The sequence below is a fragment of the Mesoplodon densirostris genome (assembly GCF_025265405.1).
Source record: "Mesoplodon densirostris isolate mMesDen1 chromosome Y unlocalized genomic scaffold, mMesDen1 primary haplotype SUPER_Y_unloc_1, whole genome shotgun sequence".
Taxonomy (NCBI): domain Eukaryota; kingdom Metazoa; phylum Chordata; class Mammalia; order Artiodactyla; family Ziphiidae; genus Mesoplodon; species Mesoplodon densirostris.
Window position 1 is genome coordinate 877459 of NW_026778236.1, and position 72089 is coordinate 949547.

Consider the following 72089-nt stretch of genomic DNA (forward strand, 5'->3'; position numbering starts at 1 on the left):
TCTTTTCTTCTCAAAGTATTCCAAGAAATTGAAGAAGAGGGAACACTCCCAAATTCATTCCAAATGACCACTGTTACCCTGATGTAAAAGTCACAAAAAGATACTATTAAAAAAAACTTACAGGCAAATATATTTGATGAATAATGGTACTCTTAACTACAGAAAAATGAAAAGATATCACTTGTTCTTGGACTGGAAGAAATTGTAGGAATAATTTTTTGGATTAGTCACCTAAGGTAAAAGAAATAAAAGCAAAAATAAACAAATGGGGTCTGATTAAACTTAAAACTCTTGCACAGAAAAGGAAAACACCCTTGAAATGAAAAGATTGATTCAGCCAACAAGGGTTTGTATATCTAAAATATACATACAGCTCATACAACTCCGTATCTAACAACATCAAAAAATGGACAGAAAACCCTAATAGACATTTTTCTAAAGAAGACAAGCAGATGGATTACAGGCACAAGAAAAGATGCTCGGGCTTCCCTGGTGGCACACTGTTTGAGAGTCTGCCTGTCGATGCAAGGGGACACGAGTTCATGCCCCAGTCCGGGAAGATCCCACATGCCACGGAGTGGCTAGGCCCATGAGCCATGGCCGCTGAGCCTGAGCGTCCGGAGCCTGTGCTGGGCAACGGGAGAGGCCACAACAGTGAGAGGCCACGTACAGCAAAAAAATAAAAATAATAAAAGAAGATGCTCAACATTGTTAATTATTAGAGAAATGCAAATCCAGATGAGATATCACCTCACACTTGTGAGAATGGCTATAATCAAAATGCTTACAAATATCAAATGTTGGAGAGGATTGGGAGAAAGGGAAACACTGTACGCTCCTGGTGGGAAAATAAATTGCTGCAGCCACTAAGGAAAAGAGTATCACAGGTACAGAAGACAAACTTATGGTTAGCAAAGTGGAGAAGGAAAGGGGGAGGGACAATTTCAGAATTTTGTATTAACATGTACAAAATACTATGTACAAAATAGATAAGCAACAGGGATATACTATACAGCTCAAGGAATTATAGCCATTATGTTGTAATAACCTGCAATGGTGTACAATCTGCAAAAAATACTGAATCACTATGCTGTACACCTGAAACTAATATATTATTACAAATCAACTATACTTTAATTTTTTAAAATGTGTATACCTCTCCCCATGGCTGTTTCACTAATTTTGATTCATTTCTTAAAGTTACATGCTCTAACTAAAGTCTAGCTAATACAGAAATCTATGTGTTAGGGAAAGTCAATCATATGTGTTTGGTATGATACCAAGGTGACACACAAAATGTGAGACAATTTAATTGGTAATGTTTTAGAAACATTTTTTCTTAATGAAGGATTTTTTTGTTTGTAAATATATCTTGAATAGTATCCCTACTTAGTATCTGGCATGTAATTTGGGTTTCTGCCAAACTATATGAAGGAGCTTTAAAAATCATAGTGGAGAGACTGACAAAGAAAAATTGAGCTGGTAATTGAGGTCCCATTGGACACTTTTTAGCTTTTAGACTAAATAAGCTTTCATTATTCAATTGTTTTCTAAATCCCTATTTATGATATTATGTAATTGTCACATGATTTTCTTGATTACAGTATTCACTCTGAACATATTATTTAGTACTTTCTACAATATTATTTGGTTACTTATACTTCAGTACACATTGGTACCAAGCCATCTATCCTGCATTATTATTTACATACTGTAGTGAGCATTATTTTGGTCTTTATCAATGACTTTACTTCTGAGAGCTAACTTAAAAAAATAATATTAAAGTAAAATGAGCAAGAAAAAATATTATTGGATTTGCCTATGAAGAATTTGCTCAAACAGATCTCTTGTCATGTTCTACTTAGTCATTTGCATCAAGAACTTTTTTTCCCTGCCAGAACCTGTATTTATTCTAATTAGAATTCAAAACCAAGACTGTTTAGAATACTGAAAAATTGAGCCCCATGTAACCAGAAAGTATTGGAGAGAACACAGAGAGGGAGGAGACTTATTTATAAACTTTATATTTATCACCAAGGTGTACATGTTTTGATCTGACTCTAAATAACATATAATATACTTTAAGAACTGAGTAAATGAATAGACTATTCCCTAATTCTCAAGCTTTCAACTAAATTCTATACATTGGTACAGACTTTGAAAACAGAAATGACATTTCAAACATTTCCTGAGGAAAGAAAGTGACATCAGAGAAAATGATGGAATAGAAAGTGTCAGGAATCCATCTCTACAATTGTACTGGCAGAAACTCTCTGAAGTAAATATTTTGGAACTTGAGTTTATTTGAATGTTTGCAATTTCCATGTGACAGTTTGGCTGTATAATTGTGGTTAATATGGATCATTTTAGCTGTTAGAATGGTGACAGCTACCCATCTTTTACCCCCAACCTCTTGATAGGATCCAAACTAAAGATTCTGGAACCACTTGCTGTTACCAGGGTGGGAAATAAGGACTTTGTCCTTGAAATATAAGGGTTGTGTTCTAATTATGAGTTGCTCTTCTGATGACCGAAGTGGGGATATGGAGGATGGCCATCACTGTTTCAACACCCATGGGACAAAATAGCTTCCAGTTGACCTTAATGGGTCACATTATCTTGAACATTAAAAACAACCATATACATTAGAAAGTTTATAAAGATGCTACATTGATCAGGGAAGGACAAGAGCATAAGGAAAAATTCTGAGAAGACCTAATAAAAATTTCACCTCAGATTAATCATAAGTATGGAGACACTGTACAACAATTTTAAAAAAACTTAGAAAGGGAGAGAATCTGGATTAAGAGTTATAGTTATGAGATTTAAATGTTCAGTTTTCAATATCAAGAAACCTGAAAGACACACATAGAAAGAAGAAAAGATTACCCATTCAAAGGAAAAAATTAATTGACAGAAAACAGATTTGAAAAAGCCAAGATATAAAACTAACTACACAAAAACTAAAACAACTTAAAACTTTAGCAAGCCATATTCAAGAATACATGAAAAGGATTATACATCATAACCATGTGGAATTTATCTCTGGGATTCAATAATGCTTCATTTATGCAAATCAATACATGTAATGTATTACATCAATAAAATTAAAAATTGCATCAATAAAATTAAAAATTAAACAAGATCACCTCAATAGATGCAGAAAAAGCATTTGTCAACATGCAACATTCTTTCAAAGTTAACAACCCTCAACATATTGGGAATAGAAGGTATGTACCTCAATGTAAAGAGAACCATATATAACATACCCACAGATAACCTTATATTCAAAGGCTGATGAGAAAAGAATGAAAGATTTTCCTGTAAGATCAAGAACAAGACAAATGGGCTTCCCTGGTGGCACAGTGGTTAAGAATCTGCCTGCCAATGCAGGGGATGTGGGGTCAAGCCCTGGTCGGGGAAGATCCCACATGCTGCAGAGCAACTAAACCAGTGTGCCACAACTACTGAGCCTATGAGCCTGTGCTCTAGAGCCTGCAAGCCTAAACTCCTGAATCCCAAGTGCCTAGAGCCTGTGTTGTGCAGCAAGAGAAGCCACCACAATGAGAAGCCCACGTACAACAATGAGAAACCTGTGCACCACAACAAAGAGTAGCCCCCATTTGCTGCAACTAGAGAAAGCCTGTGTGTAGCAACAAAGACCCAACACAGCCCAAAATTATTTTTTTTAAATAATACAATTAAAAAAAAAAAGAAAGAACAAGACAAGAATGCCCACTCTCACCATTCTTATTCAATATAGTGCTGGAGGTATTAGAGTAATAAGGCATGAGAAAGAAATAAAAGGCATCCAAGTTGGAAAAAAGGAAGTAAAATATTACTATCGCAGATGATAAAATTTGGTATACAGAAAACTTCAAATACTCAACAAAATCCCTGTTGGGAGTGAAGTAAGTCAGAAAGAGAAAAACAAATACTGTGTGCTAACACATATATATGGAACATAAAAAAAATAAAATAAAATGTTTCTGATGAACATAGGGGCAGTACAGGAATAAAGACACAGACATAGAGAATGGACTTGAGGACATGGGGAGGGGCAAAGGTAAGCTGGGACGAAGTGAGAGAGTAACATTGACATATATACACCACTCAATGTGAAATAGCTAGTGGGAAGCAGCTGCATAGCACAGGGAGATCAGCTCAGTGCTTTGTGACCACCTAGTAGGGTGGGAGAGGGAGGGTGGGAGGGAGACACAAGAGGGAGGGGATATGGGGATATAAGTATGCATACAGTTGATTCACTTTTTCATACAGCAGAAACTAACACAACATTTAAAGCAGTTTTACTCCAATAAAGATGTTTAAAAAAAACCTGTTGGAACTTAATGATTTCAATTAGGTTGAAGGATATAAATTTCACATGAGAACCCAGTTTGCATTTTATACACTAACGATGAAACGTCTGAATAATATATAAAGCAACCTATTCTATTATAGTAACACAAAACAATAAAATGTTTAGACATAAATTTAATAAAGTATAAGACCTGTACAGTGAAAGCTAAAGATGTTTTTGAAAGTAATCATAGAGGACACAATAAAAAGATATGTTGTGTTCATGAATTAGAAGAATTAATATTATTAAAATATCCTTTCCACCAAAAGCCAGTCATAGACTGAAGGGACTCTACACCAAAATAATGAAGGCATTCTTCAAAAAATAAGAAAAAAATCCTAAAATTTGTATAGAACCACTAAAGACCCCAAATGGCAAAAACAATTGTCATGATAAAGACACAGCCAGATGTATCACACTTTCTGATTTCAAACTACTACAGTAATAAAAACAGTATGGTACTGCCATAAATATATAGAGATAGGGCTTCCCTGGTGGCTCAGTGGTTGAGAGTCCACCTGCCGATGCAGGGGACACGGGTTCGTGCCCTGGTCCGGGAGGATCCCACATGCTGCGGAGAGGCTGGGCCCGTGAGACATGGCCGCTGAGCCTGCATGTCCGGAGCCTGTGCGCCGCAACGGGAGAGGCCACAACAGTGAGGGGCATGTGTACTGAAAAAGAAAAAGGAGAGATAAACCAATAGAGCAGACTCAAGAGTCCAGAATTAATCACCTGAATATATGTTCAATTAATATGCAACAAGGGAGCCAATAATACATGAGAAAAAGACTGCGTCTTTAACAATATTGAAAAAAATGGATAAACACATGCAGAACAATACAATTAGACCCCTGTCTTACATCACTCACAAATATTAACGTAAAATGTATTAAAGACTTATATTTAAGACCTGAGACCATAAAACTCCTTAAAGAAACTCTATGAAAGAAGTTCCTTGACACTGATCTTATCAATGATTATTTGGATGTGACACCAAAGGGAAATACAAAACAAGAAAAAATCAAGAAATGGGACTATATTAAACTTAAAAACTGCACAACAGAAGGAACAATTAAAAGTGGAATGCAATCTACTGATGGGGGGAAATTTTTTGCAAGCCATATATCAAATGAGGTGTTATTTTATTCAAAGTAGATTAAAAAAAAACTCAGCTTAATGGCAGCAACAACAACAACCCCATTAAAAATGGACAGAGGAATAGAGAACAAATGTATGGACACCAAGGAGTGGGGGGAAGTGGTGGTAGTGGTGGGATGAATTGGGAGATTGGGATTGACACACATACACTAATATGTATAAAATAGATAACTAATAAGAACCTGATTTATAAAAAAAATAAATAAAATTCAAGAAAATTAAATTAAATTAAAATTAAAATGGGCAGAGGATGTATGTCAATCTTAATCTCCCAAATGATGTATATACACTAGTATGTATAAAATAGATAACTAATGAGAACCTGCTGTATAGCACAGGGAACTCCACTTCACTGTACAGTAGAAACTAACACAACATCACAAAACAATTATACCCCAATTTAAAAAAGAGTACTTCTGCAGGATAACATCTGGGTCCCAAGGCATAACAATTTAAAATTTTAAAGCTATCTCCAAATTCCTCCTCAAAAGGTTTTACTCATTTACAAATGAACAGATATCATTTTATCCAGCAATTGTACTCCTAGGAATTTATGCTGCAGATATAGTCACAGCTATGTGATACAACTTACACACAGTGTTTTTTACTGTATAGTTATAGTCAACTTATATATCCATCAGTTATGTCACATCTATACAATGGAATACCACAAAGCCATAAAAAAGAATGAGAAAACTCTCTGTGTGTTTGTGTGAAAATTAAATTTCAGAGCATTGTGTATTTTTTGTTAATGCATAAAATAATCTTGTAAAAATTAATAAAAGATTCATCAAATTAATTGCCTGTAAAATATAAACTGTTGACAGGGAACTGGATAGGATCTTTTATTATATAGTCTTTTGACCCATATGAATACACTACCTATTCAAAAGTTAAATAAAAATATAAAAATTGAAAAAAAAATAAAAATGGACAGAGGAAATAAACAAACTTTTTTTTCCAAAGGAGCTATGCAAATGGCCAATAGCTGCATGAAAAGATGTCCAGGATCAGAAATAATCAGAAAAATGCAAATCAAAACCACAACGAGATACCATGTCACACCTCTCAGAATGGCTATCAGTGAGAAGACATGGGCTAACAAGCATCAGGCAGGATGTCAAAAAATGCGAAAATGGGAACAACTGGGCACTATTGTTTGCAATACAGATTTGATAATTCAGTATGGGAAACAATAGGTAAATTCCTCAAAAAAATAAATATAATACATAACAGAATCATGTGGCATGAGTCATTCATCTTTCCCTCCCCTTTGATTTACAACTAATTACACACTCATAACTGAAAAAGAGTACATCTGCACAACATACCAGGACACCCAAGAGACCTGTGTTTCTTAAATTCTGTGGATTAATCCTCAGAGATAGCTATGAAGTGAGGGGAATGGTGGCAGAGCTGACAGTGGCTGAGACAGTGGCAGCAGAGAGGTGAAAACAGGTCCAGCAGCAGGCCAGCACCAACTTTCTTTATGGCAGAGGAAGTGGAGAGTGTAGGTGGTGAGTGTGGGTCACCCAGCTGCACACGTCACAGCTGGAGACACCTGATGTTCTCCTTGAGAAGGAACTGTGATAAATTGGGGGTGGGAAAGGAAAGGGAAGTAAGCAGACAAAGGAAACAAAGTTAAACTGTTTCCTGCTGTCAGCTCAGGGATTCTCCTAAAAGGACCACCTGCAGACCTCTGGAAGTCCCACTCTTGAGGATACCCCTACAAAGCCTTGGGCACACCCAAAGTCCCATGTTCTAAGCACACACCTCGCCCAACTATGATGCCACACCTTTTTTTCTCCACCATGTGAGTGCGCGCGCGCGTGTGTGTGTGTGTGTGTGTGTGAACAACAGAGAGACAGATATCACAGTCAGTGGAGAATCATCTCTGATAAGAGAAATTAAAAACTTGTACTATAACACCACCTTCTGGAAAAGAAAAGGAAAAGTCCTAATAACCAATCTGTTGGTAAAATAAAATTAAACAAAAGCTTACCTAAAGAAGAATGGTGTTCACCACCTCAAATGCAAATGTGGCAGTGACACATTGCATCTAACAGTATAAAGAATTACAGGGGCTTCCCTGGTGGTGCTGTGGTTAACAATCTGCATGCCAATTCAGGGGACATGGGTTTGTGCCCCGGTCCGGGAAGATCCCACATGCCACGGAGCGGCTACGCCAGTGAGCCATGGCTGCTGAGTCTGCACGTCCAGAGCCTGTGCTTCACAACGGGAGAGGCTGCAACAATGAGAGGCCCATGTACCGCAAAATAAAAAATAAAAAATAAAAAATAAAAAATAAAAATACAATATACTGTAACACAAAATGATGATTTTCCAGCAACCAAACCCAAAGACACAGAATACTGTGATCTAACTGATAAATCAAAAAACCTGTTATGAAAAAAATTCAGTGAGCTACAACAAAACTCAGAAAGACAACCCAGTGATATCAGAAATAAAAATGATGAACAGAAGGAGTACTTTAACAAGCCCATTGAAATTGTAAAAAAGGACTGACCAAATTCTGGAGCTGCAGAACTCAATGAATGAGATGGAGAATGCAATATATATCATAGGAAATAGAGCATATCATATAGAAAAGAGAGAATAAGTGAGACATGATACAAATATAGAAATAATTCAGGTGGAAGAGGAAAGGGAACTATGTTTTTTTTTAATTGAAGAAAGCCTCAAAAACTATCAGACTCCATTAGGAGAGCCAACATCATATTAATGGGTATACCAGAAGAAGAAGAGAGGAAAAAAGGAAGAGAGAGTTTACTTAAAGAAATAATAGCCAAGAAATCCCCAAACATAGGGAAGAAACTGGGTATGAAAGTCCACAATGCTAATAGAAACATTATTATCCCTATGGAAACAAACGTTCTCCAAGATGCATAGTATGAAAACTGTCAAAAGTCGATCATAAAATTAAGACAAACTTTTCAGCAGAAACTCTACAGGCCAGGAGAGGATGGAATGAGATATTCAAAATATTAAAAGATAAAAATACCAGCCAAGAATATTTTATTTGGCAAAGTTATCCTTCAGACCTAAAAAAAAAAAAAAGCTGAGGAAATTTACCATCAGCAGAGCAGCCTTACAAGAAAGGTTGAAAAGAGTTGTTCGAGATGAATCAAAAGGAAAGAGTTAGAAAACAGTTAATCTTTTTAAGAGTAGTAAATTTTTATGTATCAGTAATTATTCTAAATGTTAATAGATTGAACTCACCATTCAAAAGAGTGCTGGATCGATAAAAACAAAAACAAAAACAAGATCCAACTAAATATTGCCTGAAGGAGACTTATTTCAGCTCTAAAGACACATACATGCTCAAAAGTGAAAGACTGGAAGATGATATTCCAACCAAATGAAAACCAAAAGAAGGTGGTGAAGCCATACTTGTATCAGAAAAATAGACTTCAAGCCATCTTTGGCTTGAGGGTAGCAAGAGACAAAAAAGATTATCACATAATAATAAAAGTGTTAGTACTACAAGAAGACATTAAAACTGTAAAGATATACATTCCCAGCACCTGAGCAGTAAAATATACTAAGCAAATAAGAATAGATCTGAAGGGAGGAATAGGCAACAATACAATACTTGTAGAAAACACAATACACCACTATCAGCAATAGACAATCCAGACAGTAAATCAGTAAGGAAACACTGGAACTGAGCCAAACTTAGAACAAACAAACTTAATAGACTTTTTAAGAACAATCTATACTACAGTAGCTGAATATCCAGTCTTCTCAAGTACACATGTAACATTCTCCAGGATAGATTATATAAGAGGTCACAAAACAAAAACCTGAAATTTTTATGATTGAAATCATACAATTATCTTTTCTGACCAATATGTTATGAAACTAGAAGTTGACAAAGAGGAAAGTGAGAATATCTTAAAATATGTGGACACCAAACACCACATTACTAAAGAATCATAAGGCAAAGAAGAAATCAAAAGGGGAATAAAAATGTAACTAAAACAAATAAAAATGCAAATACATCATATCAAATAGTGTGGGTTTCAGTTAAGGCAGTTCTAAGAGAAAACTTTATAGCAACAATATATACCACATATTAAGAAAATAGAAAGATCTTAAATGAACAATTTAAGTTTACACCTCAGGGAACTAGAAAAATAAAGAACAAGTTAAGCTCAAAATTAGCAGAGGGAAGGAAATAAATGGAATAAAGATAAGAAAAATCAGTAGAAAGGATCAACAAAACTAATAGCTTTTTCCTTGAAAATATGAACCAAATGGACAATTCCTTAATTAGAGAAGAAAAAAGAGATATTCAATTATATAAAATTAGAAATAAAAGAGAAGACACCAAAACTAATGCTACACAAATACATAGAATCATAAGACTACTATAAACAATTATATGCAAATAAATTACATAACATAGAAGAAATAGATGTATTTCTAGAAACACACAACCTACAATGACTGAGTCCAGAAGAAATAGAAAATCTGAACAAAGCAGTAATGAATAAAGAGTTCAAGTCAGTAATCAGAAACCTACCAGCAGGTAAAACTCCAGGACAAGATGGCTTCACTAGAGAATTCTATCACACACTTAAAGAAGAATTTCACCACTTCTCACACTTTTCTAAAACATCAAAGGGAAGGGAATACATCCAAATTCATCTTATGAAGCCAGCATTACTTTCATACAAAAACCAGATAAGAATACCACAAAAAGAAAATTATAGACCAATATTCCTAATAAATATAGATGCAAAATTTCTCAGCAAAATATAAGCAAACTGAATTCAAGAACACGTTAAAATTACACCATGACCACATGAGATTTATCCTTAGGATGCAAAGACAGTTCAACATACATAAATCAATACATGTAATGCATTATACCAATAAAATGAAACCTAAAAATCACATGATCATCTTAACAGAGACAGACAAGCATTTGACAAAATACAATATTCTTTCACAATATAACCCTTGATAGATGGGGAATAGAAGAAATATACTAAAATATAAGAAAAGTCTTTTAGAATGAACCCACATTTAGCATTATGTTATATAGAGAAAAACTGAAAATGTTTCCTCTAAGATCAGAAACAAGACAAGGCTGCCCATTTTCACCACTCCTATTTATTTATTTACTTATTTATAAATTTATTTATTTAATTTATTTGGCTGTGTTGGGTCTTTGTTGCTGCAGGCAGCCTTTTCTATTTGCAGCGAGCGTGTGCTACTCTTTGTTGCATGGGTGTGCTTCTCATTGCTGGATAGCACAGGCTCCAGACGTGCAGGCTTCAGTAGTTGTGGCTCACAGGCTCTAAAGCACAGGCTCAGTAGGTGTGGTGCATAGGCTTCGTTGCTCAATGGCATGTGGGATCTTCCCAGACCAGGGTTTGAACCTGTGTTCCCTGCATTAGCAGGTAGATTCTTAACCACTGAGCCACCAGGGAAGTCCCTCAGCCCTCCTTTTTATAGAGTACTGTAGGTTCTAGCTAGAGCAGTTAAGCAAAACAAAGAAAAAAAATGCATCCAAATTAGAAAAAAGGAAATAAAGTTGTCTATTTTTGCTGGTGACATAATCCTATGTATAGAAAATCCCAGTAAGTCACAAATTTGTTGACATTAATCAACAATTTTACAAAAGTTGCTGGATCCAAAATCAACATACATAAATCATTGCATTTCTTTACACCAATGGAGAAGAATAACAAAAAGAAATGAAATAAACTAACCAATTCACAGTAGCATCAAAACAGTAAAATACTGATGAATTATTTTCTTAACAGCAGGAAGTATAATTTAATCACATCATATCATATTACACTAGTAACTTTCTATATTTTGCCTGTTGATATGTAATATAGTTAAGTTTATTACAAGCATTATTTCCTAAGACTTATGTTATAAGTGCTTCTTTCCAAGTATTACCACTTATTTAGTGTTTATCTATATGTTAACATTAAGTAAATCAGTGATAAATGTACATAATGCAATAAGCATTGTGTCATTTCTCCCTAGAAAACCAAAACAACTATAAAATCTAAAACAAAGCTATCAACATCACAGATGCATGTCTTGAATACGTTAACAGCATTTCCCCCTTAACATGAAGGTATTTTCATCAAAAGTGCTACATCATTTATAGGTAGCATTACTTTAGCAACAACTGGTCTTCAGGACAAGTAGATCAGAAACTTTAAGTGATAAAGATACTGAATTACTCTGAGAAACATCCTTCCACACAACTAATGAAAAGAAGTGAACTACTGGTGTCACCTTAACATAAAATTGTGCATTTTCTCTTTCACTGTGTGATTTAATTCATTTATATGATGACAACAAAGTTTTGAAGTTCTCGTGGCACACCAGGGACATGCATTGATTTTTCAAGAAACCTCTTATTTGTTTTAATATTGAAATTATAATAATACAATAACTAGAAAAAGGTCAGTTCCTTTGTGGTTTTAAACCACATCAATTTCAAAATTTGTTTTTCAAAATAATGATGCAATTAAATCTATGCTTCTGCAACAGTAGTGTGATACAGTATCGTTTCCTAGATAAAGGAGATGAGGTTTATTCAAGTAGATGCTTTAAATAAGGTAGATTTTTGCCAATTACTTATCAATCTTGCATGTTTGACATAAAATATATTATGAAAGCTTAGGAACTGAAACATCTGCACAAGAAAATCTACCAAACTTTTCTGAAAGATATTGAAGATGCAAACAAATAATAATATCTCATGTTTGTAAGTGGAAGAATTAATTTCATTAACATGACCATATTCCCCAAAGCCGTGTACAGATTCAAATCCCATCAAAATACCAAAGACATTCTTCACAGAAATAACAGAAACAATTCTAAATTTTGTGCAGAAAAACAATTAACCCCAAATAGCCAAAGCAATTCTGAGGAAAAAGAACAAAGCTAGAGGTATCACATTTCCAATTCCAAACTACACTGCAAAGCCATAAATAAGGAATGGTACTGCCATTAAAATAGACATATCAACCAAGGGAACAGAATAAAATGCTCAGTATTAAATATGAGTATACACAATCAAATAATATTTGACAATAGAGCCAAGAATACCCAATTCAGAATAGATAATCTCTTCAACAAATGGTTCCTTGATTAAGAGAAAAGAAAGGTGTTAAGTAAATCACGTTCTAAACCACCTCAAGGGACAGAAAAAAGAACACACTCCTCCCAAAGTTAGCAGAAGGAAGAATATAAAGATTAGAACAGAAGTAAATGATATAGAGACTGGAAAGACAGTAGAAGAAAATCCAAAAAGAAAGTTTTTTTAAATAAATAAAGTTTACATATTAGGTAGACTAACCAAAAAAGAAAAATTAACAGGGATTTAAAGAAACAAAATTATAAATGAAAGAGGAAACGTTACAACTATACCAGAGAAACAGAAAGTATCATGAATGATACCACTGAAAACTATCATATGAAAACAAATTGCACAACTTAGAAAAAAAATAGAAACATACAACCAACCAACACTGAATTGTAATAAATGGAAAATTTGAACAGAGAATTACGGAATCAGGAAATGGAATCATTAAAAAAATTTCCCAATAAGGAAAGATCTAGGACCAGATGGCTTCATGGATGAATTCTGCCAAACTCTGAAAGCATAATTACCGCCTATACTTTTCAATTTTTTTGAAAAAAATTAAAGAGGAGGCAACACTTCCAAACTAATTTTTTAGCTAGCATTACCATGAAAGCACAGTCTAATATTGCACTACAAGAAAAGAAAATTACAAGAAAATGTTTCTGTTGAACATAGATGTAAATATTGTCAATAAAATACTAGGTTATGGAATTTAACAGCACATCAAATGGATCAAACATATCAAGTGAGACATAATAGGATTTAAGGATGGTTTATCATATGGAAATCAATAAACATGATACACCATATTAACAAAAGAGTAAAATCACATGATTATCTCAATAGACTCAGAAAAGCACTTGACAAATTTTAATAATCTGTCATAATAAAAAACCTCAACAAATTAGGTCTAGAAGAAATGTTCTTCAATGTAATAAACTTCCTATATGACAATGCACAGCTATCATAATAATTGTGAAAAGCTGAGAGTTTTGGTTTTTTTTTTCTCTAAAATCAGGAAAAATAAGGGACCCCTTCTTACCAATTGTCTTCAATATGACATTGGAAGTCCCAGGTAGATCCATTGATTAGAGAGAAAGAAAGAAAGAGAGAGAGAGAAACAAGGAAGGGAGGAAGAAAGGGAAGGAAGGAAGGAAGGAAGGGAGAAAGAAAGAAATGTAGAAAAATGGAAGGAAAGGAAGGAAGGAAGAAAGGGAAGGAAGAAGGAAATAAAGAATGGAGGGAGGAAGGAAGGAAGGAGAGGAGGGAGGGGTGAGTAAGGGAGAAAGGAAGGAAGAGAGAAAGAAAGATAGAGGGAAAGGTTGGAAAGAAAGAAGGAAAAGTAAGGAAGGAAAGGAAGAAAGAAAAAGGAGAATGAGGAGGAAAAAGACAGAGAAACAAAGACAAATAAATACAAACAGAAAACAAAAGTGAAGAAAGAAAAGGAAAACAAAATTTAAAAACCTAATCTCTGTCTGCAGATGATGAAATCTTAAATACAGAAAATTTTAAACACTCCACCAAAAAGCTATTAGAATTAATAAATTAATTCAGTAAAGTTGCAGTGTACAAAAATCTGTTACATTTCTATACGTTAATGATGAAATATTCAAAATAGAAGTTAAATAAACAATCCCATTTATGATATTATCAAAAACAATGAAATAATTAATAATAAATTAACCAATGAGGTAAAAGTTCTGTAAAGTGAAAACTATAAGTTATTGATGAAAGAAATTGGATAAGTACAAATAAATGGAAAGATATCCTTATTCTTGGATTGGAAGAATTAAGGTGATATTTTTCATAGTACTCAAAGTCATGTATAAATTTAAAGCAATCTTTATCAAAATTTCAATGGCATTTTTCCCCCAGTGAAGTAGAATAGTTGTGGCTCAAAGCAATGGAATAAAAAATAAAATTAAATTTAAAAGACACAGGACTTTTAGAAAAAAAAATAAAAGTAAGGAACAAAGAAGGGGGAATCACTCTTCCTGATTTCAGACTATAGTGAAAGCTAACGTAAATCAAAAAACAAAATATATATATATGTATTTTTTGGACTATTATAGGGAGCCCAGTGGAATATTATAGGGAGCCCAGAAAATACCCACATATATATGGTCAACTGATACATGTCAAAGATGCTGAGAATATACAGTGGGGGCAATGAGAGTCTCTTCAATAACTGGTGTTGGGAAAACTGGGATTCTAAACATGCAGAAGAATGGAACTGGTTTTTTAAACCGATCACGCAAATCAACTCAAGACTGATTAGTGATTTAAATGTGAGACGAACTGTGAAACTCTTAGAAGAAAACATAGAAAAACTCCTTGATATCAGCCTTGGCAATGTTTTTTTGAATATACTATCAAAAGCACAGGCAACAAAAATCCCAAGTAGGACTGTATCAAACTAAAAAGCTTCTGTACGTAAAGGTTGTGATCAGACAATCAGTGAAAAGCTAACCAACCTATGAAATGAGAGAAATATTTAGAAACCCTATATCTGATAAATTAATATGCAAAAAATATATTTTTTGTTTTCTGCAGTGGGAGAAAAGACTGGCTATAAATAGACCCAAAGAGTGTTTTTGTGCTGATAGAAATATAATACTTAAAGATGGTAAAAGTTTCATTACTCTGCAAGATTACTAAATAATATAGAATTGTTTTCTTATAATGTGTGAATTTTACGTTATAACACATTAATAAACATGTTTTTAAATGGGCCTTCCTGAAGACAATAGAGAAACAAAGCAGTGGATAGTTGAAGGAGATGGCAGTCACACTCACAATGGCTTCTCTTCCACCATGCAATCTGCTCAGCAACTGCCCTCACCCTCCTATTCTAATTTAGCAACAGGTGTCCCAGTGGTGTCCAACCCCAGCACTGACTCTAGAACAGCTTCCTCAAAACAAACACTGATGGCAGTTGCCCGTCATAACCACTAAAAACATCCTCAGCTTTATGCCCTATCATTAAATTAGCTAGATCTACCTCAACTGTGAAAGAATGAACTTGGTCTGCCAGAGAATGTTGAATCAGGAATTTGTGTAAATAGAGAGGTATAATATATTTCAGTAACAATTTGAAACACAACTTGCAAGAAGAGAATCAGAAACAAACAAAAAAACTATTAATTACCTGCTCATGAAGACATATTTACTGCTACTGAAACAAGATTTTCAGTATTAAATATGACTTTCCTAATGTATATGGATTCGAATCTCTGTTGCTTCATCTCAGAAAATGTTACTAATGAAATTATGGTGAGCTGAGAAATGTCAGTTCTACCAGATTCTCCCAACGAGCTCATGAAGGGCTTAAAGAGTTCGGGGTACTTTCTCCATGGCAATGGACTATTTTGATGAGAAACTTGTTTTAATTCTTCAGAAAAAATTACTATAATTGAATTAGTCTGGAATACTCATGGTTTTTCCTCCAGTTTCAGAACATTCTGCAGCCCTGACAATAACTCAGTGTTCTCCAAGCAAAGCCCTTAAACACAAGAGATTACCAAACTCTAACAGCACATTAAATAAGTAATGCTGATGTGGCTGTTCTCAGGTGTGAAATTTCAGACCTTTATGTAAACCCAAATGAAAGAACAGCAAAAGCAGCTTCAAGACCAACACTAGAGCCTGCTAAAACAAATGCAGTACATAGGTGAACAGTATGCATGGGTAGGGCAGAGGGAACATGAACTGTAAGTGATGGACTATACAGTATAAATTTCCTCCGGGTGTGGGCAGAATGAATAGCCTCCTCAGAATTTTGTTTTAAAAATGTAACAAAGCCAAAGATTCTTTTAGAAAATCTAAATGCCTTCAGAATGAAATATAAATTGAAAGTGATCCTAGCTGCAGAAGAAATAGCTTAGTAGCATAAGTAATTATATGCATATGAGAATTATGTGAGAAACATGGTGTCCCATAGGCTTTTAGACATTCAGAACACAAATTGGAATTTTCACAGTTGGAATATGCTTACCACTTCTCCTGGTTGGATTATTACATAGAATCTTTTTATTTTGTGATAAATTTTCATTAATCATACTAGTTCTATCATGTTTAGAAGAATAAATATTTTTGTGCTGTCAACAAAGTACACTAGTTTTTTTCTGCATATTTGTACCTACACACATATTTTAAACAAACCCAGACTTGACAGACTAGAGCTTAAGTTTAATACTATACACATGAAAGAGAAGACCTGCTTTTCAAATAGACACTACACTGCCTTTGGGAAAAAGTGAACTTTTTGTTTAAATGAGGTTTGTCTGGAGTGTATGAAAAGTGGTTGATGGCTTTGTGAAGTTATGAGTAACTAAAAGGCCACTTCTGTAGTATTTATGGTAAAAGAAAAATCCTTTACTGTATTGACTTTATATTTTTATAACCTATTGACAGAGAACGTAGCCGGTCACTATATACATGTTTTCAGTTCTCTTCTGAGGCCACGTCTTACAATGCATGGATGGATGCATGCGTTGCCTGATCAATCCATTTATGTTTTCGCTTTGGTATTGATCTTGTATTAGATGTTTCTTCACTTTTTTTAACATCTTTATGGAATATAACTGCTTCAAAATGATGTATTAGTTTCTGCTTTATAACAAAGCGAATCAGCTATACATATACATATATCCCCATATCTCCTCTCTCTTGCATCTTCCTCCCACTCTCCTTAGCCCACCCCTCTAGGTGATCACAGAGCACTGAGCTCATCTCCCTGTGCTATGCGGCTGCTTCCCACTAGCAATCTATTTTACATTTGGTAGTATAATAAGTCCATGTCACTCTCTCACTTCATCCAATCTCACCCTTCCCCCTCCACGTGTCCTCAAGTCAATTCTTTACGACTGCGTCTTTATTCCTGTCCAGCGCCTAGGTTCCTCACAACTACTTTGTTTTTCCTCATTAGATCCCATATGTATATGCTAGTATACGGTGTTTGTTTTTCTCTTTCTGACTAACTTCACTCTGTATAACAGACTCTAAGTCAACTCACTACAAATAACTCAATTTTGTTTCATTTTATGGCTGAGTAATATTCCATTGTATAAATGTGCCACATCTTCTTTATCCATTCATCTGTTGATGGACACTTAGGTTACTTCCATGTCCTGGGTATTGTAAATAGAGCTGCAAAGAACATTTTGGTACATGACTCTCTCAATTATGGTTTTTCAGGCTATATGCCCAGTAGTGGGATTGCTGGGTCATATGGTAGTTCTATTTTTAGTTTTTTAAGGAACCTCCATACTGTTCTCCATAGTGGCTGTATCAATTTACATTCCCACCAACAGTGCAAGAGAGTTCCCTTTTCTGCATACCCTGTCCAGCATTTATTGTTTGTAGATATTTTATTGATGGCCATTCTGATTAGTGTGAGGGGATAGCTCACTGCAGTTTTGATTTGCATTTCTGTAATGATTAGTGATGTTGAGCATCCTTTCAAGAGTTTGTTGGCAATCTGTATAATTCTATGGAGAAATGTGTATTTAGGTATTCTGCCCATTTTTGGATTGGTTTATTTGTTCTTTTGATATTGATCTGCATGAGCTGCCTGTATATTTTGGAGATTAACCCTTTGTCACGTGCTTCATTTGAAAATATTTTCTCCCATTCTGAGGGTTACCTTCTCATCTTGTTTATATTTTCCTTTGCTGTACAAAAGCTTTTAAGTTTCATTAGGTCCCAGTTGTTTATTTTGTTTTATTTCCATTTCTCTAGGAGGTGGTTCAAAAAGAATCTTGCTGTGATATATGTCCTAGAGTGTTCTGCCTATGTTTTCCTCTAAGAGTTTTATAGTGTCTGGACTTACAATTAGGTCTTTAATCCATTTTGAGTTTATTTTTGTGTATGGTGTTAGGGAGTGTTCTAATTTCATTCTTTTACATGTAGCTGTCCAGTTTTCCCAGCACCATTTATTGAAGAGGCTGTCTTTTCTCCATTGTATATTCTTGTCTCCTTTATCACAAATAAGGTGACCATATATGCGTGGGTTTATCTCTGGGCTTTCTATCCTGTTCCATTGATCTTTATTTCTGTTTTTGTGCCAGTACCTTACTCTCTTGATTACTGTAGCTTGGTAGTATAGTCTGAACTCTGGGAGCCTGATTCCTACAGCTCCATTTTTCTTTCTCAAGATTGTTTTGGCTATTCGGGGTCTTTTGTGTTTCCATACAAATTGTGCAATTGTTTGTCCTAGTTCTGTGAAAAATGCCATTGGTAGTTTTCTAGAAATTGCACTGAATCTGTAGATTGCATTAGATAGTATAGTGATTATGACAATGTTTATTCTTCCAAATCCAAGAACGTGGTATATTTATCCATCTCTTTGTATCATTGTTAATTTCTTTCATCAGTGTCTTATAGTTTTCTGCCCACAAGTCTTTTGTCTCCTTAGGTAGATTTATTCCTAGGTATTTTATTCTTTTTATTGCAATGGTACATGACAGTGTTTCCTTCATTTCTATTTCAGATTTTTCATCATTAGTGTATTGGAATGCAAGAGATTTCTATGCATTTATTTTGTATCCTGCTACTTTACCAAAATAATTGATTAGTTCTAGAAGTTTTCTGGTAGAATCTTTAGGATTCTCTATGTATAGTGTCATGTCATCTGCAAACTGTGACAGCTTTATTTCTTTTCTCATTTGGATTCCTTTTTCTTCTGTGATGGCTCTGGCTAAAACTTCCTAAACTATGTGAATAATAGTGGTGAGAGTAGACAACCTTGTCTTGTTCCTGACCTTAGAGGAAATGGTTTTGGTTTTTCACCATTGAGAAGGATGTTGGCAGTAGGTTTATCATATATGGCCTTTGTTATGTTGAGGTAAGTTCCCCCTATACCTACTTTCTGGAGTGTTTTTTTTTTTATCATAAATGTGTGTTGAATTTTGTCAAAAGAATTTTCTGCATCTATTGAGATGATCATATGTTTTTTCTCCATCAGTTTGTTAATATGGTTTATCACATTGATTGATTTGCGTATATTGAAGAATCCTTGCATTCCTGTGATAAACCCCACGTGATCATGGTGTATGATCCTTTTAATGTTCTGTTGGATTCTGTTTGCTAGTATTTTGTTGAGGATTTTTGCATGTATGTTCATCAGTGATATTGGCTTGTGGTTTTCTTTCTTTGTGACATCTTTGTCTGGTTTTGGTATCAGGGTAATGGTAGCTTCGTAGAATGAGTTTGGGAGTGTTCCTCCCTCTGCTATATTTTGGAAGAGTTTGAGAAGGTAGGTGTTAGGTCTTTGTAAATGTTTTATAAAATTCGCCTGTGAAGCCATCTTGTCCTGGGCCTTTGTTTGTTGGAATATTTTTCATCACAGTTTCAATTTCAGTGCTTGTGATTGGTCTGTTTATATTTTCTATTTCTTCCTGGTTCAGTCTTAGAAGGTTGTGGTTTTCTAAGAACTTGTCCATTTCTTCTAGGTTGTCCATTTTATTAGCATATACTTTCTTGTAGTAATCTCTTGTGATTCTTTGTACTTCTGCAGTGTCAGTGGTTACTTCTCCTTTTTCATTTCTAATTCTATTCATTTAGTCTTCTCCCTTTTTTCCTTGTTGAGTCTGGCTAATGGTTTATCAATTTTCTTTATCTTTTCAAAGAATCACCATTTAGTTTTATTGATCTTTGCTATTGTTTCCTTCATTTCTTTCTGATCTGATCTTTATGATTTCTTTCCTTCTGCTAACTTTGGTTTTTTTTTTATTCTGGTTTCTCTAATTGCTTTAGGCATAAGGTTACTTTGTTTATCTGATATATTTCTTATTTTTGAGGTAGGATTGACTTGCTATAATCTTCCTTCTTAGAACTGCATTTGCTACATTTCATAGGTTTTGGGTCGTCATGTTTTCATTGTCCTTTGTGTCCAGGTATTTTTTGATTTCATCAGTGATCTCTTGGTTATTTAGTAGTGTATTGTTTAGCCTCCATATATTTGTATTTTTTATAGTTTTTTACCTGTAATTGATATATAGTCTCATAGCGTTGTTGTCGGAAAAGATACTTGATATGATTTCAAGTTTCTTAAATTCACCAAGGCTTGATTTGTGACCCAAGTATGGTCCATCCTGGAGAATATTCCGTGAGCACTTGAGAAGAAAGTGTGTTCTGTTGTTTTTGAATGGAATGTCCTATAAATATAAATTGAGTGCATCTTGTTTAATGTATCATTTAAAGCTTGTGTTCCCTTATTTATTTTCATTTTGCCTGATCTGTCCTTTGGTGAAAGTGGGCTGTTAAAGTCTCCTACTCTGGTTGTGTTACTGCTGATTTCCCCTTTTATGGCTCTTAGCATTTGCCTTATGTATTGAGGTTTTCCTATGTTGGGTGCATAAATATTTACAATTGTTATATCTTCTTCTTGGATTGGTCCCTTGATCATTATGTAGTGTCTTTTTTTGTCTCTTGTAATAGTATTTATTCTAAAGTCTATTTTGTCTGATATAATAATTGTACATATATAATTTTTTTAACTGGAAAATACATGTGGTCAAACATACAGTTGTTCAGAGAAACCAGATGCCTCAAGTAAGTGATTTTAGTGTTTTTCTATGTATGAGAGATGCTGGAATCTGGTATCAATAACATTCTTCCTTAAATATGCACCTTAACTCTTGAGAAGCCCATAGAGCCAAAGCACAGAATTGTTTATCTTATTTTTCCCATTCTGAATTCCCGACAGGGTCCACTGTTGATGGACAACTGGGGTATATTTGGACTTAACTCTTTGTGTAACTGGATGATGAGTGACTCTTTTCTTTGGTGGTTAAAGCAGATGTACAATATTTGTTTGACAGGCTATAAGACAGGCTGTCTTATTTAGCATAAAGTTCAAGCAAAATCATGTGTAAACTAGAATGCTTCCTCACACTTCAATAGGGGAAAATTTCTTGCATCACTCTGAAAAAGCATATTGAACATTTTATTTCTGAATAGAAACTTCTTAAAATTAACTTTTTTTTTTTTTTTTTTTTTTTTGCGGTACGTGGACCTCTCACTGTTGTGGCCTCTCCCATTGCAGAGCACAGGTTCTGGACGCACAGGCTCAGTGGCCATGGCTCACGGGCCCAGCTGCTCCGCAGCATGTGGGACCAGACCAGGGCATGGAATAGTGTCACCTGCATAGGCAGGCGGACTCTCAACCACTGTGCCACCAGGAAAGCCCCTTCTTAACATTAACTTTAAACTTTATTCTACATCTTTGGACCAAAATTTTAATTTTTTTTTCATTTATATTTTCAGTTGTACCTAGAAAAACATGTCTTCTACTGCCCAAGCTTATACATGCCCACTTTAACAAATTTTAAATTGTGTATAGTGGTTATTTATATTTTTGTGACTTTCAATTATCACTCTCCTAGTTGTATTTTAATATATAAATTTTGTAGTTATTATTTGACTAAGTATTTAAAATAAACCTTGCCTTATGCTTCAGTTATTCAAGGTAAATTTAGATGTAAAAATAGAATATATTTCTGGGGGCAGTCTGACATCTTCATAAAACCTAAAATTTTGGTGTTAATTTTGGGAAATATAAACACAGTGTTTCTACATTTTACATTCATCCAATATGACATGATTATGCATCTTTTTGACTAAGTTTACCAAATGAAAAATTTTCTTATTTTTAATATTGTCCTTAGATTTTGATCAATTTTATATCAACCTTTGACATTCCATTTTCAACACAGTATTTTTTAATGAAAAACCATGATGTAGTATCCAAGCTCACAGTTTGTTGGTGAGATAATTTTATACCATTAACAAAAATGAGTTTTCCTATGTGTTTTTTTAAAGAATATTTTTTGTATTCCATCTATTGTTAGGATTTAAAAATTTTCATCTTTATATATTTATAGTGTTGTTAAGTGTACCTTTATAGTTTTTATAGTGGTTTGGATATTATCATACATGTGTGACATCACAATCTATTGGTATCAACATTTATCACTTCAAAAGAAATGCTTAATTTGCCTTTACATCCTTTATGTTTCCTACTCTTTAATACTAAAATTCTGAGTATCAGATGATGTTACAATTTTTGTTTCAACCATCAAATATTATCATAAAATTTATGGGGAAGAAAACATTGTATGTATCCATAATCCTGCACTTTTTGTTGTTTCTCCTTTGTTTGTGATACTCTTAAATTCCTTCTCTTACCATTTACTTTCTTTCAATCTAAAAAATACCTTGCCACTTCTTTCTTACATCCATTAGTTCAGATTATAAATTCACTGTTGTTGAATTGTTCCCTTATGATAATACATCATTTCTCTCTGGTTGCTTTCAAGATGTATTTATTATCTTTAATTTTCAAAAGTCTAGTTACAATATGTCTTGGTGTTGATTTCTCTGAATTTATCCTATCTCTGGTTCACTCCTCTCCTTCAGTCTTTACATTTGTGTCTCTTGTCAAATTTGGGAAGATATTTGATCTGGTTTCTGCCAATGATCTTTCCCTACCTCCCTCTTTCTCCTTTCTTTTTAGATTGTAATGATACAAAAATTGACCTTTTTGGTTATTTCTCTCATGTTCCTAAGATTCCGGTCATTCTTTATCCAGGATATTTTCTCTCTATTGGTTAGACTACCTGAATTTTATTCTTTTGTCCCCAAGCTTGATAACTCTATCCTGTTATCTTTTATATTGAGTTCATTGTACAAATTTTATTATTTTCGTTATTGTATTGATGTTTTTGTGTTCTATAATTTTCACTTGTTCTTTTTATAATTTCTCTTTCTTTGTCAAGATTTTTCTACGTTTTACTTGTTTTATTCAATTTGTAATCGCTATTAAAATATTTTCATGATGGTTTCTTTAAAAATCTTGTCATATAATTTCAACTCAGTGCTTGTATCAGTTAATTACCTTTTCTGATTTCATTGTAATTTTCTTATTTTTGATATGATAGTTGATTTTTATTGTATTCTGGATACTTGGTAAATTATTTTAGGAGTCTTTGGGTCTTTAAATCTTTTTATTTTAGCAGGCAATGACCCTGTTTATGTATAACACATATGGCTTGGGCTACTTTGTCAGTTGCAGTTTCAATTGCCATTTGACATTGAGACTCTTTGTTCTGTTTCATTTACCTAATGCAGCTGAGATTCCACTGATTCTCAGAAGTTCCACTCAAGAATGTAGTCAGATGTGTGTTGATGAGAGAGAAGTGTGCCCCTGTTGTTTCTACTTGAATAATGCAATATTCAAGACAGAGCCACATATCTTAGTTGAAAAAGGGATACTCAGTTCTGGTTAAAGATAGTGCCCCCTTGATTTATTTCTGACATGGCTTTCAATTGATATCTCTTGACAGCAGTGTTTGGTTTACATGGAATTTTCTTTTCTTGTGTGTGTATGTGTGTCTTTCTTTGTCTTTTTAAAATTATTATTATTATTTTTTGTCTTTTTTGGAGTATAATTGCTTTAAAATGGTGTGTTAGTTTCTGCATTATAACAATGTGAATCAGCTATATGTATACATATATCCCCATATCCCCTCCCTCTTGCATATCTCTCCCACCCTCCTTATCCTACCCTTGTAGGTGATCACAAAGCATCTAGCTGATCTCCCTGTGCTATGCGGCTGCTTCCCTCTAGCTATCTATTTTATATTTGGTAGTGTATATATGTCCATGCCAGTCTCTCACTTCGTCCCAACTTTCCCTACCCCCTCCCCCGTTCTCTTGTCCATTCTCTGCATCTGCGTCCTTATTCCTGTCCTGCCCCTAGGTTCATCAGTGCCATTTTTTTAGAGTCTGTATATGTGCTGGGATTCACGTTTCACTCAGGGAAGAAATGATTTGCTTTCTGCTGTTGAATAGTGTCAGGAAAAGTTAGATATGGTTGGCCTTCCTCTATTAGGTGAAACATTCAAGATGCTTTGCTGCTATAATGTTCTCTCTTTGATCTACTCTGGCATTAACTTCAGGGTACATGATTATGTTTAATGGCGAAAAGCAGGAGGAAAGAGATACATGCCTTTTTGCCCTGCACTGTAAATTTTAAACAAATTTTATCCCCACTAAATGTAGGAGTTATTGGGAAAATGACTGATTCCACGATAGGGCACGGGAAGTAAAAAATGAAACTGAAGTATTTTCAGATATTCTAGAATACACTTCTGGAAAGTAAGAAACTAACATTTTGAAAGGGTATGGACCACAGCATGTAAGGGTTTCCACTTACCAAATCTGGGGAGATTTGCATATTAAACAATTATAAATTGTAATAGATCCTAATCCATTCAGCAAAAAAATAAAATCAATGAACCCATGTTCAAGAAATACTAATTTTGGGGGCTTCCCTGGTGGCGCAGTGGTTGAGAGTCCGCCTGCCGATTCAGGGGACACGGGTTCATACCCCGGTCTGGGAAGATCCCACATGCCGCAGAATGGCTGGGCCCGTGAACCATGGCCACTGAGCCTGAGCGTTCGGAGCCTGTGCTCTGCAATGGGAGAGGCCACAACAATGAGAGGCCCGCGTTAAAAAAAAAAAAAAAGAAAAGAAAAGAAATACTAATTTTTAAATTAATTACATAGAAGAAAAAAGCACTTTACTTCAGTAGAATGACAACTATTCATTTTTGCAATCATCGTATGCCCTTGATTCAGAAAAGATCCAACAAAGGAAGCTGTAGTTTGTGGGTGATAGTTTGATAAGAAACAAGACATTTATATTGTTTCAGAGTAAATACCCATAAGTTACTTACTAATTACCAAGGAAAAACAGTAATTTTCACGGAAAATTTTAGCAGACACCATTTTAATTGAGGGATCAAAGTTAACAAAAAGATGATGCTAACATCATGTGCTCTCAGTGGTCCTGAGGACACATCTCTTCTGTAATATTCTTGTGAAAATACTATAATTATATTATAATTATAATCAAGAGAAAATACCAGAAATCTAAAATGAGGGTCTTTATGCAAAATAAATGTACTGTGCTGTTGACAAATATTAAGATCATAAAATATAAGGAAACACTGATAAATGATTATAGAGAAGGCGACAAGGATTATGATAATTAAATGCTAGGCATAATTTTAGATTGTTTTCTGGATAAGAAAAATTCATTTTTTCATATAAAAGACATCATTGGGATAATTGCAGAACTTTGAATAAGTTCTGATATCACAAAGGAATATGGATGAATTAAATAAAAATGTATAAAGACCTAAACATAGTACCTAAAACTGTAAAACTCTAGGAGGAAAACATAGTGGAAAAGCTTTTATGACACCAGCAATAATTTTTGTGCATGTGACAAAAAAAGTACATGCAACAAGTATAACATTTTATTATTACAATGTTTTTTCCTAATTTTGATAATACATTTTGTTAAGGATTGAATGCTTGCCTGCCCTTCTCTGAGGTTTTTATGTTGAAGCCTTAAAACCTTAATTCTCAGTGTGTCTGCATTTGGAAACCACAGAGGTCTGGTGTGAATTTACCTTAGTGTTTTTTTTATGTTGTTCTTGTTTGTTTTTTAAGTCTTGACAAAGAGAGTCTTTTGTATTAAAAAAAATTCAAGGACATAATTAAGGCTGAATGATGCCATAAAAATGGGGCTCTAATTTGATAGAAATAGTATCCTTTACAAAAAAACAGCTAGCACTCCCCACCGTCCCTGTCTTAGTCTGCCTCTCTCTCTTGATACTTTATATAAGTGAAATTTTCCAGAATTTGTCGTTTTGTGACTGGGTCATTATATTTTGCATAATGTCCTCAAGACTTACACATATTGTGGCATACCTCAGATTTTTTATAGGTGTTGGGTGTAGGAGTTTATTAATTAGTTAATTTATTTATGGCTGTGTTGGATCTTTGTTTCTGTGTGAGGGCTTTCTCTAGTTGTGGCAAGGGCAGGCCACTCTTCATCGCGGTGCATGGGCCTCTTACTATCGCGGCCTCTCTAGTTCCGGAGTACAGGCTCCAGACACACAGGCTCAGTAGTTGTGGCTCATGGGCTTACTTGCTCCTTCGGCATATGGGTTCCTCTCAGACCAGTGTTCAAACCCCTTTCCCCTGCATTAGCAGGCAGATTATCAACTCCTGCGCCACCAGGGAAGCCCTCAGAATTTTTTTTTTTTACTTTTTAAAACTGAATATTTCTTCGTATGCATATAACAGATTCTCTTTATCCACCTGTTGGTGAACACTTTTTGATTATGATAAAGCACATAATATTTATATTCTAACCATTTTTTTGATGTACAGTTTGGTAGTGTTAAATACGTTTACATTATTGTGAAATAGATCTCGAGAACTTTCTTCTTGCAAATCTGAAATCTCATACTCATTACACAATAGCCTATTTCCCTTTTCTTCTCACCTCCTGGTAACCATTAATCTGCATCTCTGATTTTGTACATTTTACTACCGTAGCTACTTCATATAGGTGAATCATACAGTTTTGTCTTTTGTGATGCGTATTTCACTTTGCATACTGTCCACAGGGCCAATTCATGTTGTAACATTACACATGATTTTCTTCTTTTTTTGGCTGTATAATATTCCATTGTGTGTATTTACTACATATCATTCATTCATTTATCAATTGATATTTGGATTGCTCCCACCTTTTGGTTATTGTGAATAATGGTGCTGTATTTAGGGGTGTACAAATATCTATTCGAGACTCTGATTTTTTTTCTTTGGGTTGTGTACTGAGAGGTGGTATGGCTAGATCATATGAAATTTGTAAGTTTAATTTAAGAACTACGATAGTGTTTTCCATTTTGGCTATACCATTTTACATTTCCAATCAATAGTGCACAAGTGTTCCAATTTCTCCACATCATTGCCAACACTTTTATTTTCTTTTGTAATTGTTTTAAAATAACCATCTTAATGGGTATGAGGTTATTTCTCATTGTCATTTTTAAAAATATTTATTTATTTATTTGGTTGTGCTAGGTTTTAGTTGTGGCAGGCGGGCTACTTTACTTACATCTTGAGGGCTCATTAGTTGAAACATGCAAACTCTTAGTTGTGGCATGCATGTGGAATCTCCTTGTCTGACCAGGGTTCAAACCGAGGACCCTTACATTGGGAGCATGGAGTCAACCAACATGCCACCAGGGAAGTCCCCTCATTTTTTTTGTGTGTGTTAATTTTCCTAGTAATTACTGGTGTGGAGCATTTTTTTATATACATCTTCTTGGAAGAAATGTCCATTTAAATCGTGTGTCCATTTTTGAATTGGGTTGCTTGTTTTTGATGAGTTAGGAGTTCTTTATATATTCCAGAAATTGAATCTTTATTAAATATATGATTGGCAGGGCCTCCCTGGTGGCGCAAGTGGTTGAGAGTCCGCCTGCCGATGCAGGGGATGTGGGTTCGTGCCCCGGTCTGGGAGGATCCCATATGCCGCGGAGCGGCTGGGCCCGTGAGCCATGGCCACTGAGCCTGCGCGTCCGGAGCCTGCGCGTCCGGAGCCTGTGCTCCGCAACGGGGGAGGCCACAACAGTGAGAGGCCCGCATACCGCAAAAAAAAAAAAAAAAAAAAAAAAAAAATATATATATATATATATATATATATATATATATATATGATTGGCAAATACTTTCTTAAGTTACTTAGTCTGCCTTGTTGACTATGTTCTTTGGTGCACAGAAGTTTTACATTTTGATGTAGTGTCTTTATTTATGATTCTGTTGCATGAGATTTTGGTGTCACATGCACAAAAATTATTGCTGGTGTCATAAAAGCTTTTCCACTATGTTTTCTTCGGAGAGTTTTATAGTTTTAGGTACTATGTTTAGGTCTTTATACATTTTGATTTAATTCATCCAACTTCATTCTTTCAAATGTGGATATACAGTTTTCCCAACACCACTTGCTGCAAACACTGTCCTTTTGCTATTCAATGGTCATTTGACCATATATATGAGGATTTATTAATGAGGATTCATTTCTGAGTTTTCTATTATATTCCTTTGGTCTGTGTGTCTGTCTTTATGCCAGTACCACATTGTCTTGATTACTGTAAGTTTATAATAATTTTTAAAAACAGGAAACCTAAGACTTCCAAATTTATTCTTTTTAAATGATTATTTTGCAATTGAGAGTCACTTGACATTTTATATAAATGTAGGATTTATTTTTCAAGACAACTTTGGGATTTTGAGAGGGATTGCATAAATTTGTCAATTGCTTCACATAGTAGTGACATCATAATTACAGTAAGTCTTCCAATTCAAGAATACAAGGAATCTTTTTATTTATTTGTGTCTTCTTTAATTAATTTAACAATGTTCTATAATTTTAAATGTATGTTTTCACCTCTTTGACTAAACTTACAACTAAGAATAATATTCCTTTTATGTTATTGTAACTGGAATTATTTTCTTAATCTTTCTTAGAATTCTCTATTTTTAGTGTATAGAAATGCAACTGATTTTCAATGTTAATTTGCAATTTTGCTGAGTTTTCTATTTGGTTTAACAGTTTTTCTGCAGAATTTTTAGATTTTCTACAAATAAATTTTGTAATCTACTAACAGAAATATTTTCAGTTTATTTATCAAATTTAGATATTTTTTTGTTTAGTTTCATTGCATTATTGTTGCAGCTCAGACTTCCAGAGCTATGTTGAATAGAAGTGGCAAAAGAGGACATTTTTGTTATGCTTCTAAGGCAAGCTGTGGGAATTCACATATGGCTTTAGTTACGTTGTGGCAGCTTCCTTTTACTTCTGTTTGTTTAGTTTTTAAAAAATATATATTTTCTCTATTTTATTATGTATTTCTCATGTTGAAGTTCCTATATGGGTGGTAGAGGGATAAGGGATAAGTTCAGGGCTTGTAAGTTTTTGATAGTTGCATTAACAAAGACCTACCTTTCTCAATAGAAGAGACTTGAAACTTAAATGTTTTATGGGGAGAAAGTAGACTAAGATGCATATCCTTCAGTGAAATCATTCCTTCAGTGTCCTTTGTAGTATTGAAGGAAGGTGCCAGTTATCCTTACCTCCTGATATTCATGGCTTTGTATAGTTGCTTTCTACACTGCAGCAGAATTTTTCCCTGTTACCAGTAGAAAGCAGCAGAAATTATGAGTGGTGTCTGAGGTGAGGCTGTACGAAACATCCTACTTCAGCCTTGGTCTTTTAGACTTCTTACTCTGGAGGAAGAAAACCATTTTATCATATGGACACTGGAGAAACTTGAGAAGAGATCTGCATGGGCAGAAAGTAAGCCCTGTCACACACACACACATACACACACACACAGTAACAATTTTCCAATCATGTGTGTAAGCTACTGTGCAAGAAAATCCTCCAGGCTTTAAGCCTTCAGACCTGCAGTGAAAGCTGACATCTCTAGGCTTTACCACAGAGTTTTTCCAGCTCTCTTACCTATCTCAGATTTTCCCTTCAGTAGCCTGAGACTATGTGGGTGTTCAGATCACTGAGTGGCCAGCTCTTATGTGGGTCCCCAGTGCAGCAAGTTTTTAATTAAAATGGGTGGGTTTCCTTATAGGGAAGGCTGCATGATATAGGGTCTTGTCTCCAGATCTCCCACAAGTTTCCCAGTTGCCTGAGAAAGCCAGATGGAGAGGTTCCTTCATCAGAGCTGAAAGTTTCATGAGATATCTTCACCTTTATTCCAACAAACTCTATTAAAAAAGCCAATTCGAGGGGAAAATGACAGGTCATTCTCCCACCTTATTACCTACTCCAGCCTCTACTTGGTGTCTTTCAGCTGAGCAAAGTCTTCCCAGTCTTTCAGCTGAGGATAACCCAGGTACCTTCTCTTGAAATTAAGTTTCCAGGATAACATACTCCTCCAGAGAGTGGTTTAACACCACCTGAAAAACTCTGGATTGTCAGCCAATAATCTGGAGATCCAAGGATCAATAGAGGATAACCCAAATTTGCCTGGACTCTCTGATGAGGCTGATGGGCAGAAGAGGACTCTGTTGTTGGGACCAAGGCTCTGGATCCTCCTAGGGTTCAGATAAAGGAGAGAAGTCTGCTCTGGGTCCCTTTTTTGGTCAACAAAACTGTCAAGTTAAAAAAGAAAAAAGCAGGGCTTCCCTGGTGGCGCAGTGGTTGAGAGTCCGCCTGCCAATGCAGGGGATGTGGGTTCGTGCCCCGGTCTGGGAGGATCCCACATGCTGCGGAGCAGCTGGGCCCGTGGGCCATGGCCGGTGAGCCTGCACGTCCGGAGCCTGTGCTCCGCAACGGGAGAGGCCACAACAGTGAGAGGCCCGCATACCGCAAAAAAAAAAAAAAAGCAAACCTAATTGTTGAGAATTAAGTTTTATTTGGTGGACTTAGTGAGGACTATAGCCTGGGATAAAGCGTCTCAGACAGCTCTGAGGTATGGCTCCAAAGAAGTAAGTGAGGAGCCAGGATATATAGGAGTTTTTGCTGAAAAACAAAGACAAAAGAAAAACACGGAAAAACATGTAGTCAAACATGTAAAAACAGACATCTTAATTTAATAATGTTCATGCCTTTCTAGCTATGGGAAAATGCATGTCTGGGCTTGATTTCAGAGATGCAGCAGTGACCAGTGGCTTGAAGTGAGATCTTAGTTCCCTGCCCAGGAATTGAACCTGGGCATTCTTGATGAAAACCAGGATTCGTAGCCATTAGAATACCTAGGATTATAGGCTAGAAGCAAAGTTTCCCTGGCTCTTGCCTCCACTTGAAAACAAGAATGTTATAAGAAGGGAAAAATTCTAAAAACACGTGCAAACTTTGTTATTAGAGGCACAGCACAACAAGTGGGAGAACACACAGAGAAGCAGTTTGTTTATTTAAGGCTGAAGCAAGGCAGAGATACAGCCCCTCCTTTTCACCTCCAAGGAGCCTTTCTGGGCGTGTGCAGTGTCTCCCTTGCCCCAAGGATGAGAAATATGTGGCCTCTTGATCTATTACTCAAACAGGGTTTAGTCCCTCTGTCCCTGCTGCAACTGTTATCTTAAAATGTCCACAGGAAAGCAAGTCCAGCTATTTACCCTGTTTCTGTTGTTATTTCCATCTCACAGTGCAAACAGGAGGCTGGTTGTAAATATCCAGCCTAGAACCCACCTGCATCCTTCTTCAGAAAATGCAAACAGGAGGCTAGTTTTAAGTGTTCCATCTGAAGCCCATCTTTTTCTCACCCCAAGATATGTAAACAGGGAGCTGGTTGTAAATGCCTAGCCTGGAGCCCGTCTACCTGCTGCCTCAGGCTCACTGAAATTATTCCTTTAAAATTTCAATTCCACTGAATTAGCCCTTTCAATTTATTCCTTAACAATGTAGGGCCAGTATTCTGTCTTTCTCCATCTTGAGTCCCCTCAGATTGCATCACTGGGGCGGTTGCAGTGGCCGATAAATTTATGGCTGAAACATCCTTCATCTACTGAAATGTCAGGTGACATTCTTTGTCCACAACTGCAACAAAAGGGAGCCTCTAGGGAAGGCTATGTTATCCAAATCAGCCTTCAGAATTTGTGAGAAATAAGGACTCTTAATAAATAAAGCCCTGAGGCATGGTAGGCAGATAGGTTAGGGTTTCACCATACAATGAGAATCAGGCATGCCTTTCTTGATGTAAGAGAAGGAATTTTAGGCCTAAGTCATTTTGTGATCTAAGCCTGAACCCAATACTTGTCCTTACAGAAGAATAGGTCTCATCAGTTAATGATTTTAAGGGAACAAAAGAATGTAAAAACAGACAGGTACTACCAGGGCAGAGAGATAACTTAACCACACCAGAAACAAAATATCAGTTGTACAGGCTCCCCTTTCTATTTCAAAGGTAAAGATTAGTCTGAAGCATATTCTTGAGCTACAGGATCCTCTAGGGCTCAATCACCAGACTAACTGAAACCTAAGGAATGCTGAAGTTCATTTTTGTTGACCCACCTGACTTCAATCAACTTGGACTCTGTCGACCCAATTCTGCGCTGAATTTTCCTCTGCTCAAGCCCAGAGAACTTACTTCCAGTGAGAATTACTGTTGGTAAAAAGAAGGTTGGGAACCATGAAGCCAAATCTGGCTTCTGTACCCCGACACCAAAGTAAATCTCAGAGACAGTGTTTGGGTGAAGCAGAACAGAAGAGCTTTATTGCTTTGCCAGGCAAAGGGGGCTACAGTGGGCTCATGCCCTCAAAACTGCATGTCCCACTGTGGAGGGGGTAGTGAGGAGTTTTATAGCAACGGTTTACAGAGGGTGTGATCAGCCCATGGACATTCTTCTGATTGGTTGGTGGGGAGGTAACTGGCAGTCAGAGCCATCAACCTTAGGTTCCAACTGGGTCTGGGGTCTGTGTGCTTGTGGGCAGCATACAGTTAACTTCTCCCACCTGGTGGGGGTTTCAGCATCTGCAAAACAGCTCAAAGATAATGTTATGTGTATCCCTTGAGGGGAACCAGGATCCTGCCCCAAGGCAGCACTGTTGTTCCTTGACTGTTCCTCCTTTGTCTCTGCATCCCCTCCCTCCCCTAATTAGCAACTGTTTGAACTGCTCCTTGGAACTCAACAAAGATCGTGGAGGTTGAATGAAGCCTAATTCCTGTCATCAAGAAATGGGGAACACAGAAAGGCCTTTGTGCCCCGGAACCCCACAGGGCCCCTAGTATCAACCACAGGGTGTCAAGGGATAACAATGTTATTCATTGCTCCGAGGTCCTAAAAATCCTCCATTCTTGTCCCTTAGGTTCTCTTACTCATCATATGAGAGTGTTACAGGAGCTATTACAAGAGATAATAACATCCTGAGTCTTGTAGTCTTCTGTAATGGACTTTATGTTTTTGAAGGACCTCTTTATTAAGTCGTTTTATGGGAAGAGGTATTGAGGGTTTATTTGAATCTTTTTGGAAAGTTTGCTGTAAATTGTGCCAACATCAGTTGAAGACTTTTGCCTGTAGGAAAGGTGGTAGCTGATTCAATAGGGACAAATGATCAGCTTTTCCAGAATGTGCTCTCGTACCGACAGAGATGGAACAAATAAAAGATGTCAAAGGGTCATTTAATTCACCTGGTTGATTACTTTGATGACTACTGTCAATTCTAGAATTAGTTTCCGTTTTGGGGAGGAGAATTTCCAGCATGATGCTCCTGTAAGAAGTGTCTGCCTAATCCATGAAAAGGGGTGGGGGAACCGGTGAGAAAAGCGTGTGTGTCTCTCAAAGCGCCCGAACAAAAGGGCATAGGTTCAGAGACAGGAACCTCTTGAGGTTCGTTAGAGATCCCACTCTGAAACATTTCAGTGCTCCAAGGCAGGGGCTCTTGGTAGTAGAGGGGTAGAGCACCAAGAGTGTGGCTCCAGTGTCAGCTGGGGCTGGAAGCAGGTTCATTCTGAGTGCGGAGAACTGCTTCCCCAAGCTGCTTAACAGGGAGGAGTGGGAAGAGCCCCTGTAGTTCCTCAGAGCTCCATCACTGAGAACTGGCAGGACGTGAAAGGCTGGTTACTGGGTCAAGGTGCCTGAAATGCCTAAATTTACCATCTTTTTTTCAATCTCTGCCCTTGGCAAAAATAGTAGAAACTACAGGGATTTTTTTTTTTTTTTCATTTAGGAGACTTCATTTGCTGGAGTTGAAGATGAAGAAGGTCAGCAGTGCTGCTTTTAGGTGACTTACCTAGAAGGTGAGAGAGCTGGTTTACCAGATTAACTAAATCTGTGGGGACATAGTTTCCCATCCCATCCTGGTCCTTTTTACCACAAGGGGAAACAATCCTTGTTCAGTCCCTTAGTAAACAAGAGTTAAAAGCTACCCAGGTGGAATCAACATTTAAAGGAAGAACAAGAATTCAACAGGAATCTGAAGTCAATTGTCATAATCACGAACAGGTTCATCAGATTTTGTGTGCAAGCCTGAATTTTGCTAAAACTAACAGGCTTTGGAAAAGCCCTAGGACTTTCTCCATGAAGTTGCCTGGTGACTGCCTGAGCCTGATCATATACTAAGTTTGTGAGCTGGTCTCAGATTATAATTTTAGAGACCTTTCTGATTTTGTTCATTTAGCAGTTTTCATCCAACGTTAGATCTGGCCTGTCCTGATAACAATACGAACAACTAATAAAAAGTTCAGTTTAACTTAATTTCCTTAAAACTGCATTGGGATACAATGGCTCAAAAATTTCCAGAACTAAAATGGAGTGCTTGTTTACATAGTGCTTGTTTTGAAGCTTCTGAACAGTATCAGCAGTCTAAAATTTTCTTTCTGCAAAACAAGATTTTTAAGATTAACTGAGGCAAGGAAATGATAAAGACCGGTAAATTGGTTTCCAAGGCCTCAGGCTCCTCTTCCTTGGCTTCTTTGTCTCAGGCTCTGCCTCCATGCCATCTTCCTCCTTGTCTTGTACCTATGCCTCCCCTATACCCTCAAATACTCTATACTAATTCTGTTAACCAAACTTCCTTTTTCCCTGAAACTCTCCCCACCCCCTTTTCCTCTGTACCCAGCGGAACTTGTCCCTTTAAAATTAAGCCTTCTAAGAATCCAGAAGCTAAACCCTTAATTTCTTATTCTCCCTGGACTAAAGCTGAACTGCAAGCCACAGTCAAAGAGTTTCCTAACATAACCAAAGACTCTCACAGATTTGTTAACGAAATTAACACATTCATTCAAACTTATCAACCTAGTTTCTCTGAATTGTATCAGCTGATCATGTGCTGTGAAGAGCATGCCCAGCGTCAGATGAAAACCGCTAATTGGGAAAGTCCTCAAACGTCTCTAGACTTACAACTGGGAGATGAGCCCACTAACTTAGTATATGATCAGGCTCAGGCAGTCACCAGGCAACTTCATGGAGAAAGTCCTAGGGCTTTTCCAAAGCCTGTTAGTTTTAGCAAAATTCAGGCTTGCACACAAAATCTGATGAACCTGTTCGTGATTATGACAATTGACTTCAGATTCCTGTTGAATTCTTGTTCTTCCTTTAAATGTTGATTCCACCTGGGTAGCTTTTAACTCTTGTTTACTAAGGGACTGAACAAGGATTGTTTCCCCTTGTGGTAAAAAGGACCAGGATGGGATGGGAAACTGTGTCCCTGCAGATTTAGTTAATCTGGTAAACCAGCTCTCTCACCTTCTAGGTAAGTCACCTAAAAGCAGCACTGCTGACCTTCTTCATCTTCAACTCCAGCAAATGAAGTCTCCTAAATGAAAAAAAAAAAAAAAAAATCCCTGTAGTTTCTACTATTTTTGCCAAGGGCAGAGATTGAAAAAAAAGATGGTAAATTTAGGCATTTCAGGCACCTTGACCCAGTAACCAGCCTTTCACGTCCTCCCAGTTCTCAGTGATGGAGCTCTGAGGAACTACAGGGGCTCTTCCCACTCCTCCCTGTTAAGCAGCTTGGGGAAGCAGTTCTCCGCACTCAGAATGAACCTGTTTCCAGCCCCAGCTGACACTGGAGCCACACTCTTGGTGCTCTACCCCTCTACTACCAAGAGCCCCTGCCTTGGAGCACTGAAATGTTTCAGAGTGGGATCTCTAACGAAACTCAAGAGGTTCCTGTCTCTGAACCTATGCCCTTTTGTTCGGGCGCTTTGAGAGACACACACGCTTTTCTCACCGGTTCCCCCACCCCTTTTCATGGATTAGGCAGACACTTCTTACAGGAGCATCATGCTGGAATTTGTTTCTCTGAAAAGGAAGGCAGGTAACGTAAAAGTTAACAGTCAAGACATTTTCTGGAAAAGGCAATTATTACAGAGTAGCAGAAGTGTATTCAAGAGCAGGAGACAGCTCGGGTGATTTCCAAGCAGGATAACTTCGTGGGCCTACGCTATACTTGATGCCTCCTCTTGTCAGCGCAGGGGCTGGCGCCCGAACGTTTCACACTCTCCTGCTGGAACCGCCCACAATGTGTCTCACTTCCTCTAGCAGCCGGAAGTCAGTAGCTGTGGGCCACGCCTGCGCAGCAGGCGGGGCGGGGGGCGCGTTCGAGCTTGGGGGATCGGGAAGTCGTGAAGCCACCTACGCAGCTTTTTGCTTGCCAGTAAGGGTGGCTGCCTGCGGAGCTCGCTGCAACTACTAATTTTTTTTTGGCACCTCGGAGGATTACCTGGCAGCGCCACCGACACCGGAACCCAGTGGGAAACGCTGAGGTCGCAGTTACCACAATGCCCAAGAATAAAGGTAACGCCTTGGGTTCCGAGAACCATGGTTCTGCTCGGCTTGGTGTCGTCGGCAGTGACTCGCGGCGGTGGTAGTTCTTCCTTCTTGTGCTTGGCTGGTGTCTCTGAGCGGGACTCTGTTGTCCGGACAGGAGCTGGGAAGCTACTCCTATCTCGCTCCCACTTGGCTCACGTTGCTATGCAACCGACGCCATTATTCTAAGGGCGTGTAGACGGCAGAGTGTAAAATTTGTTCCTGGTTCACGGCAGGCTAACTAGCGGCGCGTCACGAACCCGGAGAGCCTCTCCTGGGCCGCCTGGCCTCTCCGGCGTTGGGCCGTTCCCAGGACTGACCAGGACCAGTTTTTAACCAGTGATTCTTGCTTTTGCGACCATTAAATCTTTGTACGTATTCTCTTTGTGGACTGTTGGTGAAGACATAGCTTCCGTGTAAACACTAGGCGAAAGCTTGTGACGTATTTAGGTTCATGTCTGCTTGTTTACTTTCCTCCTTCCGTCACAAACTTGAACATTCTTGTTTACAAGGTATGTTATACATTTACAAAAGTTTTCAGCCTTCTTTTCTCATAACATAGATACTGGTAGTAAATATTTCTTTATTCTGAGGCAAACCGTTCACGAATTATCAGATTCGACAATAACGTTGCTTGGAACTTCCAAAATGGGAGTCCTAACCTAAGTAAAGCAGAGCACTCGGACCGTCACTCCTTAAAGAAGTTCTCCTTTTTAGAGACCTGAGTTGTGTCATTTTTAATCCCTCTACAGCGCCTCCTAGGAAACTATAAGGGCAAAGAGGGCAGCATAGCACCACATTTCACAGTCCACAAGAAATCTCCCTTCATTATTCATTCTTGACACCCATATCTACTGCTGTCTCCTTTCTACTTAACCTCTTGCTCCACGGATTCTACTTCATTTTCTCTTTGTAGCTGTCACCACTTACTTTGACTTGTGATACTTGGTCACAGTTCTTTGCTTGCCCTGTTGAGTTCACTGCTCTCTGTGGCCCACAAACCAGCTCACAGATTCTTTTTCTAGCAAGTGTTTTCCTGCTAATTATTCAGTGCAAACAGTAGGGTTGACTTTCTAACCGTATGTTCAGTAAATTAGATAAGGCTTATACTAGTGTTTTCCTTATGTATACAATTCATGATTATCTCACAAATAACAGTACATTTCAATAAACACCTTGTTTCCACCCATATTTCTAGTAACGAAGTTTCAGCCTCCCTCACTAGATTGTATATTCTAAAGGGAATCATACCTGTTTTATGAATCTTGGATTACTACAACTTGGCACTTACTGTATGTCCAATACACTTTTGTTAATGTTGTCTTCCTATGCTTCACTCCATCCTTAGGAACTTAGATAATAAGTTCCCTCCTACTCTAGGACTTTTTAACTAACTGATGCCTAAGTAGGATCACATCAGAGAATATCTCCAAATCACACCTGAATTTTTAAAGAAATTTTTATTTGAGTAGAGTTGATTTACAACATCTGATTTAAGGAAGAGATCTGTGAAATTTGCCTGAACTTAGTTTTAGAAAGAAAGATGTACTATCTTTCAGTATCAGTATTGATATTGAAATAGTCAGTATCTGTATTGAATACAATATATTGTTGTATTCTCAATTCTTTCAAAAGCCAATTTTAAATGGATTTTACTACTTGATAGTAAAATAAGGGGTTTTTAAGGTATGGTTAATAAATATAGACTAAACTCCTGGAAATTATACTTCTGAATTTAAGAATTACAACATACCTTCAGTTAAAGCCATCTGTGTACCTCTCTGAAATCTCCTTTCTTCCTCTCTTTCTGGAGATAATCATCCTGAAATTGATGTTTCAATCTCTGTATGTAAAACCAATATGTTATTTTCTAGGTTACTTAGTTGAAACCTGTTGTTAGGACTCCTGAATTTTTGAGGTGAAGTTTAGTAATGTAGAAATAAAACTATATAGATATTTTTCTTCATTTAAAAATTCAAAAGCCCTGTGAATGTAGTGTCAGTGAAGGTTACCCAAGTAAGGATATAAAATTACTTTGGACCATATGTTGAATAACTTTTGCTTTACTCATGTGGCTTCTTTTCTTTAGAAATCTTAGAAATCCATTCTTAAATCAGAAAACACACACACACACACACATTCTCTGACCCACGTAAGAAGAACATTTGGGGTAGGATGCTCCTACCCTATAAAGACCTCACTTTCTTCTTCTTTTTTTAAAAATTTATTTTGTTATGTCTTATTTCTGACTGCGTTGGGTCTTCGTGGCTGCTCACGGGCTCCCTAGTTGCAGTGAGTGGGGGCTGCTCTTCATTGTGGTACGCAGTCTTCTCACTGTGGTAGCTTCTCTTGTTGCAGAGCATCGGCTCTAGGCACATGCATGGGTTTGGTAGTTGGAGCATGCAGGCTCAGTAGTTGCAGCCTGCAATCCCTAGAGACCACGGGCTTCAGTAGTTGTGGCATGTGGGCTCAGTAGTTGTGGCTCGCAGACTCTAGAGCACAGGGTGAGTAGTTGTGGTACACAGGCTTAGTTGCTCTGTGGCATTTGGGATCTTCCCGGACCAGGGATTGAACCCATGAACCCTGCACTGGCAGGCGGATTCTTAACCACTGCACCACTAGGGAGGACCCTCTTCTTTTTTATTTTTTAATACTTCCAGGAAATCTACATTTTATTGAAGTATTATGCCAAACTAAGGACATACGATTTTAAAATTTTCACTCATTTAATAATATAGGAGCTACTCTTGGTTAATGTGAAAAACTGGCAAACTGTGATATATAACTAAGTAAGCAAAGCAGGTATTACCCTTGTCCTAACGGAGCTTCCAGTGTATTTTGAAGTTCTGGCATGTTTTATATCTTGAAACAAACACTTTTTTCCCTTTTGAATGATGTGTCCTTAATGTATAGGAGAGTGAATCCAGATAAGTCAGGGAATTGTGAAGACCACCCACATTTTAGTATAGCACAGCAGTGTGAGGCTGCGCAAGGAGGTCAAGGGTGCATTCAAAAAGATAGATGCAAGTTTTTACAGTACCAGATGCACATTTTAAATTCTGTTTGGGATTTTTGTTTTAAACTCTTGCCATGGTTCCCTTATTGCTATCTGTCACAGCCTTTCTCCCATCTATTGGAAATGGGTGCTCTTGCATAGGTTTTGGAATGGGAATAAAATGCTATGAAGAAGTAGCCTAATTCCTTGATTATGTAGTAGAAAGTTTCACAAGGAAATAAAGTTAATGTTATAGTCAAACACATTCAATTTTAGTGAAAGCAAAAATTCAAAAGTACAGTTAAGTATGATTTTAAATCTTTAGCATGGTATGGTTGTAGCAGAGGGCTAGATAATAGTCCTTCTTTGCTGATGGTAGTATAAATGAATATACTTCATCAGAAATCTAAGGAGGAGGATAAATAACCTTTATCCTGGAAATCTACTTCTATACATTTATCCTGTGGTGCTTGTTTTTAGGATAACCTCAACTCAGCCTTATGAAATAACAGTAAAGCATTAGAAGTAACCAAAATAAGTAATTAACTTTACTCTGTTAAAATGTTCATCTTAGTCTATTGTTCAATTGACATGAAAAGTCATGCAAAACAAATTATTGAGTGGGATTAAAATAAATTTTAGAAGAGACTATACGGAATACAATTTTAATTTGAAAGCATGGATGATAAAATGTTAATAGTTATCCCTGGTAATGGGATTTTTGTCCTCTATACTTCCATATAAGAAGTAGTTTTATATCAGAAAAATCCAAATCTAAATGTCAGTAAGATATGTGCTGGATAATATGTTTATCTGGTAAAGGTTTTAAAAGAACACCTTTGACGAACTAACTATTGGGTAACCAAATTAGGTTAAATTTTTAAAATCTTACTTAGAGTTCTCTTAATATTGTACTGCTATTTAAATGATAACTTTTTTTTTACTTTTCTGTTTTTATAAAGTTTAAAGACTTATTTTAGCTTGTTTCAAGTTTAGTTTGTAAGATATTATATAGGTAATTACACTTAACTTTTTATTCACTTTTTAAATCAATTCGGTAAAGGAGGTAAAAACAGGCGCAGGGGTAAGAATGAGAATGAGTCTGAAGAAAGAGAGTTAGTGTTTAAAGAAGATGGACAAGGTAAGAATTTTGAAGTTATTAATGTCTTTTTTTGATAATGTGGATTTCAGTCTTCAACCTAAAATGGATCTTAGTCACAATCCTGAAGAGTTGCTTTCTACATTTATAATACCCCATACTTCTTCAGAATTTGTCTATTGAATAACCCATTGTATACTATTTCTGATAGAGGATTAATGGGTGGCATTTCTGTAAACATAGCTTTCTTTGTTCTATGTAGAAAAGCATGATATAAGTGAGAGTGAATTTCAGGATTTAGAGCAGAGTAAGGCTGGCTGCCAGCACTGAAAATTTCCTACTCTGCTGTAATAGTGGGTAATGTTATTATTCAGTAGAGTATGACAAATACATCCCAAGACGATCAGACCCTCACTACTCCAGTGCCACTAGCACACGATCATAAAATTTAATAAAACAACTGATAATTGTTGACTGACTTTTTAAGTAAGTGCAGACTAAAATTAAAGATGAATAAAATAAATTGACTGAAGCACTTTTCTCCTTTTAAAAGAAAAGTTAAGCCTACAGCAAAGTTGGAATATGAGTACACCAAACTCCCATCTATTCTTTACCTAGATTCGCTAGTTTTTAAAGTTTCCTTTGTGTATTTATTTTCTCTTTGTATATGTACATGAAAATTTTTACTAACCTTTTTAACTTTCTTATAAGCAGATATAGTTATATACAGTTACAGACTTTAGCCCTAAATACTTCAGCATATATCTCCTAAGAACAAGGGCTTTCTCCAGCATAACCACAGTAGAATGGTCAGTAGAAATTTAACCTTAAGATTATACTGTTATTTAGTAAGTACTGTTTTTTATGGTAGCCACTAGCCATGTGTGGCTATTGGAATGAATTGAAATTAAATATTGAGCTATCAGTGAACATATTGTTCAATTCAGGTAGATAATTTTCCCTCAATGGAATAGTTCTACTGCATATTGCTGACCCAGTGTATAATCTACATTCACATTTCTCCATTTGTTTTAGTAATTTCCAGCACTTTATAAAAAAACTGAGTAGTTATTCATGCCACACTGCAAGCCACTAGAAAATCAGCATCTTTATTAATTATATGAAACATGTTGTCTGGCTAAAGATAATCAGTTACTTAGCCTTCATAGTGTCTCCTTACATTAAAAGTTTATTTTCAGGGCCAATTTTAAAATTCTTTTCTCTCTCACTTTCTCCCATGTTGAAGAAATGCTGAGTAGTAAAGCTAGGTTCATTGGCCTGTGTTAAAAGGGACTCAACTTATCAGCCCCACAGTGTAGATCTCATTTACCTCTCAGTGTAATTATAAATAGTCCAGGGTCTCTGACCGTAGTCCTTAGGAAGAAATTTAGTAGTATGAAGGTTTTATGTTAATTACCTGTTTCTTTCTCCTTATTCCCATGCCTGCTTTTGTCATTTAAATCTAGAAGAGATTGCTGCATACTGGCTAATGCTTATATCAGTGTTTTCAAGTGGCAGTAGAATCAGGTGACCTCTTTTTTTTTTTTTTGCGGTACACAGGCCTTTCACTGTTGTGGCCCCTCCTGTTGCGGAGCACAGGCTCTGGACGCGCAGGCTCAGGGGCCATGGCTCACGGGCCTAGCCGCTCCACGGCATGCGGGATATTCCCGGGCCAGGGCACGAACCCATGTCCCCTGAATCGGCAGGCGGACTCTCAACCACTGCGCCACCAGGGAAGCCCCAGGTGGCCTCTTGAGGATACTCTTAGAAAGACTTTTTTTAAACATTTGCATTTTATCTTGGAACATTATTTTTGGTTTTTTTAAGACCTTTAAGTAATCACCAAGGTATTCTCAAGCAAAAGTTTATTAATAATTATCCTACTCTTTGTTATGATTACAGTTTCTGAGGGAAAGGAGAGCCAAGATTTGGCTATTATTCAAATGTGAGAGGTTTATAAGTCAGCATTATAGTGTGCAATGTGGAATGAGCCACTTTGATGTCTAAAGGTAGAGCATGCAGTCATGAGGACCAAGCCTGAACTGATCTACTCAAAATGAGTAGATAATTAAAATATTCCTAATAACAGAGATAACTTGTCATGGAAATGGCATTTGTGATCTTGGATAAATTACTTGACTTCTGTAGGTTTTTATTTGCTCTAAAAATAAGAGGGTAAAGTATATAAGCATAGCTGGAAGAGGCTATAGAAATGGTTCAACAGATGAAGTGTGCTCTCATTTTCTTGGATAAGATTATTATATGTCTCCTTCAGACAGCTCTCACATGGTAGAATACTTACAATTTTCACTGAACAAGCCTTCTTTCTTAAAAAAAATTACGGTTTGATCCAAAGTTAGCAGTAAAAGTGAAGTTACCAACTTAATATCAATTGTTACATTTTAAGAAAAATTAAACAGTATTTTACAGTTTTTTCTTTTGTTTTTTTTTCCTCCCTAAGAATATGCTCAGGTAATCAGAATGTTGGGAAATGGAAGATTGGAAGCAATGTGTTTTGATGGTGTGAAGAGGTTATGTCATATAAGAGGAAAATTGAGAAAAAAGGTAGGTATGGGGATTTATTTTACTTTAATACAAAATTTACCTTTTAAAAAATTGTCTCTGCTTTAGATAATATACGGGCCAAGAGACTCATTTTTGTGAGTTCCCGAAGACTTCAAAAATAGTGATTTATATGACAATCTAAATACATAAGATTATAGAAGATCCGTGATAACTTTCATGACAGAGGATTATATTTACAAGGAATTATTTGCTTCACCTATATTGGATTTATGCCAGAAATGTATACTATTGAGGAAACAACTAGACAGATTCAGTCTATAAAACAGATGATGTAGACTCTTAAAAAATGTCATGCCATGAAAGAAAGAAAAAAAGCTGGAGAATTGTTTTAAGATTAAAGGAGACTAGAGTAATTGCTAATTGAATATAGTATGTGTTCCTTGGTTAAGATTTTGGTTTGGGGGAAACAGCTGTACATGATATTAGGAAAATTTGGAACATGTTAGATCATAGTTTTTAGTAGTTCAGGCGGATTTATTGATCACATTGTTTTAAAGTTCCTTCAACTCTAACTTTTTTATTTAAAAAATATATTTGGTCTGTTAAGTCATTATTTTCCAGTGGTGGGATTTGGTCCTGTATTTATGTAGCTTGGTGACTGGATGGCTGTATTTGTGTAGGTGACTGATTTTCATATATGTTAAATAATTAAATATCTCAGGAGTCATTTGTGATTAAACGTCTTTCATTTACCTGACAAATAATTATGTTTTTGTAATTTTTAAACTCTGAGGTGGTTGAAATAAAATAATTATGTATTTTTAACATCCTAAAATAGAAAATGTGACACAAACTGTATACTATAGCTTTTTCTTAATGTACTGTAACTATAACTAGAGTCTGTCTCACACATGCATGTGTACACACACACACCCCCACAGTATACTATATTCTATAGTTTTTCCCTATTTCCTAGTAAATACATTTTCCACACTGGGTGAATAGTACATATTTTTTGTAGGAAGAATGGTTTAACATTGTACTCTATTATTTGTTTTTATTTTAAATATAATATATAGTAAATTTTCTTTTATAGGTTTGGATAAATACCTCAGACATTATATTGGTTGGTCTTCGAGACTATCAGGTAACAATCACATTTAAATTTGTAGTGCCGTTGTATTTAGTAAGTCGTTAATATTTAGAAGATGCAATAAAAGCATATTTAAGCAGTCCTAGCTAATTATGACTTCTCACCATTCTGTCATCAAAATTTATTAAGGTCCAATTGTATTCAAGACTATAGGATATACCTTGTTTGGAATAATTCCCATGACTGATGAATGATACATGTGTTTTGTGGGAAGACTGGTTAGTACTGTTTTTATTTTAAATATCATGTGCAGTAAATATTCACTTATAATTTTGGATAAATACCATAGACCATCATTCTGTCCTCATTCATTTATTTTTTTAATTATTATTATTATTTTTAAAATATGTATTTATATTTTATTTGGCTGCGTTGGGTCTTAGTTGTGGCAGGCGGGATCTTTGTTGCCACGTGGGGGATCTCTGTTGTGGCATGCAGGATCTTTTTTAGTTGCGGCACGCAAACTCTTAGTTATGCCACGTGGGATCTAGTGCCCTGACCAGGGGTCAAACCCGGTCACCTGCATTGGGAGCACAGAGTCTTAGCCACTGCACCACCAGGGAAGTCCCGTGTCCTCATTCATTTAATGTTCAGTTGTATTCTAGGCATTGTGCTAGGTATTCAGGGGTTATGGTTCCCAAATGTCAGTCAGTGAAATATTTATTGGTGCGGGTTGATTTTTTCACTGTTCTGTAGTGAAATGAGAAGATGTGCACGTTTTGTATGGTGTTTTTCACATAGCTAAGTTATCAATTTTCCTTTCCTTTTTAAATTTTTTTCTTGGCTGTGCTGCAGCTTTCAGGCTCTTAATTCCCTGACGGGGCATTGAACCCATGTTACTGCAGTGAAAGTGCTGAGTACTAACCTCTGCACCACCGGGGAACTCCCCTCCATTTTGCTTATTAAATATATTTTTTAATTACCTTTTGTGAAATAAGAACAGGTAGTGTATGATGGTGGTTTTTATTCATGTTCTTACTCGTCAAAACAAAAATTTAGTAATTTTAATGTAGGGGTCCCAATTACTATTTTATTTTAAAGTTTAAAGGTCTCAAGTCCAAGTTTGGTAAACCACTATTCTAGATGATGCAGCTGAATAAGTCAAACCTTCCAATCTCCAAAAGGGTTTTTACAATTGTATAGTAGAAAGATAAGACATGCACTCAGTGGTTACAGTACAAACTGTTTTTTAAGCGTACGTTTTGAGTTTGAGATGAACACTTAGAAAAGAACATGATAGTTGCCCTCTATGATGTCAGCCTTTAGACTGTATATGCATTGTGAGTCTGAAATCCATCTGATTTCTATCGCACCCATCACCTGTGTTTAATTACGTTGTGAGTGAAATGATTGCTGTCTCTATTCTATTATCAGGTCAAGTTTTTCATAGATATCTGTTGGGTCTAACTGGTTTGTAAAGTTTCGGTCTTCTTCTTCCTTGTTGATTTTTTACATGATTGTTCTGTTTGTGATTGAAAGAGGCATTTTGAGGTCAATTAACATACTTTTCATCGCCATAATTTTTATTTTTTTAAATAATCCGTATCTCTCGATTTTCTCTATTTAGTGAAATATTCTGAGAAAGATTTTTTGACATGGTTTCTTTTAGTTCTTTCACTCTACTTATAGTAACTGATGTACAGTCTTTGTTAAGTAAAACTTCTGGGTTTTCTCAGCAACAGTTAGTAATGACTTCTGTGTGTGACCAGCCTTTCCTATTTCTTGGTGTGTCTGATAATTTTTTTGTTGAAAACTAGAAAATGCAAATATAACGTGGCAAGACTGGAAATCAGATTTCTTCTCACAGGGTTTGTTCTTGCTGTTGTTTGTTGAGGGATTTTTCTGAAACACATTCTGTATGGTCTGTATCTTTTTCTTGTGTGTGGTCACTGAATGCTTGGTTATCTTAGCAAACAGCCCATGTGTGAGATTTCATTAAAACCAGTAAGCCTCCCAGCTTTTGCATGTGGAGTCTGTGCATGTTGGGGCATACCTTCTAACACTCAGCCAGGCAGTAATACTCTCTTAGTCTTAATTCATGCTTGTGCAGAATTTCAGGGTCACTCGGAGCTGGGAGATGAGGACCTTTCCAGATCCTTGATGAGTTTATGCACAGCCCAGACTCCACATATGAGTGAGATCATACAGTATTTGTCTTTCTCTATCTGACTTATTTCTCTTAGCATACTGCCCTCCAGGTTCATCCATGTTGTTGCAAATGGCAGGATTTATATATGTTGGGTATTAATCCCTTTTTGGTCATATCATTTGCAAATATTTTCTCGTATGTAGTAGGTTGTCTTTTAATTTCGTTGATGATTTCCTCTGCTGTGCAAAAGCTTTTTAGAGTGATGCAGTTCCACTTGTTGGTTTTTTGCTTTTGTTGCTTATGCCTTTGGTGTCATATCCAAGAAACAGTTGCCAAGATAAACATCAAGTACCTTTTCTCTGTTCTCTTTCAGTAGTTTTATGGCCTCCCATCTTGTGTTTAAGTCTTTGATCTATTTCAGGTTAATTTCAGGCAGCTTTTGGTGTAAGAAAGGGGTCCAATTTCATGTAAGTATTCAGTTTTCCCAATCCTATTTATTGAAGAGTGCCTTTTCTACACTGTGTTGTCTTGGTTCCCTTGTTAAGAATTAGTTGACCATTTTTGCAAAATTTTATTGCTTGGTTCTCAATTCTCTTCCATTAAGTCATCAGGACTGCTTTAATGCCAGTACCTTACTGTTTTGACAACTGTATTTTGAAATCAGGAAGGGCCGTGCCTCCAGCTTTGTACTTTCTCAAGACTGCTTTGGCTATTTGGAGTGTTTGTGGTTCCAAATAACTTTATCTGCCTGTGAAAAAAAATGCCACTGAAATTTTTATAGGAATTAAGTTGAATCTGTAAATTACTTTGGGTAATATGGACACTTTAGTAGTATTAATTATTTCAGTTCAAGAACATGGGATACATTTCCGTTTATTTGTGTCTTCAGTTTCTTTCATCAGTATCTTATAGTTGTCAGTGTATAATAGATCTTTTACATCCTTGGTTAAATTTATTTCTGAGTATTTGTGTTTGATGCTATTGTAAATGAGATTCTTTTCTTGTTTTCTTTTTTAGATAGTTCATTGCTAGTTTATACAGACATAACTGATTTTTGTGTTGACTTTATAACCTGAAACTTTACTGAATTTGCTTCTTGTATCTATTTTTATGAACTGGATCATACATTAATAGTCTTTTCTTTTTTAATATTCTATAATAAAAACTTGTAATCTGTCCATAAAAATGTATCATTTTCATGTGCATTTCCTTGGTTTAACTTTATATAAACGCCAAAAGTGGAGAGAACAATTATTAATTCCCAGTTTAATTCTCTGTTTTGTGGACAGTGAAACCACATTTCTTAAGGGATTAATATTCTAACATTAATGTGGTGGCTACAAACAGCTCTTCTGATTCTTAATCTTTTGCGAATAATTACATATCCTTGCTACTCAAAGGAATCCAAAGATAATAGCAGCATCACCACCATCTGGAAGCAAGTTAACAGGTTATTAGCCCAATCTCATCTCTACTGAGTCAGTATCAGAATATTAACACAATCCCTGTGTGTTTTGTGTGCACATTACAGTTTTAGAAGTGTTGGTTTATATTACATTGCAGTTGCATCACTGTGATGATTTTAGTTGCCTTTCTTTAGGTCTTTTCTAGGTTAATTGTCAGCATTCAAACTCATTTTTTCTTCTGTAAATGACTCAGATTCTTTAAAATGGAGAAATGTGAACATTTTAGGTCAGTAGTTCTCAGGGATATTTGCATCAGAAGCACCCAAAAGAGCTTTTTAAATACAGATTTTTGGACTTTACCTCAGGTCTGTCAATTTTCAGGAGATAAGGTTATCTTTTTAAAGTTCCACAAGCAATTCTAATAGGTAAGCTACCCTCAGAACCACTGTTTATAGAAAGGCTTATTAATTTTATTGGGTAATAATAACACTTGCAGTTTGAATTATAGCGTGGCCAAGGACCACATTGCATCTTTTTCTACTTTTTCTTTCCTCCCCGCCCCCTTTCTTCTCTTTATTTTATTAAAGTGAATTCTATAAGTAATTTTTCTAGGCTATTCATTATTTGAATGCAAACTTCTTGACGAGGGTTTTTTTTAAAGAAGATAGAGGGAAGGTGAAGAAAAACAGAATTTATAACAGAACACTGAGCTTTCTCTTAGTGTGTTTAATTAGAAAGTAATTTATGAGACAACTGACTATATTTTGGCATAACCGGTTTTGTTGGTTACTTGTTATTCTCCAAGGATAACAAAGCTGATGTAATTTTAAAGTACAATGAAGGTGAAGCTAGAAGTCTGAAGGCTTATGGCGAGCTTCCAGAACATGGTAATTAATGCTAAAGTTATTACATTTCCCTGTCTTACAGTAATATTAGCTTGCTAGTGTTTAGGTGAAGCAGTTTTGACAGAATTCTGTCTCTTTTACATATTTTTTGCATATGTGCTTAAATTAGCTTTAAGTATGTATATCCTTCAAAATATTAATAATTTAGTAATAAATTGAATTCTCTTCCTAATAAATGTTCTTTTGGTGGGGAGTGTAAAAGTTTATAAACCCTGGACTTGTATATAATATTCATTAAAGGTATACATTAGTTACAGTGTTTTAAACAGTTCTTAAGAGATGATCTGTCTTCAGCTAAATGAGGGCAACAGTTATGGTACTTGTATTGATTTTTATAGAAAACAATGTTCAGTTTAACTTAGCATAGTACTAACCCAGAGAGTTTTGTGGGGTGTGTGTCTTTAACAGATACTCCTTTTATTTCTTAAAGGCAAAAGCATTGCATTTTTACTGTAGTAAACTTGAAAAGATTAAAGTAAATTTCTAATAACATGAAAGAGGCAATATAATAAGCTCACATTTTTAACTTGGAAGCTATTTTATTTGATTTACTTTACTCCATTGCATTTTATTATAAAATTATGAGATTTTTGAATAAACATGAAAATTCTGATGAAATTATTGGCCTTTTAAGAAATACTAAGATATCTGGGAATCAGATCAATACTTTGTTACTTTTGTTGCTTAGGAATAAGCATGATTTGAAAGTTCTTCTGGCTGATTTGGTAAGTCTATCCAGTGGTTACACTCATTTGGTTAGTTATCCAATGGTTGGTGAGGTGGATGTTCTTATCTTAGGAGAAGTTTATACGTGCCAAGTGTAAGTTGTTAACATGTGTACAGGCCCTTTTTGAAGCATACTTCAGAAATATAATAGCTACTTAGTGTAATTAGAGCCAGCCTGCCTTACTTACATTTTTTTGAACAAAATAAAATTATAGTGCATATACTCTTCATTGTAATGACTTTGCAGTGAACTTCTGGAGGTTTCAGTGTGAATTTGCTTTGTGTGATGAGTTGTTTGTAGGAAGATTAGGAAGATTTTTCTTGGAATGAAACGGTTGAATTGAAGACTACTTACAAGAGTCTTCTTGTATAGTTCAGTGTTTTAGTATTCTTTATTGTTTCAGTATTATTTATTTTAGTAGGCAATCCACCTAGTAACTTCTTGATTTTTATATATATGAGTATATTGTTACTGTGTTTTTAGCAAAAATTAATGAAACAGATACCTTTGGTGCTGGAGATGATGACGAAATCCAGTTTGATGACATTGGAGATGATGATGAAGACATTGATGATGTAAGTAGTGGATGAACCTTGTGGCTTTCTGATAGTTTTGTTTATGAAGGTAATCCGATCTTTCCTTTCCTTTTAATCTAAGAATGTTGAACACTTGAATATATTTTGAGACTTATCCATAAATTTGAATATTCATTCGTATTCAGAAACACTCTATTCAGACTTTTTAAACTTTGAGAAAACTTGTAATTCTTGAAACCCTTCTTTCTTTGAAAAGATCAGTTAGCTTTGACAGTGGGTACTCCATAGTGATAACTTACGAGGTAAGAATGTCTACAGTGATAGCTGTTAAGAAGCTTAGCAGACAGCTTAAAAAATATGCCATCTTCCAAATAAAATGTTTGTATGTTAAAAGAAGAAAATCATGTTTAAGCCAACTTGCTGAAGCATAGAAATTGCAGTATTCTCCAAAGCCTTAAAATGGAGGTGTGTTGCCTGTGTATTTAGAGGTTATATTATTTTATTTGTCATATACCACTGTTGGCCAAGCTCTTGGTTTGGAGTTTGTGGGAAAAGATTGTTTTTCTTAGTAATAAAACAGTGAGAATAAGAGTGTTAAATGCCTAACTGTGCTCCTATTACTATATTTACGTTAAATTTATCCTGATTTTCTTGAAATTGCATGTTAAGTAATTGGGATGGTGGTGTGGCTTACCACCATCAAGCTTACCTCCAGTCAAGCTTATTAGGCTTTTTTTTTGTACATCTGTATTAACAGTGTAGTTTAGAAATAAAAAGTCCACAAATATTAATTAGTGTTTTATTGGATACGAAGGTGGAATTTTAGAATACCTAGAGTATTTGTTCCTGACAAAGATTGTGCAGCACAATTAGCCAAGCTTTTCAAGAAGAAAAGATTCACAATCTTTCGATCACCAACGTCTTTATTAAGAGCATTTTCAGACACTCAGAGAAATTTAGAGAATTTTAAATTGAAGTAAATGGTCACCCAGAAATAGAAAATGAAAAAGGATTAGAAAAATATTATCCTAATGTTTTAAAATATTTTTTACTTTTTCTGTTACACTTTTGCTATTAGAAGGTCCGAAAGTTTGATGTAACTCTTTCAGTTTGCATTATTTATATGATGCTTTTGTCATTGTCTGTTATACGTTTGTGATTATAAATTATGTAAATGCTAAAATGAGCATCTCAAGTCTGCTAAACTGTGGCTGAAAAAAATCAGTTAGCTGTGTTTTCGAAAAGTGAAGTCCCAGTTTTATGAATCAGAGTTACAAGTCAGAAATTCTATAAACTGATCATAGAAGAAGAAAAAATCCAGAAATTGAACAAATTCTGTTTAATGACATCTTTGTAGCATAGGTGGTCTTTAATACTGACAACAGATTTCATAGAAATGCTGTTCTCTCTATTTAGCTAACATTTTGTTCAGTTTTGCCAGAGAGTTCTTGTGGCTCAATTAATACTCTGACAGTAGAACTAACAATTATTTTCTGTGTCAAGAATGTAAAATGCAACAGTTGTGTAGTATATTAACAGAGACTTGAACGTTTTGACAGCTGAGCCGGGGTTGAAAGCTAGGAATATAACCAGAGTGAATGCTTGAATACCCAGCCACAGAATTAAGTCTTCCCTCAGAAGAAAAAGAAAACACCTTTCTGGATCTATGCCAACACTTTCTTTGGTACTGTGTTTAAGCAGCCTTGTTGAGAAAGAAACTAAAGACAATGGTGATTAAAAGAATTTGTGTTATTTTGAATATTTTGGTTAGGTTTATGTTTATTGCCTCTCAGTCCTACTTTTTCCAGAGTCATTTTGCCAGGTGATTTACTTGTTTCACTCCTATGATTAAGTTGACTCAGAGAAGAATTTGGTTTAGTACCACACTTCTGTCATTCTTAAGGGAATTATACTTCCCCGTGTCTGTTCCCTGTTCCAAAACAAAAAGTCTCTGGTCACTAGCATGAAAGGAAAGAATGAGACACTAAACTTTATCAAGAATAGGCTGCATAACATCTAATGTTCTCATAGAGATTTACTGACAACAGACAGGAATTGAGAAAAAATCTGGTTGGTATACAGAATTTTTGTTCAAGGATTTATTTTCCAGATAGTCTAAGGGGGTCCTATATGCAGTATTATAAGAATTATTTTTTCCATTGATCTGATGTTCTTTTCACTTAACAGATCTAAATTGAACTCAAAGTTTCTGAGGACTGTTCTACAGTTTGAATTTTGGTCATCACCTGTTAAGAAGAATAAAACTTCATTCAGCTACGAATGTATTTTAAGTCACACTGATTTGTTTCCATTGTTTTAAAGTATTTATTATATTTGTATAAAAAACTGATGAAGCTGAATTATATTAAGTAAAATGTTAACACTTTGTTCTTTTAATGTGATGGAACTTAGGGGTAAAAGATCACAATATTTGCTGTTAAAACAGTGGGAAGAAAGAAAGAAGAAAAGAGATGCCTTCCCCACTGTGATTACTTTACTTCCAGTTAATGGATGTTTTGAATAAATTACCTTATTCATCATAGACTGTGATAAGCCCTAGTTCCAACTAGTCTGTTTACAGAGTCTTTCTGTCTGTTCCAGTTACCTAGATGGTCTCCTGAGATTTTTGATAAAATTTAAGGAAAGCAGAAATCTGCATTTGAAGTCAAGAAAAGGGGCTGTTTTCAGATATAGGTAGCCATGTGTATTTTTATATACTAATTTTGGTAACTTATATATTCTTTTCATCATTTTATGTTGCCACCGTCATAATACAAGCATTTCCAAAATGCAGTTTTTAGAATAGAGGTTTGACTAATAATTTTGAATTTGTAAGATAAGTAGTTGAAAAAATTCTATTCTAGGTAATACTCAATTTTCTTAACGTTGAAAGTTTTGATGTATTTGTTGACAGTGTTTTTACTCAAGTAAGACAACTTTTAATGGTAAAATAAGTAGATTATTCTTTACCTTACAAAGTAGATTGTATATGTTTTTCATTGTCAGAAGCCATACATTGTAACCCATAGTTTTTGAGTTTTATGAAAAATTAAATTACAATGTATAAATGAAAATCTAATTTCATAAAAAATTCTATAAGTCTTTCTTAAACTATCCCTTAGCTGAGATAAGGGAAAGGAAGGAACCACAGCTAATAAATACAATAAGATGTTGCATTGAGTATATTTCGGCCTTACTTTGTGTTACTGGTGTATTTTTATGTTCGTTCCAATGTTTTTGTGTTTATATTTTACTAGGAGTTTTGATCATAACCTTTTTTTAATGTTTTGTTTTGAAGTTATGAGCTATAGTAAGATGAAATTAAGGGCAAGGCTAGTTAAACAGCCTCATAAATTTTATACAACTTTAGTAAGAAAAGATTCATCAAGTAATTTGTGAAACATTATATTTTGTCTGAGAATTTTTCAGCAGTGAAAATTAATATACAGAGAATACACCTTTACCTGGTTTCAGTAATATAAATGTAACTAAGGGGGATAAACCTTCATATGGTTTCATCTCACTTTGCTTTAATTTTACTTCCCTAGTTTCAAAATCTGAGGCCAGAATATGTACATAATTAAATCTAGGAAGAGAAGTTTCACAGATGTGGGTTTGTGGTTCTTAATCTGTGAGTTCCTGAACACTTACCTAGGTGATGAATGTGTTTGAGACTAAGGACTAGTTTTTAATAATCTTAAGAAACAAGCTTGAGAAGGTGACTTAGTGGTTGTCTTCGTGGGCAGTCAACTGGTTTTTTGTACATAAAGGTATATTAAGTTTACGTATCTTCAACATTTGGCCAAAAATACCAGAATCTGCATATGTGATTCAGTTCACCATAGGTAGAGACCCTACTTAAAAATCTTTTCTGTTGACTCCCTCAAATAAATATGGTTTGTCCCAAGATTTACTCTACTCCCAGTTTGTGTTTGCTAGTTGTTGTGGTCTGACTATGTCCTTTGAAAATGTGTATATTGAAATCCCAACCCCTAAAGACGATGGTATTGGCAAGTGGGGCCTTTAGGAGGTCATCGGGCACCAAGGAGGAACTCTTATGAATGTGGTCACTGCTCTTATGAAGGGAACCTCCTAGGGTTCTTCTGCCATGAGAAGACAGAGCAAGAACTCAGCAGTGTGCAGATCAAAGGAGAACCTTCACCAGAACTCTAACCATACCAGCACCCTGATCTTAGACTTCCAATGTCCAGGATTGTGAGAAATTTCTGTTGTTTATAAGCCACCCAATATGTAGTATTTTGTTATAGCAGTCTGAATGAAGTAAGATACTGGTAACATACTTTTTTCTTGCTATTTAGTACCATTGCAGCATACTGTTTCATCTTGAGTTGGATCAAGGATGTAGCTTATGTGCAGTTTCCCGTGGAAGAATTATTTTGATACACGTCATTAGAAATTTTATAGATTTGTTGTTTTGATAATATTTCAAATAACGAGTGAAAGGAAGAAAAAGAAACTTGTTGCATTCTTTGATAACCACAATAGAATCACATAAACTGTGTCTAGAAAGGAGATCAAAATGTTTGAAAGCCAAGAAAAGTAACTTTTATAGGCAGTCCTCCATATTCGTGGGTTCTGCATCCATGAAGTGAACTGTGGATAGAAAATATTAAAATAAGAATTCCAGAAAGTTCCAAAGAGCAAAGCTTGAATTTGCCACACAATGGCAACTGTATATACACTATTACTAGTCTATTTACAACTGCACAGTATTTACATTGTATTAGGTATTGTAAGTAATCTAGAGATTCTCTGCCACTTTATGTAAGGGATTTTATGTTCTTAGATTCTGACAACTGGGGGTTCCTGGAATCTTCAGGAGATACTAAGGAACAGCTGACTATAGTGATTTGGTACTGATTAACTTTTTGTGTAGTAAATTTGGTAGGGTTGCATTTTCATGCATTGTTTATCCTACTTACAGGACATATGTATATACAGTATAGATATGTTGCGTTATTAAGGTGGTTAATAAATGCATAAGCTGTTGTGTAAGAAGGCTGGCAACATTTAATTAGTTGGCTGTCATTGCTTTCAGCCTTAAGTAGCCTATAAACTATGCATTGTGGACAGTCTTGTATTTTATTAAGGAATGACCATTGGTTTTCTTGCCATATCTTGGTATCATAACTAAAATTATACGTGCTTATAAAACTTGTGATAGGTTTAACTTAATCCTAGCTATGTTGAGAAAGTGTTCCTTCATTAGGTATATGCTGTCAGTATTCACAAATGAGTAAACACACGTTTTGAATAAAACACATTTATTGTTGATACTTCTATTTGTATTTTATACAGGTTTTAATCACATTCAGCATTAGGTTTTGGTTGACATAAAATAACAAAATGAAAGAATTTTTTTTCCTTTTTTTATTATTGTGGTAAAATGCACATAAAATTTTACCATCATCACCATTTAAAAATATACAGTCCAGGGGTATCAAATATATCCACATTGTTGAGCAGCTATCACCACCATCCATGCCCTTAACACTTTCCATCTTGTAAAGCTGAAACTCTGTACTCATCAAACAGTAATACCATTCTCCCCTCCCAACCCAACCCCCTAGCAACCACCATTAGAGTTCTATCTGTGATTCTGTATACTCCAAATGTGTCATGCAGGTAAAATGATATCAAGTTTTATCCATGTAATAGTATATGTCAGAATTTCTTTTTAAGGGTCTATAATATTCCATTCTAGGTAAACGCCACATTTTACTTATCTGTTCATCCATCAAAGAGTGCTAGCTTAGATCCACATTTTAGCTGTTGTGAATAATACTACCATTAACATTGGTATACAAATGGGTATCTTTGAAGCTCTATTTTCAATTCTTTTGGATATATAACCAAACTGAGTTGCTGGAACTTAACAGTAATTTTGTTTTTAATTTTTTTTTGAGGAACGACTCTTTTTCACACGGGCTGTAGCATTTTGAATTCCCACCAACAGTGCACAGAGTTTCAAATGTCTCCACATCTTCCCCAAAGCTTGCTGATTTTAGGTGTGAGTAGCGTGTGGTGTTGTCTTTTTGTGTGTGTGTGTGTGTGTGTGTGTGGTACGCGGGCCTCTCACTTTTGTGGCCTCTCCCATTGCAGAGCACAGGCTCCGGACGTGCAGGCTCAGCGGCCATGGCTCACAGGCCCAGCCGCTCCGCGGCATGTGGGATCTTCCTGGACCGGGGCACAAACCCGTGTCCCCTGCATTAGCAGGCGGACTCTCAACCACTGCGCCACCATGGAAGCCTGTGTGTGTCTTTTTAATAAATATATTAGTCATGCCAGTATGTGTGAGGTGGTATCATTATAGTTTAGATTTATATTTCCCTAATGATTAGTGATGGTGAGCATCTTTTCATATGCTTATTGACTGTGTATCTTCTTTGAAATGTCTGTGGAGTTCCTTTGCTTGTTTTTGAATTGGGTTGTTTTTCATTGCTAAGTTTTAGGACTTCTCTGTATATTCTGGTTATTAACCTCTTATCAGATACATGATTTCCAAATGTTTTCTTCCTTTCTGTGGATTACACTCTTACTCTGTTAATAATGTTTTCTAATGCATAAATTTTAAAATATTCATGAAGCATGATTTGTCTGTTTTTGCCTTTACCTGTGCTATTGGTGTCATACCCAAGAAATCATTTCCAAATCCAGTGTTGTGAAAATTCTTCCATGATTTCTTGTATGTGTTTTAGGTGGTAGATTTAAGTCCCTGATCCATTTTAATTCAATTTTTGTGTGTGGTGTTGGGTAAGGGTGTAACTTCATTCTTTTGAATGTGGATATCCAGTTCTTCACCACTGTTTATTGGAAAGACTGTTCTTTTCCTCATTGAATGATCTTGATCCCTTGTCAAAAATTATTTGACCATTTTACAAAGGTTTATTTCTGGGCTGTATTCTCTTCTTCTGGTGTACATAACTCTCTTTATGCCAGCACCACACTGTTTAGATTATAGTAGCTATGTAGTTAAGTTTTGAAATCAGAAAGTGCGAGTCCTCCAGTTCTGGGGTTGTTATTGTTTGTTTGCTTGTTTTTAGGATGGCTTCAGCTTTTCAAGGTCCTTTGAGATTCTGTATGAATTTTAGGATGTTTTTTTCTGTTTCTGCCGATAAATTTATTGTGAGTTTTATAGGGATTGCCGTGAATCTACAGATGACTTTGGGTAGTATTTGACATCTAAAAGATGTTGTCTTCCAATCCGTGAACATGGGGTGTATTTTGATTTATTTTTGTCTTAACTTCTTTCAGCAGTGCTTTGTAGTTTTAATTGTGTGAGTCTTTTACTTCTTTAATTACTGAGTTTTTTTAAATGCTATTATAAATCGAATCGTTTTTGTAATTTCTTTTTCAGATTGTTCACTGTGCATAGGAATGCAACTGATACCTCTGTGTTGACTTGTATCTTGCTACCTTGCTGAATTCATTTGTTAGTTCTAACATTTGTTTGTGTTTATGGAATCTTTAGGGTTTTCTACCTATAAGATCGTGTCATCTGCAAAGAGATAGTTTTACTTCTTCCTTTCCAATTTGGATACCTTTTATTTTTTTTGTTACTAAATTCTCTGACTAGAACTGCCAGTACTAGGTTGAACTAAAGTGGTGAAAGTGGGTGTCCATGCCTTGTTCCTGATCTTAGAGGGAAGTTTTTTAGTCTTTTACCATTGAGTATGATTGATGTATACTGTAGGTTTTACATCTATGGCTTTTATTATATTGAGGCAGTGTCCTATTCCTATTTTCTTGTGTGAAAAAGTGTTGAATTTTCTCAAATGCTCTTTCAGCATCAATTTGATCATGTGTTTTTCACCCTTTATTCTGTTGATGTGGTGTATTACGTTGATTTATTTTTGTAGATTTAACCATCCTTGCATTCCATGTCTAAATTCCATTTGGTCATGGGACACAATCCTTTTAAAATGCTGCTGCATTTGTTTTGCTAGTATGTTGTTGAGAATTTTGTCATTAACATTCATAAGGAACAGTGTTCGATAGTTTTCTTGTGTCTTTGTTTGGCTTTGGTATCAGGGTGATGCTGGTCTTACAGAATAGGGTAGGGAGTAGTCCCCACACTTCATTTTCAGTGGTGGGTGTTGAGAAGAATTGATTTTTTTAATCTTTAAATGTTTGGTAGAAATTGCCAGTGAAGTTATCAGGTTTTCTTTTTTGGGAGTTTTTGTTTGTTTGTTTTTGTTTGTTTACTGAACCAGTCACCTTACTAGATAAAGTTCTGTTCAGATTTTCTACTATTTGTTAGTTATTCTTAATCTGTTTCATTTTTTAGGAACTTGTTCATTTCATCTAGGTTACCCGATTTGTTGGCATACAATTGTACATAGTACTCTCATAATCTTTCCCCCCACCATGGAGTTAATAATCATGTTCCCACTTTCATTTCTGATTTTAGGAATTTGAGTCTCATATCTTTCTCTCTCTCTCTCTCTCTTTTGTGTGTATAGCTAAAGTTTACTCGATTTTATTGATCTTTTGGAATAACCACATTTTCTCTATTGCTTTTCTATTTTCTATTTTGTCTGTGTTCTAATCTTTATTTTCTAGTTTCTTCCTAGCTTTTTTTTTCCAGTTTCTTAAGTTTTGAACTTAGGTTGTTGATTTCAGATCTTTCTTGTTTATGAATTTGTAAGCATTTGTACTTATATATTTCCCTCTTTTCACTGCTGTCTCTTTCTGTCACAACTTCTGGCATGTCGTGATTTTATATTTATTTGTTTTCAAGTATCTTTTAACTTTCTTGTTCTTTGATCCTTTGGTTGTTTAAAATTTGCTTTTAGAATTTCTGCAATTTTTGATATGTTGGTCTGTGTAATATATGCACGTTTTATATTATACACGGACCATTCTTTTGTTTACATCTTTTATTCTTACAATTTGATGTACATAGTATACTATATATTTGTACATTTGTGTCAAGACAATATTGAAAATAGTTGCTACCAATCTCATCTAGTTCAACTCAAGATGAATATGAAGATGGAGTTCTCTCTGCTGCTTGAATTTGTTACATAAAATGGCTATGTGGGGTATACAGCTGTGTTTTATGCTTAGAAATAGCTTATGGCTTTATTGGTAATAGCTCTGGCCTGTTATTCTCTAGTTCTTACTAAGTCCTTTTCCTATAGTTAATGACAAGTAATTAGCACCAATTTAATAGTATGTTTTCTTTCATATTATATTTGGGATAATATAACAAAAGTCAAATGCAAACTGATTGAAATTAGAAAATAAAATATAAAATAGCTGCTTCCATTGAGTACATTTTATTGAACTGTAGTTGATTTATAATATTATATTAGATTTAGGTATTCAACATAGTGACTCAATGTTTTTATAGATTAATCTCCATTTAAAGTTATTACAAAATGATGGCTATATTTCCCTGTGTTGTACAATATATCCTTGTTGCTGATTTATCTTAAATGCAGTAGTTGGTGTCTCTTAACCTCATACCCCATTTTGCCCCTCCCCTCCTCCCACTAGTAACCATTAGTTTGCACTCTGTGAGTCTGTTTCTGTTTTAGTTTATGTATTCGTTTTATTTTTTAGATTAGATTTCACATATAAGGGATAATACAGAGTAATTGTCTTTGTTTGACTTATTTCACTAAGCATAATATTGTGTAGGTCCACCCAAGTTGCTGCAAATGGCATTATTTCATTCTTTTTTATGGCTGAGTAATATTCCATTGTATGTATGTACCACATCTTCTTTATCCGTTCATCTGTCGTTAAACACTTAGGTTGTTTCTGTGTCTTAGCTATTGTGAACAGTGCTGCAACGAACATTGGGGTGTGTGTATCCTTTTGAAACATGTTTTTCTCTGGATACATGCCCAGGAGTAGGATTGCTGGATCATATGGTAGCTCTATTTGAAACTGTTTTTAAAAAGTGTTAAAGAACTTTCCCACTTAAGAAAATTTGGGGGTTTAATAAACCCTAAAGTTGTCAGTTAAGTGGAAAGAATATTCTAAAAACGTTTGTTTTGCCTTGATTCCAGCAATTTTATCTTTTCCAGGTTTAGCCATGCAAGTCAGTTGGGCACATCTCCTCTTATTTGCCATGTGAGTTCTAACCCAACACAGTTTTACCTCCCTTTCCTGCTACAACCGAGTCCCACATAAACACACAGCAGTCACTAGGCTAATGCCTGTTGTGCAGCCATTTAGGAATCTGCTTGGTCCATAAACTCCAACGGCTATGGTATACGTTGGTGGCCAGTGCCTTAATTCAGAAGTCAGATTCCAGCAGGACCAGAGAGAAATCCTGATGGGTGGCTTGTGTTTATTCAAGGGTGTGCTGCTATGGGAATCCCCAGTGGAAAGCATTTAGTTTTTAGTGATACGATATAATGGATAGAAGATAATAGATACATTAGTGATGTGCTATTTCCTAAAGGTAAACATTTGTAGGAGACTTTGCCTATTTAAGTGTTTGCGGGGGTTTTAATAATATGAGTTGTTAGTTGTTAGTGTTTGGAATTGTTTTTACCTTTAGGACACGTAATGCCCAAGAATTTGTATATATGGAAGCTAACAGCCCAGCCTCTGTTTTGAAGGTGTTGCAAAAGTGAGTGAAGGTGTTGGACCACTGCCTTCTCCATGAATCCCTTTAAAAGAATATTGTCTGCATAGTACCACAGGTGTATATGTGAAGGAGCAGTGAATTAGGGTTCTGTTGGCAGATGTTATGTGTCACAACCAGACTGTTACATAACTTATTGTAAAGTAAATGAACGCGTGCCTTCAAATGTAAAGGTTAACTGTGGCTATGAGGACTTGGAGATAAGAACTGAATAAAACATATTGACCAGGGCTTCCCTGGTGGCGCAGTGGTTGAGAGTCACCTGCTGATGCAGGGGACACGGGTTCGTGCCCCGGGCTGGGAAGATCCCACGTGCCACGGAGCGGCTAGACCCGTGAGCCATGGCTGCTGAGCCTGCACGTCCGGAGCCTGTGCTCTGCAATGGGAGAGGCCACAACAGTGAGAGGCCCGCGTACTGCAAAAAAAAAAAAAAAAACATATTGACCAGATCTCTGACTACAAGGTAATCATGCAGAATTCTCTGGATGTCTTCAGTATTCTCAGATAATATTGGATTCTGGTGCTTTAGTTGGTGGAACCACTGTAAATTGTGATGGTTTACTGAAGGTCATTCACATGTATTTTTAGCATAAGTCAAATATGGCAACTGAAAGGGAGGGTAGTAGGAATTAGAACATTCTCAGCGATCAGCTCTTTAATGAGAGTGGGCCCAAATTGCCATAGTACTTTGCTTCAGAAGAGATTACAAAGTGTTGACACAGTTTCCTATTTGATCGCAGCATGAGAATTGAGGATTTTATTTGCTCCAGTGAAGAACTTGTTTGATAATAGAGTTCTGTGCATAAAATGGAAAGAAACGGACCATCACACATAGCAACTTAGTAAGTTTAATTGTCCCAGTGGTTAAATGTAGGGGTATTTTAGATTCCTTTAATGGTGCATTCAAGTATGCCTGTAGTAAACTGGGTGTGTGCCCCATGTTTTAAAAAGAGAGCACAATGGGTGGGAATAACTGTAACTTGGATGCCCATGTCTAAAAGACCAATAAAATATTCATCATTCTTTGGCTCCAGTAAGGCACCAAATTTGTGTCTGAGTGATTGGCCCTAGGTGGTAGCACATACACTGGAAAGCCAGCATTTTCCTAGGGGACGTTTAGGTCGTCACTAGCAGTAAGTCAGGGTAAGGGATACTGGGCTGGGGTTCTCCTGTTGCAGGAACACCTCATACCCTCGTCGTGGCTGTGGCCATGGCCCAAGGGAGCTGTGACTCTGGACTGAGTTGAAATGAAATTTATATAGCACCTTTTTTAATTGTTAGACCATCGAAGCTGGCAGGCCAGAAATTAAGTTGTTAGGCAGTGTCAGGCTTCTCTCAATTACTATATGAGCTTTGGTTTATTGCCTCAGAAGAGAGGCCAAGAATTCTTTGGGCCACCTCAAGATTGGCATTTTGAAGAATTAATGAGGGGGAAGGTGGTAAGTGTGTACTTCAGAGTCTGATCAGGATCTCCTTCATGGTGGGCATACCCCAAGTCTTCCTTGAAAATGTGAAAGGACGCAATATGGGAGAGTAGAACAGCACCGTAATTAGGTGGGGCACCCTGGAGAAACAATCCTTACTCTGTGTTGAGATGTCTGTGTTAGGCTTTGACGTAGCTTCAGAGTCTTCGGGATGTCCTGTGCACAGGCATCCTGGAGAGTGTTGTAGGGAGCGTCTCTTTCAGTGGTAATAACAATAATAGTAGGGTGGACCATCTCCCGTGACATAAAAGCTGAACGCATAATAATTGAAGGTTAGAGGCTCTGCCTTGTAATGCTCTGACACTCTTCTCTGTCTCCTCAATTTCACCTTCCCCCTGGGGGTTGGCTCCACTTTTACAGGTTCAGCTCACGTGAGCAGGATACACTTTTGTCTTGCGTAAGAATTGACAGAGGAAGCTTCATGACTCCCTTAGTAAGGTGGACACTTTATGGTTTTGGTTTACACTGGCTGTTAGTCTCACTTCATGATCTGAGAGCCATGATTCAGGCTACATGGTAAAGAAGAGTGCAGTCTCATTTTCAATTGTCTTTTTAAACAAAATCCCAGATAATGAAGTCTCAAGATGGGTGAAATTCCTCAACTCTGTATCTCTGGCCTGTCCTCAACAGTTTTTACACATGAAAAATATATCAGATTAACTAGTAGTCTTCTGTGGCTCTGCTCACAGCTGGCTGTTTTGCTTCTTTCGATTGTCCCAATCAACCTAAGAGAGATTTGGCTCAACATCAGGAGAGTCAAGATACCCTCAGTTTTGGTACTGTCTTTGATCCCCTTAGGTTTTAGCAAAAGATCCCTGGCACTGTAATATGCAGCAGCAGTAAATTCCAGAGACATTGGCTTGAATTTTTGCACTCCTCGGGGGGTTTACAACTTGAGCACATGCTTTTGGAGGAACTAATTTTAGGAGAAGGCCTCCTACTCCTTTTCTCTCCGTGAGTTTTTGTGCCTCTAGTCTCCATGGATGCAATCCCACATGTCACACCAGGCCAGGGGATGGGGCACCTTGAAATAGGCAAATCAACAACATAACAGATGGCAGCTATGACACCATTGTCCCTGCTGGTGTGTCATTGCTAGTCTGTGAGGGGAGTGTCCTTATACTAATTCTGTTTGGGAGTCCTAATCAACCCAGAGGATACTCTCCCACCATTTCTGGACCAGTCTGTAAATTGTCGTAGCACTTGTACAAAGATAAATCATCAAAGGTTGTCTGAGTAAAGTGACGCATGGTCCAGATAGTGCGGTGTGGGTTGGCTGATTAAGCCTGTCATAAGACACTTGGAGAGAAGGACCACTCCACTCCCTTTTGGGTATCAGTAACAAGATGAAGTGTCACAGAATTTTGTCCACCCTGATCTCAAAGTTACCAGTAACAAGATGGGTTGTCTCAGAGGAACACATGGGGAAAACTCTTATTAAAAGTTTCACGATTTTAAGTGAGAAGATGAGGCAATAGCTGTACAAACAACAAACTGAAGCAGTGGTCAAAGCACAAAAATGGCAGCAAACAAGTGGTGCCTGTGCAACTGACATCTGCTGTCTGGCAAAACTGCAGATAAAGCAAGAACAGTGTAGCGGCATCTCTTCTCTGTCTAGGGCCACTCCTTCAAGTTCACTATGCCAGTTGCTTTCATCATAGCTTAATTTTGATTAAGATATAGGGAGCCCAAACATAGATCAAGGACAAATCTTGATTTGATCTATGTTCTCTTGAAATCTTAGAAGATTCTCACACAGCTCCCCAGGGAAAACAATATACCATGCAGAACAATGTGGGAAAACACTGGGGTCTGTCATGACGCAGAAGGAGAGAAAGACGGGGGGGGGGGAACTATGGGCAAGCACTTTGCTATGATTTCCACAGGAAAGAGGAGGCAAAGCAAGAAAAGATACTCTGGATTATTTAGCACTCTAAAAATAGTGCTCCTGTGAACTCATACTTGAATAATAGTGTGGGGAACACCAGGTGAACATCTCATGTCCCTAATAGAGTGGTCAGCCATCTTTAAATGTTAAATCATGATAAAGCATCAATTTACAGAAAACATACAAGCATAATTAATATAATTACAATCATTGTTTAATTTGATTTTTTTATTGAGTGCTAAGTGTTCTTTATATTTTCTAGACACTAGTCCTTTGTCAAATATGTGGTCTGCAAATATTTTCTCCCAGCTTGTAATTTGTCTTTACCTCTTCATATAGTCCTTTGCAGAGCAAAAGTTCATTTGGATGAGGTCCAATTTTTTCTTAATGAATCATTTAGTGTCAAGTCAATAGCACAGGGAGATTAGATTGGTGCTTTGTGACCGCCTGGAGGGGTGGGATAGGGAGGGTGGGAGGGAAGGAGACGCAAGAGGGAAGGGATATGGGAACAGATGTATATGTATAACTGATTCACTTTGTTATAAAGCAGAAACTAACACACCATTGTGAAGCAATTATACCCCAGTAAAGTTGTAAAAAAAAAAAAGAATTCTTTTCATAGCTCCTCTTGGCAAAGATTTTTCTTCGCATTTTATTTTCTAGAAGTGTATAGTTTTACATTTAATTATGTGATCTATCTTGAGCTAATTTTTAGTAAGATGTGAGATTTGGAGGGACAAACATTTTCCTATGGACACCCAACTGCTCTAGCACTATCTGCTGAAGACTTAACTCCATTCAATTGGAGGTGGTTTTGCAAGACTGTAAAAAAAAAAAAAAAAAAAAAAAAAAAAATCAGTTAAGAATTTTTTGGAGTTATTTCTATTTATTCTTTAAAATTTATTATTATTTGAAAGGACATTATTAGTGCAGAGTGATGGAAGTTCATGAAACGAATTATTGGCATAGAGGCTGTGACATGAGAAATTTCAGAGGCCTGTCCAAGGGTGCCGCAACAATAGTATGATGGCACCCTTTGCATGCAGGAGAAGACAATTCTGAATTGTCGCAGAAAACCAGCTCCAGAATTATACACGTCAGTGTTTGATAAAGGAATTTTTCCTCCTGGATGTTCCAAACTCTTTCCATTTTTTCTGGAGACACTGGACATGTCTGAGGCACCCTGGGCTGGGATTAAGCCTTATAAAACAATGGTCATAACCACCACAAGAACCACTTTTAGAATTAGGAGCAACAGGACGTGCACTTGGTGAGACTAAAGAAGCTCTTTGGATCTGTGTGGAGCAGCATGGATGGAACTCTATCCTCTATTTTTAATAAAATTATATCATAAGGCTTAATATCAAAAGTATAGTTCCTTTCACTTTTTTAATCATTTCAAGATTATCTTAGCCATTCTAAGGCCTATGGATTTCTGCATAAATATTATCTTATTCTATTTTTTATTGCAGTAAAAATACTTAACTAAATCAACCCCAACAAAATTATAAGTATACAATGTCATATTGTTACTATAGACACAATGTTGTGCAGCAGATCTCTAGAATTTGTGCATCTTACATCACTGACAACTGGTATAGCTGAATAGCAGCTCTGCATTTTCCATTCTTCCAGTCCAAGGCAGCCACCATTTTACTCTGTTTCTATGACTTTGACTATAGATACCTCATATAAGTACAATCATGCAATATTAGTCCTGTGACTGGCTTATTTCACTAGCCACAGTAATGCATGTCTTCACATAAATATGAAACATAAATTTCTTCTGTTTGAAGGCTAAATATAATATTCAGTTTTGTGTATGTAACACATCCATTCAACCACTGATGGACATTTAGGTGTTTTTATATCTTGGCTGCTGTGAATAATGCTGCAATAAACATGGGAGTACATATATCTCTTCAAGATTCTGATTTCAATTCCTTGGGACATATATCCAGATGTGGGATTGCTGGATCATATGATAGTTGTATTCTTCAGTTTTTAGAATCCCCATACTGTTTCTCATAATGCTGCACCTTTTTACATTCCCACCAACAGTGCCCCTGGCTTACAATTTCTCTATATCCTCACCAACTATTGTTTTTCTTCTTCTATTCACAATAACTGTCTCACAACTGTGAGATGATATATCATTGTAGTTACAATTTGCATTTCCCTCTTTAGTGATGTTGAGCACTTTTTCGTGTCTCCGTTGACCATTTGTATGTTTTCTTTGGTAAAACGTCCATTCACATGCTTTTCCCATTTTAAAATCTGGGTTATTTTTGGTTTTTGCTATTGAGTTCCTTACATATTTTGTATATTAATCTCTTATTAGATATGTGTTTTGAAAATATTTCTCCACTTGTCAAGTTGCCTTTTTATATTGTTGTGTCTCGCTATGCAGAACATTTTTAGTTTGATGTTTTGTCTTTTATCTAGTTTTAATTTGTTGCCAGTACCTTGGGTGTTATATCCAAGAAGTCATTAGCAAGTCTAATGTTTAATGCTTTTTTCCTATATTTTCTTGTAAGAGTATTCTTACTTTAAGTTTCATTTTTCAGTGCTTAATTCATTTCAAGTTAATTTTTGTGATTGTGTGTCATATGTATTTGTATGTAAGTTTTGTGATTGTATGTATGTATATTATTGTATATACGTATGACATACAATCACAAAAATTAACTTGAAATGAATAAATATATATCATTGAATTATATATGTATATATATATAAAATTCTCTACATTTTATCTCTCTCTCAAAAAAAAAAAAAGAGATGGAGAGAATACTCAAAACTAAGAAGAAAAGAGAAAAGAGGTACTACATCTTCTATATATTTTTTAACTTGAAGTACAGTAGTGTTAGTTTCTCGTGTAGAGCAAAGTGATTCAGATATATATATCAGATTATTTTCCATTATAGGTTATTACAAAAAAGGGTTTTTTTTAACTGATTAAATTCTTTGTTTCACTTTTGAGTTTTTCCACTCACCCTTATTTTTCTGTGTAAGGTGGAAACTAGAACTGTTTAAGAGTTAAACACAAATCTAGTATATCAATAACTGGGTTCTTTCTTCTTGACTGTAGTATTGAATGTAACTTCCCTGTGCCATACAGTAAATCTTTGTTGTTTATCTATTTTATACATGGTGCTGGTATCTGTTAATCTCATACTCCTAATACATTCCTCTTCCAACCGCCCCAACCTTTCCTCTTTGGTAACCATAACTTTGTTTTTGTGTCTATGAGATTGTTTCTGTTTTGTAAATAAATTCATTGGTATTATTTTTTAGATTCCACATATAAGTGATATTATATGATATTTGTCTTTGTCCGACTTAATTCACTTAGCATGACAATCTCTATGTTCATCCATGTTGCTACAAATGACATTATTTCATTCGTTTTAGTGGCTGAGTAGTATTTCATTATATATAATATATATTATGTATTATATATCACATTTCTTAAGCCAATTATCTGTTGATGGGCAATTGGGTTGTTTTCATGTCTTGGCTATTGTAAATAGTGCTGGTATGAGCATAGGGGTGCATGTATCTTTTTGAATTAGAGTTTTTATCTTTTCCAGATATATACCTATGAGTGGATTGCTGAATTATATGGTAGCTATCGTTTTAGTATTTTTAAGTAACCTCCATGCTGTTCTCCATAGTGGCTGCACCAGTTTATGTTACCACCAACATTGTAGGAGGGTTCCCTTTTCTCCACACCCTCTCCAGCATTTGTTGCTTGTAGATTTTCTCATGGTACCCCTTCTAACCAGTGTAAGGTGATACCTCATTGAGGTTTTGATTTCTTCAATAATTGTCATTGTTGACAATTGTGTGGCCATCTGTATGACTTCTTCAGAGAAATGTCTATTTAGGTTTTCTGTGCATGTTTTGATTGTGTTGTTGGTTTTTTTTTTTTTTTTGATACTGAGTTGAATGAGCTATTTGTGTATTTTGGAAATTAATCCTTTGTTAATTGCATTGTTTGCAAATATTTTCTCCCATTCCATAGATTTTCATTTTGTTGATGATTTCCTTTGCAGTGCAAGTTTTTAAGTTTGATTAGGTTCCATTTGTTTGCTTTTGCAATTGTTTCTTTTGCCTTGGGAAACTGATCTCAGATAATATTGCTACAATTTATGTCCAAGAATATTTTGCCTTTGTTCTCTTCTAGGACTTTTATGGCGTTATGTATTATATTTAGTTCTTTAAAATACTTTGAGTTTATTTTTGTATGCAGTGTGTTCTAACTTCATTGATTTACATGCGGCTCTCCAGATTTTTCAACACCACTTGCTGAAGAGACTGTCTTATCTCCATTGCATATATTCCCTCCTTGGTCAAGGATTAGTTCACCATAGGTGTATGAGTTTATTTGTGGGCTCCCTATTCTGTTCCATTGATCTATATTTTTGTTTTTGTGCCATTACCATGCCATTTTGATTAATGTAACTTTGTAGTATTGTCTGAGGTCTGGGAGGGTTATGCCTCTAGCTTTATTCTTTTTCCTCAGGATTGCTTTGGCAATTCTGGATCTTTTGTGGTTCTATGTAACTTTTAGGATTATTTGTTCTAGTTCTGTGAAAGGAGTAATGGGTAATTTGATAGGGATCACATTAAATCTTTAGGTTGCTTTGGGTAATGTGGCCATTTTAACAATATTAGTTCTTCCAATCCAACACCATGGGATATCATTCCATTTCTTTGAATCATCTTCAATTTCCCTTAATGTTTTACAGTTCTCAGTATCTAGGTCTTCAACCTCCTTGGTTACGTTTATTCTTAGGTATTTTTTTATGCAATTCGAAATGGAATTGCTTTTTTACTTTCTCTTTCTGATATTTCATTGTTAGTGTAAAGAAATGCAATTTATTTCTGTATATTAATTTTTTATCCTGCTACCGTGGTGAATTACTTTATTAGTTTTTGTGTGAGTTTTTAGGGTTTTCTATAAAGGGTATCATGCCACCTGCATGTGATGACAGTTTTGTCTCTTTCCTTCCAATCTGGATTTTACTTATTTATTTTTATTTTATTTCTTTTCTTTCTTTTTTTCTTTACTTTTTTTTTTTTTTTTCTTGCCTGATTGCTGTGGCTAAGTCTTCCAATGTTATGTTGAACAGAAGTGGTAAGAGTGGGCATACAGGTCTTGTTCCAGAATTCAGCAAGAAGGATGTCATTTCTCACTCTTGAGTATTATGTTGGCTCTGGGTTTGTCATAAATGACTTGTATTGGGTTGAGATATGGTTCCTGAATGGATGTTCAAATTTATCAAATGTTTTTTCTGCATCTATTGTGATGATCATGTGGTTTATTCTTTTCTTTTGTTGATGTGGTGTATTACACTGATTAATTTGCATATGTTGAGACATCCTTGTGACCCTGGCATCAATCCAACCTGATCATGTTGCATAATCCTTTTTGTGTATTGTTGGATTCAGTTTGCTAATATTTTGTTGAGGCTTTTGCATCTATGTTTATCAAAGATATGGGCCTATAATTTTCTCTTTTTGCAGCATCTTTGTTTGGTCTTCCTATCAGCGTGATGGTGGTTTCATAGAGTGACTTTGGGAGTGTTTCTTTGTCTTCAGTCTTTTGGAATAGTCTGAGAAAGTTAGTTAGGACTTCTTTGTATGTTTGGTAGAATTCTCCAGTATAGTCATTCCATGCTGGACTTTGCAGGGAGTTTTTCCTTACACATTCTAGTTCACTTCTAGTGATTGATCTGTTCAAATGATCTGTTTAAACTTGACTCAATTTTGACAGGCTGTGTGTTTCTAGAAACGTGACCATTTCTTCTAGGTTGTCCAATTTGTTGGCATGTAATTGTTTGCAGTATTTTCTTTTTCTTTCTTTCTTTGTCTGTCTGTTTGTTTCTTTCTTTTCTTTCTTTCTCTCTCTCACTTTCTTTTTCTTTCTTCTTTCTTTCTTTTTGTATTTCTCTGGTATATGTTGTTTTATTTGTTATTTTATTTGGGTCCTCTCTCTTTTCTTCCTGGTGAGCCTGGCCAGAAGTTTCACAAAAAAAATTTTTTTTAGCCTTTCAAATATCAGCTCTTGTTTTAGTGACCTTTTCTAGTTTTATCTCTATTTTATTTCCTCTCTGATATTTATTACTTCCTTCCTTCTGCTGACTGGGGGTTTTGTTGTTTCTTCTTTTTCTAATTCTTTTAGGTAACAGGTTAGGTTGTTTATTTGAGTTTTCTTGTTTGTTGAGGAAGTCCTGTGTTGCTATTCCCTCTTAGAACTGTTTTGCTGTATCCCATAGATTTTCTAAGGTTATGTTTTCATTATCATTTGTCTCAGGGTATTTTCTGATTTCTTCTTTGAGTTAAGCATTGACCCACTGGTTTTTCAGTAGCGTGTTGTTTAGTTTCCATGTAATCTTCTTTTTTATTTTTTCTTGTTCTTCTTTCTATGGTTGATTTCTAGTTTCATAGCACTGTGGTCAGAAAAGATGCTTAAAATAATTTCTAACCTCTTAACTTTGTTGAGGCTTGTTTTGTGTCTTGGTATGTGATTAATCCTAGAGAATGTCCTATGCATGCTTGATAAGAATGTGTATTCTTTTTTGGATGCAGTGTTCTGTACATATCAATAAGTCCAGCTATGCTACTGTGTTATCTAGGATCTCTGTTACCTTATTAATTTTCCATCTAGAAGGTCTGTCCATTGATATCAGTGGGGAGTTAAGTCTCCTACAATTATTGTATTCCTGTCCATTTCTCACTTTTTTTCTATTATCATTTTTTTATATATTTAGGTGCTCCTATATTGGGTGCATATATGTTAAGAAGTATCATATCCTCTTCTTGTATTTATACCATTGTCAACATATAGTGTCCTTCTCTGTCTTTCATTATGGACCTTGATTTAGAGTGTATTTTGTCTGATAAGAGTATCGCTACCCTCACTTTCTTGTCACAACCATTTACATGAAATAGTTTTTTTTCATCCCCTTACTTTCAGTCTGTATCTTTCACCATAAAGTGAGTCTCTTGTAGGCAGCATGTTGTAAATTCTTTTTTCTTTCTATTTTTTTTCAAATCTAATTTGCCACTCTATGTCTTTTGATCAATGCATTTAGTCCATTGATATTGAAAGTAATTACTGATAAATATATATTTATTACCATTTTAAACCTTTTTCCAGTTGATTTTGTAGCTCTTTGTTCCTTTCTGCTTCTGTTTTTCTTTTTTGTGGTTTAATGCTTTTCTTTTGTAATATTCTTGAGTTCCTTTCTTTTTTGTTTTTTGTGAATCTATTGTATGTTTTTTGATTTGAGGTTACCCTGGTTTTTAACTATGTTAACCCATAACTGTATCTTCTTGCTTTAGACTGATAGCTACATAAGCTCAAATACGTTCTAAAGGAGTACATTTTTTAACGCCCTTTTCCCACATTTTGTGATTTTGGTGTCCTCGTCTACATCTTCATGTTTATTCTTTTGTTGTTAATTGTAATTATAATCACATTGACAATTTTTTGTTTGTTTTTTTACTCTATGAACTGACATATTTAAGTGATCAATCCTTTTGTAGTTTTGCCTTTCCTATTGTGTTATTCCCTTTTCTATAGATTCTTGCTTCTTTCTACTTACAGAAGACTTTTCAATATTTCTTTTAGGATAATTTTAGTATTGCTGTATTCTTTTGAGTTTTGCTTGTCTGGGAAATTCTTTGTTTCTCCTTCTATTCTAAATGATAATTTTGCTGTGTAGAGTATCCTAGTTTAAGGTTTTTTTTTTTTTTTTTTTTTGCTTTCAGGACTTTGTATACATCATGTCACTCCGTGCTGGCCTGCAAAGTTCCTGTCGAGAAATCTGCTGATAGCCTTGGGGGGTTCACTTT

At 35.8% G+C, this 72089-nt stretch overlaps 1 protein-coding gene and 1 pseudogene across 6 annotated transcripts; both read left to right on the forward strand.

Moving 5' to 3' along the window:
- The first annotated feature begins 11633 nt into the window (after positions 1-11633).
- LOC132482958 (F-box only protein 28-like) lies at positions 11634-35587 on the forward strand (annotated as a pseudogene).
- A 966-nt stretch (positions 35588-36553) lies between these two features.
- Positions 36554-55524, forward strand: LOC132482927 (eukaryotic translation initiation factor 1A, X-chromosomal-like). Of its 6 annotated transcripts, none has more exons than XM_060088184.1 (8): positions 36554-36779; positions 37028-37303; positions 40850-40927; positions 43347-43450; positions 44508-44558; positions 48865-48946; positions 50175-50266; positions 52415-52504. In XM_060088184.1, exons 2-8 carry the CDS (start codon positions 37246-37248, stop codon positions 52418-52420), a joined length of 471 nt encoding a protein of 156 aa, XP_059944167.1. In that variant the 5' UTR covers positions 36554-36779; positions 37028-37245; the 3' UTR covers positions 52421-52504. The 6 variants fall into 6 exon arrangements, with proteins under 6 accessions (XP_059944167.1, XP_059944165.1, XP_059944169.1 ...); XM_060088182.1 differs by lacking the exon at positions 52415-52504 and adding an exon at positions 51787-52400; XM_060088186.1 differs by lacking the exon at positions 52415-52504 and adding an exon at positions 49653-49689 and having other exon boundaries at positions 50175-50263.
- Positions 55525-72089: the final 16565 nt, after the last annotated feature.

Bases quoted from the DNA above. Each gene is read 5' to 3' on its own strand.
- LOC132482927 (XM_060088181.1), top strand. From the start codon at position 37,246: ATGTCTGCTTGTTTACTTTCCTCCTTCCGTCACAAACTTGAACATTCT. The intron at 40,928-43,346 runs GTAAGAATTTTG...TTCCTCCCTAAG, and splicing joins GTTTAAAGAAGATGGACAAG to AATATGCTCAGGTAATCAGA. The intron at 44,559-50,174 runs GTAACAATCACA...CTGTGTTTTTAG, and splicing joins TTGGTCTTCGAGACTATCAG to CAAAAATTAATGAAACAGAT.